Source organism: Vigna angularis, chromosome 9, assembly GCF_016808095.1.
Source record: "Vigna angularis cultivar LongXiaoDou No.4 chromosome 9, ASM1680809v1, whole genome shotgun sequence".
Lineage (NCBI taxonomy): Eukaryota > Viridiplantae > Streptophyta > Magnoliopsida > Fabales > Fabaceae > Vigna > Vigna angularis.
In genome coordinates, this window is record NC_068978.1 from 31,937,383 (window position 1) to 31,996,120 (window position 58,738).

The following is a 58,738-nucleotide window of genomic DNA, read 5'->3' on the forward strand; positions in this document are numbered from 1 at the left end:
TTTTTAAAAGTCCAATCTAAATAAACTCAACCTAAAAAAATTAGTCTCGATAAACTCTATTTTTGGAGAACTCGACTGTATGACATAGGGTAAACAGACCATAATTTATTTATTTTTAAAGAAAAATGTCAAACAGTCATCATATTTAACTGGAAAAGGGTTGTTTTTCATGTTCAAAAAATACACGTAATTTCATACGGAAAAAACACTCACGCCACGAATAAAATCAATTCATAAATATAATATAATTTAGTCGGCAGGGAGATGACGCAAACAAATTGCCTTTAAAACTGGTTAATCATAAAGTTTATTAAATTTCCTACCAAATATTTCACGTAATACTATAATTAAATACATGAAATTCACATTTAATATATATAATATATGCGTCACTGGCTGACAAGAACTAAAAGATGACACTGCACGTGATATGCATTTTTCTTTATTAATATTCATACTTTGTCGATTTATCTTTTATATATATTTGTATCTTTGACATTCCTCTAATGGTCCAAAAAGAAACGTTTATTTAAACCTTGTGCTCTTAATTTGAAACTTTTACCAATACAAAATTAATTCACAGACATTATTATTAAATTTGTTTCATTTTCACAAAACTTTGCCTATAAAAAGGGAGATTGTCCCCTTTATTTATGGTAGCTTCATGTAGAATATTTTTAATATATCTTTTTCGCTTCCAAAAATATATTATGTATATAAAATTAAATATTTGTAAAAAACATAATATTTTATTAAAAAATAAGTTTAAATAAAAAGACAGAACTGAAATGGAAATTTCCATTTTAATGGAGAAGTAATTAGAATATGAGAAGGTGTGATGAAAGAGCATGAAATATAAGGATAAAGGTAAAAACAAATGATTGTTGCTGTGGAAAGAGAGAAGGGAAGCAGAAAGAGGTTTTCGTTCCCATTTCCATGAACTTTCGATGAGGGACCCATAAACTTTGAGATAAAAGTCACAGTCCCATCTCTCAAAACCCATGCCTCTTCTTCTTCTTTTTCTCTCCTCATGCCAACCAAATCATCCATCACTAACTACGTGAACAGAGATGATGTCGAAGATAACAATTCTGCGAGCAGTGGTTGAAGGACTAACGTACTTGGTGGCCTTTTTAACGAAAGTGCTGGGGAGCGAAAAGGGTCGTCCTCATCAACAGAAGAGTGCGGAGGAGGAAGCGAACGAGAGGTTTGGTCTGAGTTGGAGGGTGGCGGTGGAAGCAAACAATGTGTGTCCATGGCGGAAGGTGCCACTTCAGTGCTACCAGCACCTTCAGAACTACATGTGTGCAGGACAGTACGAGCGTGACCTAAACCTTGTCGTAGATAACATCCTCATCTATGCCTCTCAGATTCCTCTTTCCCCTGACGGCATGGATGCCTGGATTCTTGATGTCGACGACACTTGCATCTCCAACTTTTCTTACTACGAAAAGAGGCGATTTGGGTACGTAACTCACTGTCTTTTGCTTCTTCCATATTTACACACTAACTATATATATATATTTATTATTTTTTAAGTTTGAGAACTAATATTTGTAAATGGAGGAATTGAAATTATATTTAACTTTATAATGAATGAGCATTAATGATGGAGAAAAATGATGAACAAAACTTGTAGTTGTGACCCTTTTGACTCGACCATCTTCAAGGAATGGATTATGGAGGGAAAATGTCCGGCAAATCCTGCTGTAAGATCATTGTTTAAATCGTTGAAAGAGAGAGGCTTCAAACTGTTCCTGCTAACCGGAAGAGACCAAGCAACTCTCTCTACAATCACCTCTAACAACTTGCACAGCCAAGGCTTCGTTGGCTATCAACGTCTCATTCTCAGGTATTTCTTATATAAAACCTTCTTTCATCAATCAAACTTTGCAGTGATATCTACACATTTCTTAATATTTGAGAAATTATATACCTCGACGTTAAAAGGGTGAGTTAGAAGTTGTAATCAATTAAAATAAAACTAATTTAAAATATATAAAGAAGTATAAACTTAAGTCGGTATTAAATAGTTTTATGAAATTAAGTTTGATTTAAAATCTATTTTTTAACGAATTTATAAGGTTTTTCCAAAAGAGGCAGACATAGGACTCCTGTTGCTTGCAAGAAGAGCATCTATATGAAACAATTTCACACGATTCTTCTAACTGATTTATGGAAAACAAACAAAATACTGAAATGGCACGTTAACTATAATTTATTCCATGCATTTGTTTATATGGATAGGCATGATGACATGATGCATGTGAGACAAATTGTGTAATCTAATAACTGATGAATGTCTCAGTCCTGTGAATATTTTTTTATCGAAAACTCGTGACAGAAAACACAGTTTTCCAATTATTTAATGGGAGAAGACAGAGAGAGGATAAAAGACATGGCGTAATTGATGGTGTGACGAGGATTCCAATTATTTGTTGACCTTTGCGTAACTTCCTAGAAACACTCCTCTCTTCCTTTCCCATAAACATCATCTTCGGTCAAACTTTCTTCCTCCAATAATACTCCACCACATGCATGCTGTTCCCAATTCCATTGATTAGTATCATTTTAACTGCTTTTGTTTAGTCTTTTGTAATCCAACATTAACTCTTTCATTAAGAAAAATGTCTATTCATAGACATACTGAACAACTAGGTCGGCGAAGTCTGCGGCTAAAATTAATAACACAACAATATTTTGGTTACTTTTCCGTTTGGTCTGACCAATGAATGACACATGTTGCATGGCATGGCATGGTGCATGGTGCATTCACATCAGGTCGGCAACTTATAAAACGGGTGGAGTTAGGTGCCTACTGTTGGTTCTACATGTGAGTTTAGATTTTCATGAGCCTATAATAATTCATAAATTTATTGTTTTAACATTTCAAATTCAAACTTTTTCCTCTCCATAGACCGATACCTACTAATCAATCTGTTTACCAGTTGTAACATCAAACACTAAGATAAAGTGAGTTTGTTTTAAAATAAGAAAAAAAACATGTAATTTTATTCATAGTTAATTTAAGGATAGCATGAGACATGTCTGGCGTGGTGGTCGACAAAGTCCATTATTGTCCTAAGCATTGGAATTTACCTGTTTTCTGTTATTTACAGCTAGTGATACATGACACTACATTCAATAACGCACTATTGTGTGGGAAAGAAAAAAGGACATGGAAAATGTGCAGAAATGGTGCATTTCTGAGTCCATATTTTCCACTGCCATAGGATTCTTTTCATATTCCAACTCTGCTATTGACTCTTTCCACATATATATCACAATCATATCAAATCATGAAACCAGCACTTAACCACAGACACCAAGCAAATGAAATGAAAAATATTAATTCCACAGGTGGTTTTTATTTAGTGAACAATGAATGTGTGCGATGACACCAAAAATATTATATCAAAGTGCATGTAATGTCATGCCATTAGGAAATAAAATAGCACATTAAAATTAATATCTGTGTTTTGAGTGCTTCTGTAATGTCCCCCCACTGATTAATTTAAAAGGTTATTTACTATAATCGTTATGATTTAAGGTAACAAAACTGTGTTTGGTATATGAGTTGAAGATCTAATCACTGATTGATAGTAAAATAAAAGTAAAGAAGGAAAAATGATGAATGGGTATGATAGTAGAATATATATATTAATGATGGTAGCTGTGGCTGAAGTCAATGGATTTGATGGTGTGATATGGACGAAGAAAAAAAGGGTAAAAGACTTGGTCAGATAACCCTTTTTTTCTCCGTATATTGTCCTGGTCAACGTCCGTGCAGGCAAAATCCATAAAGAAGGCTTCCTCTTGATTTACTTTTCGTTTTGGTGTGCTGCCGAGACATCCAAGAACAAACAAACGACAGAGATATCCACCACCACTTTTTGCTGGACTTGTCTTCGTCAATGCAAAACTCTTGCAACACCTCCTCTTAATATTTAATCATTAGTCAATGAAGACTTTTAACAAAATGACTTGCTGCAAAGGGTGATTAGTAACAGTGAAATAAGAGTTAACCATATAACTTTTTTATGAGATTTTTGAGAATAGGTTAATTGGAGAGATACGAAGAGAATCACGTAAAACATTGACACTATTTTTAACTTTAAATATTAAGATAATAAGTTTATATGTTTTCATTTTTATATGATGTTAGATTCACTCTTGTATTCTCGAATGTTTTTGAATTGACAAAGATTAATGAATGTTGTTTTGGTTTGTGTAGGAGTCCTGAATACAAAGGGCAAAGTGCAGTGAAATACAAGTCAGCCATTAGGAAGGAGATTGAAAGAGAAGGGTACAGAATATGGGGAAATGTTGGAGACCAGTGGAGTGATCTTCAAGGAGAATGCTTGGGAAAACGCACTTTCAAACTCCCCAATCCCATGTATTTCATATCTTGAAACATCCATCTGTTAAGGTTGTCTTTGCTTTATTATTGTCACAGCTCATCAAAGAAGCTTGTGTTCTTCAATATTGAGTTTTCAAAACGAACGCTCGTATTTTAGTTAGTATTTTTACCTTGTAGTTTCCACCTCCTGCATTCTACCACCTTCACAATCTCAACACCATGCACCTTAGTCAATGGCTATTTTCGACTTGTACTCAAGAAACCAGTGCTTGCCCAGTTAATGGTGTTATCTTGTCTTATTTCAGTGTTCATGCCTATTATCAAAGCAACTGAAGTTAATTGGTAAAAGTAAAGAGAAGGAACAGGGTTTCTTATTACAGCAATCCTAGTAGAACAAGTGCATAAATATTAAATTATTATTGACTAATATATATAATATCATTTAACATTTTTCACTCTGCGAAACATCATGAAAATGTTCAATAGTGCAATGATTTCATGTTAAATGGAAAGTGAAATGACAATTAATTTCAATACATTTCATATGCTACTTAAAGACTTAATTTATGAACAATTTGAACAGGACTAACAATGTAATGTATATAAGAGTTATTTCTTGAAGAAACCAACGTAACCAAACTATAGTGGTTAGAGACATGACACAATAATCAACTTCTCACTTTTTTCAAGTGATAATAAAGTCTATTAAAAAAAATAAAAAAAACTTGTGGTGAACTTACTATCAATATTAACATCAACATCAATACCAAAATAAACACACAAATTCAAGGATGATGAATAAAGAAAGTGATATCATGTGCAGAAAAAAATACGATGGTTTTTTAATTTAAATTTTCAAGAGGCACAACAAAAATAAAATAGAAAAGAATGCAAAATAAGATAAGGACGGAGATGGCATATTTTTCAAGTGCTTTGATGAGAGAATCTTGAATTTTTAGGATTTCTCTCTCCTGTTTATCCATGACTTCTTCCGTTGTTGTCTCTTTTAACCTCTCTTCGGTCATCGGTGTGTTTGACATGTCCGTATATACTTCAACAATAACATCTTTATCAACTGGAGTTCCTTAACAGCTATTTGTATGAAGAAATTTATTTAAAGAGATTTTTCTTTAATAATTTGGTAACACTTGAGCGTAGAAGTAGATAATTTCATTAAGTTTTTATTGATTATATTTTTAACAAGCTTCATACATATGATTTGTATGCACCAAATTGAGGAAGAGTGTTAGATATATTAGATTATTATCTTTAGTTAGTTTATTATTGTTCCTTATTTGTATTTTAGGCTTAGTCCATATTTCTTCCATTATAAATAAAATAATCTATATGTATATTTAACACAAAAGAAATTAATCTCATACATAATTTTCACTATATTAAACACTAACAATTAAACAAAATATAAGAACAACTAAAAAAGTAAGAGAAACAAAGTGTATGATATTAGTAAAAGAAATAAAATTTATACCATCATGACTTCTAGTATGGCTTGCCATTATATGCTATGTCGTTGTTAGAGAAATGATGTGCAAATACATCATTAACCATTTCACACATATTATCACTAATTGGAACTCTTTTACCATCTTCTTTGGCCATTACTTGAGGAGCTTCATCATTTACTCTTTTATCCCTATGTAAAAGCCACACAGTATACCCTTTTGGAAAAGGTTTAACAATTAAGTGCTCATATACTTCTTTACGATTTTTGTCATTTTTTAAAATTTCATTTCTGACATGGACATATTATCTTTTCCGTAACACTACTATTAGTGAATGCGAAGTCCAATAAGGTATTCAATCCTTCCATATATTGACTTGTATTTCGAGACATGTCTATCCATGATTTATCCATTAAAACGACCTATGTTCATGCCAAGAGGATTGGAAGATTAGAATAAGTGACCATATTCAGCGAAGTACACTACATAAGGAGAATACTAAACTGATTATAAAACTAAGTCTTATACTAAGTTAGTTATAAATTTGAAGACTGAAATAGTCCCACATACTCATGGAATTGAAGAATTCAAAACTAAGTATCCCCTACTTAGCTATCAAATTGTTGTCGGGAGTAGTTTAATATTAAGTAGTATACCTACTTAATGTTAAAAGTAAACCGTGAATGAATAAAATACTAAGTACCACACTTACTTAATTATCAAATTCAACTGCTTTTAACAGTGAATGAATAAAACACTAAGTATGAAATCACAATTAGACTTTCCTTTTAGACACAAATATTATAACATAACTAAAAAACTCATAAGATCCAATGTACACCAACACAACCAACCTATAGATCATTCATATCATTAAACCATTAAGCAAACAAAATAGTGACACATGTATCAAATAGCCTAGTTCTAGGCATCCAAACTACATTTCATTAACTTGAACCCTGTTTTCATTCCAATAGACATGCATATAATTTTATTTGGAAAATAACAGGACAATTTAATATCTAACCACCATGACATTGCAACTCAAATAAATCCCTCCCATTTCACTTCATTCTTAATCACATACTAAACAGTTAACAACCCAAGTCAAGAACATGGCAGTCCAATCAAAATGTCAAATTCTTCATCAAATTATACTATAGCACCCTAGCATATTATAACATTAACTAGCCAACATAAAAAATCAGAGCAACATCAGAACCAATCATTTTATCACATTTGTTCAAGCAAAAGAATCAAGGACACACACAAGTTAGCTCCCCAATGCCTGGTTTTAGTTCTTCTCACGGTCAAAACCCTTGTCATAGAAAGCCTTCAAGATCCTAACGTTGTTCACTCGACCTTCATGATCTATTTACCACTTTGGATCCTCAATCATCAAGGAGAAAATAATGGTTATGTGGATGGAACCACTTTATGAGATTAGAGGGCATATTAGAGATGAATCAAGGATGGTGGGAGCAGGGGATGAAAAACGGATTTGAGGTTTAAGCCATGATGGAATTACGAATTGCGGGAGAAGACATCATAATGATGAACTGAAAATTGAATCCAATTTAAGGATTACGACAGTGCCTAACAATGGCAAAGATAATGAAAAGAGAAGAGAAGATTCATTATCGGCGACACAATGACGGGGCCAAGGACCAATACTCTGTAACGGAGGAGAAAGAAAACGTGAAGTTAAGGATTACGAATGACAAACACAATTAACAGAGAACAAGCCAGAGACTCGGACAAAATTATCATTCTAAAAGTCATGTTTGTGTACCATTAACTTTCACTATATCAAAAAAATCCAAAATCTTACAATGAATTATTGTTATCACATTTATTTTGCAAACAATTTAACAAACTTCAAATACTTTAAATTTCCAATTTTTTTGTAGGGATATTACTATTTTTCAAGCTTGTACTTTTCTAGTTAGGCAGAAAGTTGTATTTGCATGATGTTCAAATTAACAAAATGCAGAGAAGATAATTAATGTTATAATAAACAAACATAATTAATTTACCTCGTATTTTGTGATATTTATACGGTAAACTTTTACTTGAATAGTTTAGTCCATCTACTTAATCATATTTTAATTATAAACAGGTTTTTTATATGCTGAGTCTACCTTATCAACAATCAGTCAAATTGTGAGCTGGTTATATCACTATGATTCATGGTTAGATCTTGAAAATTGATTACTCCTAATATATCCGATCATGTCGTTTCCTTGTATATAGTTCAGACATGAGATTTGAGAACATGTAATTATATGTCGATGTCTCTCCTTGGACTAAGTACACTAATAAATTATAGCATACAAGATATGTAATATGCTTTTATATATATTTATATTTTATCTCAACCATGTTGAATAAAAATTGGCGAATTAGGGTCGTGTAGGTTACGCAAGAGATCTTTTTTTTTTTCTTTTTAACTCATTAATGGTGAATTAATTAGTCGTTTTTGTGGAAGTTGACCATAACTTTGTGAGGTCAAAATTAAGGATAAAAAAATGGTTTAATCATTTTCGACATCCCTATTTATGTACGAATGTCTCAGATGGGTCATCGTTTTCTAAAGTGTATCAAAATGGTCCTTAATTTTCAAAATTGATATCAATTGAGTCCTTTCCGTTAAGTTGACTAGACGACGTTAAAAAAATTGATGAGTGGATGCTGAGATGACGAACGAACGCTCGTTCACAAGCGAACGAACGCTCGTCCACCAGCGAACGAACGCTCGTCGACCCCCGAACGAACGGTCGTCCAGTGTGGAACGAACGGTCGTCCAGCAGTAAGAGGTCGACGAGCGTTCGTTCGCTGGTGGACGAGCGTTCGTTCGCTGGTGGACGAGCGTTCGTTCGTCATCTCAGCATCCACTCATCAATTTTTTTAACGCCGTCCAGCCAACTTAACGGAAAGGACTCAATTGATATCAATTTTGAAAATTAAGGACCATTTTGATACACTTTAGAAAACGAGGACCAATCTGAGACATTCGTACATAAATAGGGATGTCGAAAAGGATTAAACCTAAAAAAATTATATGGCACGTGGATGACAAAGTAAAATCGATGAAAGATCAAATATTTGAAAAACGTGTGGTTGGTTTATGACCTATATGACATGTAAAACAGGTAAACCTAGCTACTTGTCTTTATTTTCATTTTCTTTCTTTTCATGGAAAGTGCACACATATATAGAAAGATTGCAAATTTAAACAATAATCATTTAACTTTATAATCTATTATTTGTTTAAAATATATATTTACTTATAAACATTGTGTACTTGAATTTCAATCATATAATTTAACAATTAATTATATTATTTATATTAAAAAATATTTTATTTATACATTAGTTTTAAATTAATAAAAGTATTGTACAAATATTATATAAGGGGCTGAAAAGCGGGATGAAATCTATTACCACTCAGCTTATCACCTTTACTTCATTGTCAAAATGTTCATTATCTTCAATTCTAGGTTCATATAACTTGTATTTGATAACATATCATAAATTTATTAATGAATTATATTTGTAGATTTTTTTTTTGAAAAAGGACAAAAGAGAATTATCTCATATTAAAATAATGAAAGGATATATTTAATTTTTAAAAAATGTTTAGATTAACCATGTTCTGTTTATTTTAATTGTTACATTTATTAATGATATTTCATTTACTAGTCAAAAATAAAATATTTAACTCATTAATGACATTGTCCTACCTTAAAATAATTAAATAAGATGTATTAATTATATTAAATATATAATGGGAAGAATGAAAATCATAAATCTTTGTTAAGATAATATCTTCAAAAAAGAAAACATTGTTTTGAAGTTTAATAAAAGCTTCTAACAAAATAACATTTATCAAATAAATCGTCTAGGATAAATGCAACCATATCCTAAATGTTGAAAGTTATTCAAATACATTATGTCTAAACACTAATTTACGTACAATGCCTAAATGTTAACGTCTAATGTTTTTAATTCATGTACGTATTAGTACTTTATTATCTATTGTTTTGTGCTCTCTTTTTCTATGCAAATCAATCTAGTACAAAGTTTTATTCAGAAGTCTGCATTGGAAAAGAAGAAGATAAGAATATATTATGCGAATGTTTCTTTGTGCCTTCTATTTGTCTCTTCCATTCAAGGAGCACAATTGCCTCTACAAGACACAACATAGCATATGACTTCATTCTAAAAGGCTAAATCCCTACACAAAAGTCAATGCCCTGAGTAATGAATCTTTTTCGAAAAAGTCTATATAAAGAGGACTGCATGAAGATAAGACAAAAATAAGAATTATAATGGCTTATGCTATTGTTTTCTTCTCTCAACCTTACATCGTCTAGATTTTGTCTTTGAAAAAGAAAAGTTTTTTTACAAGTTTGTAGATCTTCATTGTATTGATTTTATATCCTTTCGAAGAGAGTAAAGCATATGTGCTTGTATTTTCAAAAACACTTTCTTGTTTTGTAGATTCATAAATGAATCAAAACACTTTTTAGTTTAAGTTATTGACTTAAACGTTATAGTCAATTGGACTAGTGTTATACTATGAGTGGTAAAACTCATCTAATCACTTAGGTTAGATTATAAAACCAAGAAGGGGCAAACTCGTTGTAATCTTTGAAAAATTAGTAGAATATCTTAAATATACTTAAGGGACTGCACTTAACATAATTTAGAGTGAATCAATGTAAAATTAAATTTTCCTTCTTACTTTCTTTTTAAGAGTTTTCCAAAAACTTCTTAACAATATTTAACTGTTTACCATTATTTGAAGACGGTCTAACCCATGCAAAAAGCATCATACACTTGTTTGCAAAAAAAAGTTTTAAAACTGTATTCAAACTTTTCCTTTATAGAGTTTTACGGTTTCAATTTATACGTACATTTCCACTAACAAAATGAATGGTCTTTTACTTAGGTTATTTTGAATTTTTTTTATATTTATTGTAGGTAGGACATTAAAATAAAACACATAAATTTACGTGTAAAAAACCGTAAATTTATATAAGACTATACGTAAAAGCATAAATTTAAATAATTTTTTTTTATATTTTAATTGTTACATTTACTAATGATACTTTATTTGGTTGAAAATACAGTATTTAATTGTCATTAAGGACATTGTCGTACGCTAGAATAGTTTATTAAGATGCATTAATTATATGATAAACACTGTTTATTACAAATTTAATCTGTAGAAAAACTAAATGGATTCTCTACTAAGTTTTGGCATTGTTCCTATATGTGGTTTCAAAATTAGATAAACACTGATTTTATGATTTAAAATATATTAATAAATTTTAATATATTAATGTCAATGTATTTTAATATTTAACAAAAGACAACACCTTGAAAGTCAGTACAGAATTTGAATCAGAATGAAATCCATAAAATTACATTCTAGTTACTCTTTTGATAATAGTTTAATTTATTATTTTACCAAAATGAATAAAATCATTTTATTTTTCTATTTTAAAATAATTTTAAATGAATTATATAATATATATCTTTTAGTTTTCCTATATCAATATATACATCTACTCATCATTATTTATAGAGTAATAATACTTTAACACAAACAATGAATGTGATTAATTAACTTAAACTTTGAAATTAACTCTTTTGTCTTGTTATAATCTGAGTTCCTATAAATATCCTTTAACTCTCGACTTACAAATGAAACAAGTATATGAGATTTTGTAACATCATGTCTTTGCTTTATGTTCTCTCTATCTTTCTTCTCTTAGAAGTACCCAAATCATGTATTGCTTTCGAATATTTTATGTTTCCTCAATCATGGCCAAAATAAGCAAATAGAGGAACATGCAAACCGAACATGTCGCAGCAATATACCAAAGAAATTCATTATTCATGGACTATGGCCAGAACCTACTGTAAATCCAGAACATCCCAGTACACTTACCAGGGAAGTAAGTATATCTATCTCCTTGTGTGAGGACTCTTTAAAAAAAAAAAAAAAACGTGCGTCCACGTGGCGGCAGGAGAGCGCGCCACCTCAGCAGTCTGCATGGCCGACAACAGTGCCCGACAGCCACTGACGGACGCCAGCTGCCGCACGTCCAGGTGAATCAGCAGCGTCAGTGGAGCGCCGACTGCCAGCCTGTGAACGAGCGTCCGGCGTAGTGGAGTACACGTGGCGATCGTAGAGAGGACGTCCGGTAGTGGGGAACAGTGTGTCGGCTAGCTGAACGTGCGTCGGCGATGGTGGAAGACGCGTGGCAACAGTGCAGTGGTCGACCGTCCAGAGTGGGTTGGTGTAGTGCGTTCGACCGAGCTGGAAAGTGGCTCCTGAGTGGACGAGCGTTCGGCGGAAGTGGAAATCTAATCAGAATTCTGAACTTATTTCCCCACCTCCCTTGCACGTCCCTCTCCTTTCCAATTTCTGAAACTCAAATTCTCTCCTCCTTCTCTCTTCATTCTCTGCACTCTCTCTCTAAGACACACCACCGTTTCCTCTCCTCCAATTCTGGGTTCCGGCAGCAAGGAAGTACGCACGACATCCAAGATTCCAGAGGAAACGTTCGTCTGGAGAAACTGAACTGGTAAGTTCGTTCTCCCTCCCGGTCGTTCGTCTTACTGGTATACGAAACCAGTTTTGTGTACGTACGTTACCTTTCTTAGAATTGGTTAGATCTGATTTGGTTGGGGCACGTTAATTGTAGTTTGGTTAACGAGCGTTTTCGAGCGTGGGAAAGGGAAGCGTAGTGGAGAAGAGTGTGGTGCGTCAGTGGACGTTCGATCATTACCAGGTAAGGGAAGCTTAATTGATTTAATTCGTGTGGTATGTTTGTATGAGCGTTCGTTAAATTACTGCATGAAATTGATGCATGATGTATGATATGTATGAAATTGTATGAACGAACGTTATTTGCTGGATGAGTATGATGCGTGAGGTTACTGTGTTTGAAAATGTATGAACGATCGTTAATTTGTGGGTGAAGTGAGATATATGAATTTGCATGAACGTTCGTTATTTTGATTGCATGAGGTTGATATGCTTGAATTATGTGAACGTTCGTCTTTATGGAATAAGAATGATATATGAAATTTGAGATTTTGGAATGATATGAACGAATGAGATGAGATGATTTTCTGAGAAATGAATCTTCCATGAACAGTTGTACGTTCGTTCTAGACGGTCATCAACCGTTCGGTTTTCCTTGTTATACGGTTGATATATTGAATCTTTCATTGATTGAAAATCTGGTTGAGGACGAACGTCCTCGTCCTAAATTTGCCATGCTTGAGCGTTCGGCCAAGCACTGTTTGTGTCTGAATAGTCTTTTATAAATTTCTATCCTTTTACTTCCCATAATATTATACGTGCGTTATTGAGACGGTCTCTGACCGTTCGGTTTTCTTGGCCAACATGGTGGAAATAGGATTCTGTCATTCGGGTAGAATCCTGGTTGAGGACGAGCGTCCTCACACCAAAATACTTTGCTTGAGCGTTCGGCTAGGCACTATTGAACGTTCGGTCTCACGCCTGACGTTCGTCCAGAATAGCGTTCGGTCTTATATCGAGCGTTCGTTATAAATGAGGCTCGGTTTTATACTGAGCGCTCGTTCTAAATGATGTTCGGCCATATGCCTAACGTTCGCTCTAATTGGTGCTCGGTCTAACACCGAGCGTTCGTCCTAATGGTGCTCGGTTTAAACTGAGCGTTCGTCCTAAATGACGCTCGGTATTATTTTGAGCGTTCGATCTCTTTTTCCACAAAATAACGTTCGTCCAATACCATACTAAGCCATTTCCTGAACGTAACTGTTTCTCTGCCGTTCGTACTTTAATTCGAACGAGCGTTCTTCTCGTTTAGCTCTTTGCGTTCGTTCTTTGATCCGAACGAGCGTCTTTTGGTCTCGCAAAACAGCATTCGTTTTCGGTCTCCTTGTGATGAAACGTTCGGTATTTAATGATATTGATTAATAGTAAATGATGAAGAGCATCTGAGATGAAATGAAAGTTATGAATATTGAACGAGCGTTCCAGGCAGGAACGACTCTTGGAAATTGTTGAAATTGTAAAGTATGACTGTGGGAAGTTAATGCTGGCCGTTCGATCCTGATGTTCCGTGAGTGCTCGTCCTCATGTAGAGGGCGCACGTCATGTGTGGGAACGACAGGAGGTCGTCGTCTTTAGAGGTACTTTGGACGAACGTACTAACTTCGGGTGGCAGCTGATGAGGATGCCAGTTACCACACCACCTGGGTGCGTGAACGCCTGTAACTACGCAGAATTCATACAGTCTGGATGGTCGGTGTCGTGTTGAGTCTTATCTTGTACGTACGTTAAATTGTGTTAATGTGTGATGAATGCGTGGGTTGATATGTATGCACATAATGATCTGTTTACTTGGAATTGTATGTTGATGCATGAGTTAAATTACTTAAGCTTACCCTTTCGTTTCCTTGTGTTGTCCTTTGTCCTTGTACGTCCGTCTTGTCATTGCAATGATCATCCGTGTGGATGTGAGCAGAGGGAGACGAGCGTTTGGAAGAGTTGCTGGAAGAAGCAAATCTGGTAGATGTGGAAGTGAAGACCGAGCAGTGAGACCGCTCGGCCAGTAGTGGAGTTGTTTAATTGAGTGGTCGTTCGACCATCTCTTGTTTTGTTTAAGTTAATTTCGACCGTTCGGTATTTGTCTTGTGTAAACCGTTCGGTCAGGTTTCGTGTACGTTCGGCTTTCTCTTTTGTAACTTTGAAGACGTGCGGCTTTGCACATCCGTTATGTAATATTGAAATAGTACTCAAGGACGTTCGTCTTTGAGCGTTCGTTCGTTCTAAATTTTATTTTCTTCATTTTGTTTTTAGTTGAAAAACTGTATTGAATTATTATTAAATGTGACTTTCTGATTTTATGGTTTAATACTGTATTTTTGGGATGTCACACCTTATGTTATGACTATACATGAATTTCGATTCTTTTGATACCTCATACTCAATAATTAATGTGTGCCTGATAATTTTTTTTTTAAATTTATTTAGGATATAAAATCCGTGAAAAAAGAACTGACATTGGCTTGGCCAAGTTTAATTGGCGATAGTTTTTTCTTTTGGGAAACCCAATGGAGCGAGAATGGAGTAATTTCAGAGCACCAGTTCCCAAAACTGGAATACTTCAAACTGGCGTTGCAAATCTATGAGAGAAACGACATGTTCGATATCCTTAAAAAGGGAAACGTTGTCCCAAAACCGAAAGAGCGTTATGCTACAACTTCCGTTCTTGAAGCAGTAAAGAAACACACTGAGCATGATGCTCAGCTTGAATGTTATACAGATTCAAAAAAGAATGCCAGTGCTCTTTATGAAATAAGGATTTGTTTAACCTCCGATGGAAGCTCATACAGAGATTGTCCGAATCCTCATGGTAATTGTGGTGATGATTTATTGTACCCAAAATGATGTATCAATTTATGCACCCATCCTATTTAATAAATAATATATGTATGCATGTTCGTTTTCAATTTTTCTTCATCAATTTTAAATACATATATAAAAATAAAGTATATTTATGATATAATAATAATTTCTAATGATAATAAAATTAAACTAATATCTTTTTTTAAAATATCTTTTATATGATAGATATTTTTCAATTATCAAAGTCGTTTTCTAGAAAAAAAAAATATAGCGAAAATAACATGTGGCTCAATTTTTGTGGCATGTTTCCTCTTGTCAGCTAGGCCAAAATCAGTTTGGCTCAACCAAACTTTTTATCTTATTCATGTTCTTCTTCCTTCTCGTGCAATTTTTTACGTGACTTTTTGTGATTTTGATAATTTTCTATTATTGCCTTTATCTTTAAGGTGTATTGAAACTTTAACTAATTTATGTTTACATCTCCATGAACTTAATTTAGTTGTGGCTACACTAAAACACTTCAAAAATATCCAAAAGTCATTTATGTAACTAAAAAGTTATTTTTAACATGTTTTTGTATCTCATCTTCAATAAACCTAATTATAACAAATCCTAATTAAAACAATCTTTTAAAGCACAAAATCAATTAAAACAATCTTTTAAAGCACAAAATCAATTAAAACAATCTTTTAAAGTACACTTATAATACTTGGTTTGAATAATGTGTTCATGAATAATATTTAACAAATGTAATATTTTTCAAATACAATGTATTAAATTGTAGTATTATTAAGTAATTTAAATATTTTTGTTATTCTTTAAAAATGTTAATAGAACAATTTATTATGCCAAAAGAGTCTTTTTATATCGGTTAAAAAATGCTTTTAATACTAGTTTTTGAACCAATATAAACATATTGATATAGAAAGTATTTGACTTTTTATACCGGTTCTAGAATTGGCATAAAAGTTTCGATTTTTATACTAGTTCTAAAATCGGTAGATAAATTTTGCTAGGAGAAGGATAAAATTGAATATGACACACTTTTTCTATTGATTAAAATCCAAACCGAAAAATTATAACTTTTAAATTGGTTATGACTCTAACAGATATTAAAAGTCTGAACCGATACAATAACAACAATTACAAAAAGTATTCCATTTTTTATACAGGTTCCAAAACCATCATAAAAGTTTCAATTTTTATACCAATTCTAAAAATGTGTGTAAGACTAACTTTCTATATCGGTTAAAGTCCCAATCGGTATAAAATTAAGATATTTTATACCGATTATGACTCTAATAGGTATAAGAAATTTGAATTTTATACTAGTTAAGGCTATAACCAGTATAAAAAGTCATACTTTTTATACCTGTTAGAGCTATAACCGATATAAAAGTCAAAATTTTATACTTATATTGTAATGACTAGTATAAAAAGTGGTGTTTTTTTTCAATATCATATTTGTATGTGCTACCATCCAAATATAGACTTACATAAAATTCAATCCTAGAATACAGTCATGTAACGAGAAAAATAATGAATATTGTTTCTATTATTTATACATCAAAAAGTTCTTAAACTCAATATATAACAAATACATTTAATATTTACCTAACATCATCTATACTTAAAAGAAATGTAGCTCACTTCCCCCGAACATCCTTTGTAATATGTTGCTTCATTGGAGACGTGTTACCGAATATCTACACAAGGAACTCAGTTTGAATTAAATTATAATAATAATAGCTTAAGATGTTCACCTTACCAAATTTCATGAGTCAACGACATTTACGGATATGATTTTCTACATGTGCCTCAAGACATAATATCTACGCTTAATGCTTCCTGGTTGTCTCAAGCACTACAAGTTAAATTAAAAAAGTATCAAAAAATTTATAATTGTATTTCAATAGTCTAAAAGATTAACTACTTATTGTTGGTGCAATGAATTGCAACTTTTTTCTAGAGGTGATATGTGTTCCATGCAACCTCGAAAAAGCTTCAACCACTCTCTAAAGTTAAATGTACATTGAAATAAGTGTCTAGTATGAAACTTAGTAAAATCAAATATCTATACACAACAAATAAATAATTAAAAAATTTACGATATTAGTGTACTTTTAATTCTCAAAGTGTGAGATTTCTTGTGTAATGAATACAAAAGAACCACAAAAGACTCTTGGGATTAAGTTTTGTGAATAAAATCAAATCTTTCATAGCTTTTATCGTGTTGAATCTTAAACTTGTTCTAATTGTGCACTAGTAAAAATTTGGCTTTTTACAGCGCACATTATGCCACGGTTCACTAGAAACCGCAGCATAATGGTGCGCGGTGGCAGTTTTGTAAATAAATCGAAGGAATATACGCCAGTCAACCATCCCCTTTGACGCCACGTCTGAAAAAAAAATTAAATAACAACCTATATGCCGCGGTTCTCAAAGTAACCGCAACCTATTCTCCTACATGAAATAAATTTAAAATGAATTTGAAATATTTAGAGGAATATACCGCGGTTGCCCTCCGAACCGCGGTATATAGCTTAAAAATAATTTTAAAAATGCCATCTTCTACCGCGGTTGCCGCCGAACCGCGACATATAGTTTAAAAATAATTTTAAAAATGTCATCTTCTACCGCGGTTGCCGCCGAACCGCGGCATATAGTTTAAAAATAATTTTAAAAATGTCATCTTCTACCGCGGTTGCCGCCGAACCGCGGCATATAGTTTAAAAATAATTTCAAAAATGTCATCTTCTACCGCGGTTGCCTCCGAACCGCGGCATATACTTTAAAAATAATTTTAAAAATGTCATCTTCTACCGCGGTTGCCGGCGAACCGCAGCATATAGTTTAAAAATAATTTTAAAAATGCCATCTTATACCGCGGTTAAGTAGTGAACCGCGGTAGATTCCCCAGTCAGAGTTAAAAAATAAAACTTTGGAACAATATCGTCTTGTTCGCGCAGACGCTCTGGACTTCGAGTTTTCTTCTCCCGTCGACCACCCATCTCAGTTCCTTGTTTCTTCACCGTTTAAACTCAAAATTGTTCGGTCATTTCCCATTTTTGACGATAAAAAACAGTTTTAGCCGATCAAAATCGTTTGAAACGCCTGTCATTCCTCTCCGCTGCCATTCCCCTTTGTTGCACCAAGCTTTTTCGCCGCCCCTGTTCCAGGTATTTATGCCATTTTACATTCTTAACATGATTTCTTCATTAGTGGTAACTTTAACAAATTTTGATTTTTTCCCAAATGTTGAATTCATATACACTAATTAATATGAATTGTCTTTTGCAGAGATTCAAGACACTACTATATGCAGGTCTGTTTTTGTGGTAGTGAATATCACAAAAACAGACCTGCAACTTTAAAAAACTGTAGGGGAATATGCCGCGGTTGTAACCCCAACCGCGGCATATAGTGGACAAATTTTTTTTTTTTAAAAAGGATTTAGGCAGCGGTTCTTTGGACAACCGCGGTATATTCTGCAACCTATATACCGCGGTCATAACCGCGGCATAAAGTCTCTGACTTACTACTGCGGCTGAATATGCCGCGGTTCGTAAACCGCGACGTATAGTGAAAAATAACCGCGGTAAAAGCCCCTCGCTGCACTAGTGGTGTCTTTAAATTATACTATGTGAAGGGTAAGCTATGTTAGAATACTCTTGAGTAGTGATTTTATTATCTTATAATTGTGTAGTTGGGATAACTTGTGACATATATTCATTGTGAGATAGTTTGGTGTAGTTGCATTGAGTTAGTCTTTTTTTCACCAAACGAGCATTGTACTTCTCAATGGTTTCATAAGCCTTGTATTTTATTGTATAAACCGATTTGTATATATTTTTTTTCCAAGTAGCAGAGTGACTAACTTCCAAGTACTATTCTTTTCTAATAACTTTATTTTAAAATTCATGGCTTGTTGTCATTTTTGTTAATTAATGTCTCATATACATAGGAATGTATAATTATAATGTTTAGACTTGTGAAAAAGGTTTTATAACCTGCTAAATGATAATAAGGTTTAATCACGACTCTAGTTCATTTTCTAAGGGCAGTTGAAAAGATCTAAATTCTCTATACAATGAACTCTAGTTAATTTTATAGTTTTATTATGATTAAAAAGTACTATCATCATCAATGCATGATGTACTTTTATTTGTATATAAGTATTCAAAATTGATGCAACAACATTACACGAAGAAAAATTGAAACGAAAATGAGTTTCATTTATTAAATATTATGGAAGCATAAATTGATACATCATTTTGGGAACAATAAATTGCCATCACCACAAGAACCATGAGGATTCGGACAATTTCTGTACGAGGTTGCATTGGACGTTAAGCAAATCCTTATTTCATAAAGAGCACTAACATTTTTTTTGGAATCCGTATAACATACAACCTGAGGATCATGCTCAGTGTGTTTCTTTACTGCTTCAAGAACCGAAGTTACACTATAAACTTCTTTCGCTTTTGGGACAATTTTTTCCTTTGTAAGGATTTCCAATAGGTCGTTTTGCTTATAAATATGCAACGCCGTTTTGAAGTATTCTAGTTTTGGGAACTGCGCCTCAGAAATCACTCCATGCGCCTGCCACTCGGATCTCCAAAATATAAAATTTTTCCCAATTAAATTTGGCCAATCCAACCCAAGTTCTTTTTCCACGGGCTTTAAATCCTAAATAAATACAATTTTTTTTATCAAAAACAGGGCATACATTAGTATATAATACATTAGTATATATTCATAATTTTTTCTTTCGTATCATCAATTAATAAAAAAATAGTAAAATTCAATTAAAAAACATAAAAAATGTTTAGTATGAGGTATCAAAAGAAGATATACTCACTTCCTCGACAAGTAGACTGCCATTTGGTGCTTGTTGACTTGGTTGTGGCCATAGTCCATGAATAATGAATTTCTTTGGTATTTTGCCGGGACAGTGAAAGGTTTTATGTTCATCTATTTGCTTATTGCAATAGCCTTTTGGCCATGTTTGAGGAAAGCTAAAATAGTCGTAAGCAATACATGATTTGGGTACTTCTAAGAGAAGAAAGAGAGAGAGGACAAAAACCAAAGACATGATATTACCAAATCTCATATACTACTTTGATTTACAAGTCGAGAAGTTAAACTATATTTATAGGAACTCAGATTATAACAAGACAAAAGAGTTAGTCTCAACGTTTAAGTTCATTAATCACATTCATTTTAAAACTATTTTCATCCAACCCTAGTTAATTCTACTTTTAAAAATAATCAAAATAATAATTATAAGAGTATTTTCTAAATACTTTATCTGCCTATTAATTCTCCATTTTCTCTTAAAAAATATTTCTTATTTTCTTAATTTCTAGGATAGCATACTTCTTTTAATTATATTTTTTATTTATAATGGTAGGTAGATGTACATATTGAAATAGGAAAACTAAATGATATATACTGTATAAGTCACTTAAAATTATTTTAAGATAGAAAAGTAAAGATTTAATATTAATTTTGGTCTCTAGTTTCGTTAGGTGTGTTCAAAGTGGTCTTCCTAACTTTCAGAAGTTCATAGTGGTTCTATATTTTGTAAAAATAATTTAAGTTGGTCCTTTTTGTTTACGGCATTAAAAACGCTAACGGTCTAATGTCCACCCTAGCCAAAAGTAAATGAGTTGTTCAGTTATTGATTGTGTGGCAAGCTCAGTCCAATTGACTTGTAGATGTTAAAAGTTAAAGTTATTCACTTGAAAAAGTTAAATTTAAGGTTAAAGAAAATTACAATTAGGTTAGAAGCAATCCACCATCAAAATTTCAGAAACAGAACCCAAAGAACCCTAAAACGCAATATGATAGATTCCAAAAACTCCAAAAGTGCAAGATCATAATACAATTGCAAATAATCCCAAAACGTGAAATCAGAAAACAAAATCCCAATTCAAAAACCCTAACCCCAAATCGCATTAACAATCTACAGAGGAGAAACAAAACCAAGAAATTTCCAAATCAGAACCCTCAACCCTAAACGAAAACCCTAAAATCCCCCAAATCACAAGATCATGAAGAACCTAAACCATTGTGCCACCAATCTGCAGAGAAAACAAAATAGAAACTCAATCCAAGGAAGGAAACCCAACGTCGCGAGATCAGAATCCCAAAAATAAAACTTTAATTCAGAGCCCTAATACGAACAAAACAAGAACAAGAAGAAGGAAAGAAGAAATGTTCCCTGCGATGCCAACCCAAAAACAAAGGATAGGAATGAGGAGGGTGTCTCCTTGTGCGACGAGGAACCCACGATGTTGGGTTTGTTCGAGAAAAAGGAAGTCCCGAAAATGAAAGAAATAGTTTCTAAAACTCTGATTAAGGTAAATGGTAAATTGACCTGAGCTTGCCACGCAATCAATAACTGGAGATTACATAGAGAAAAACATTGTTAGCATTTTTAACGCGTAAGCAAAAAGGACCAACTTGAACCATTTTTACAAAATATGGGACCACTATGAACTTTTGAAAAATAGAAGGACCACTTTGAACACACCTAATGAAACTAGGGACCAAAATTAGTATTAAGCCAAAAGTAAAACAATTTTATTCATTTTTGTACAAGAATAAGTTAAACGCACTAGTTCAGTGAAGGCATACGACAACGGCTATTTTCAAGTTATGGCAACGGTTTGAAAATCGAGACATATTAAGACCAAGTTAAAAAGGAGGGGCAGTTTGGCTTCGATTACAAATTGAAGCAAAAAAAAAACCAGTTTTCCTCAATTAAAGAAAACTAAAGCACTAAACTAAAAAAAATGGGTTTTTGGTGACGGTTCTACATACCATCATTGTTTTTGAAGGAACCATTGTCATAGATGTTAAAATTAAATAATTATTTAAACTATGATATGGTTTATGGCCTTAGTTGTTTTTTAAACAGCTACCAAAAGCCTTTTATGTTTCGGTTATTCTGACAATCGCTGTCATAAGTCCAACTGGACAATTGAAGATTCAATACTTATAAATTATTAGTATCGTCTACTCTTATATTCATTTTTTAAAAGTATACATGTCTTCAAAAAACTTGGAGACAGTAAATAATTTTGTATTGAATCTCAAATGGGAAACTAAGGCTAATTCAATACAATAATATATTTAAGCATACAATTAATCACATATCCAACATACAAAAAATGAACAACCTACTACAAAATTATATAAAATTACATGCTCATATTAAAAAGTAAACTTTAAACATAATAATAGGAACTTGGGAGCATTTAAAGGCAGACAACAGTGGAGAACGGTGCAACAACCTGCGTTTTGGAATGGTACAAAATCCCACCGCAAAAAAACAATACATGAACACAAATGCAAATAACATAGTAATCTTAGAAACCAACGCAAACTCAAAAATGGAAAAAAAAAGGTCACGAACGAGGAACCGAAGCTCACTATACCTACTACAAAGAATCGCGATCACGAACGAAGGAACCAAAGCTCACCACGAATCGTGATGACAATGTTCATACTAGTAACAACGACACTCGAGGCAATGACCACAACGTTCAAAGCAGTGACAAAGCACAAGTATAGCGACGTTGGTTCGCACAGAAGCAACAAAGAAGAAAATTGTAAATGGGTTTGTGAGTTTTTGTGAATTTTTAATCCCAAGAAGAGATATTGCCTCGATTATTTTAATAGATGAAGCAATAATAGGTCTATGGCTTCGGTTTTACTAAAAACTGATTCCTAAAACCTGCCAAAAAAATTAAAAAATATAACTTCCACTGACAATTTTGAAATTTGGTTCAAACTTTTAATATCGGTTCTTCATGAATTTGAACCATAAAGTCTTTATGGCACTGATTCTCATAAAACTTGAGGTCGTATGTGCTTTTCAGACAATAAATTAAATAACAATAAATGAAAGACTTATGAAGGTAGTTCTGGAAAGAACCAAAGTGAAATACTAGTTCATAAAGGTGTCAATATGAGATATCAATTTTCAAGGGAGAATGTTAGGATCATATGGCAATGGTTACAAAGAACCAGAACTAGAGATGTGAAAACAGGCCACCTGGCCCGACCCGACCCGGCCCACCACGGATTGATCACTTAATGAGCCAACCCAACCCGACTCATTTATTAGCGAGCCAGAATAATTCGAACCCGGTCCGACCCACCACGGGTTGGTGGATAAACGGGTTGGTTCACTAGCTTATTTAATTACAATTTTTTTAAATAAAAAAAATTACAAACTTTCTATAATTCAAATCTAAACAAATTTCACTCCCAACATGGGTGTTTAATTAATTTTGAAAATAAGGAACTTAAATAATTTTTTCAAGCAAAAACAAAATAATATTTTTTTTTATAAAATTAAAATTAAATTTTAATAAAATAAAATTAGGTAGGTGGGTTGGTGGGCCAACCCGGCCCACCACGGGTTCAACCCGCATTAGCCGGGTTTAAATGAGTCGGGTTTAAATCTGACCCTCATAAAAAAAATACCATTTTTTCAAACCCAACCCGGCTCAAACCCGTGGTGGGCCGGGTTAGCCCGCAGGTTGTGACCCATTTTGACAGCTCTAACCGGAACCATAGGCCTTATTCAGAGTGTTATTAATTTAAAATATCAATTTCAGTCTACAGTTGTCTGTTTCACAAAATCCTATGACAGCGGTTCTTTAAACAACCGAACCGATGCAATAGGCCCTAACATTTATGGATTTGGTTTTTTTTTAATCAAGATTTATATGTTTGCAAAAATTACAAAAATATCATTGCACCGACTTATACTTCGATTTTGTCAAAATCAAAATATCATAAACGCCTTAAAAGCCTTATTTTGTATTAATGACTATTATAAAAAAGGAACGAGAATATAAAAATTTATAAATTTCATTCTAATTCAAATTCTTTACTGATTTTTAAAGTGTCATAGTATGTTAAACATTAAAATTACATTGTATTAATATATTAAAAGTTTATTAATATATTTTAAAACATAAAAATTAGTGTTTATCTGAAATTTGTAATGACAGGAACAATACGAATACTTAGTAAAGAATTCAAAATTTGTATTAAATTTTTCATACAATTTAATATAATTAGCCCATCTTATTCAACTATTCTAGTATATGATAATGTCATTAATGTCAAATCTAAAATAAATATAAAAAAATTCAAAATAACATAAGTAGAAGAACATCCGCTTTGTTTGTGGAAAAAAATGTAAAGATTTGTGATTTTTATTCTTCAGAGCACGTATTAAATTTGTAATAAATAGTGGTTGTTTTACTTAATAATGGTAAATGAATCTATTTAATATAATTAATGCACCTTATTTAATTATTCTAATGTAGGACAATGTCATTAATGAGTTAAATATTTTATTCTCGATTAGTTAATAGGTTATATACAGGAAAAAGGAAAGGTAGAAATGTGAGTGTGTGTTGTGAGAGAAAAATAATATTTGTGTGGAAAGTTTATGAGAGTTTGAGATACATTAGAAGGGTAATTTTTATCAAGGAAAGGAAGCAGTGAAAACCAAAGTAAGGAGAGTTATTTTTTTTTTTATATGATGTTAGTATGTTCTTTTCGTTGGTGATGATAATTTTTGGAAGTAAGGATATGTTCTTTCAATGATGGGAAACTCTATATTGATGGTTTGTGGTATGATTACACAAAGCAATTTTGAGGTATGTGATTTTGTTTTCACTTGATCAATTTTTTTAATTTTTGTGTTGTCAAGTGGCCATAAGCAAACGTTGTGATGCTTATGGTCCATAAGTTTTGTTGCATTTTGTGTAGGCATAAATACACATAACGTTTTCTATGCAGAATGATGTTAGCAACTTTATAGTTTGATAGTATATAAATGTTTAATATATGATGAATTTTTATACAAAATTTGTGCATAAGTGTTGATTAATTGCAAAATAGAAGGTTATCGTGTTGTTTGAGTTTATTATGGATTGTTTCCAGTTGGTCCAAGTTGTATGGACATTAATCTGGGTTGCTTATGGTTATAGTCGAGTTATTGATCTCTGTTTTAATCTAGATGTATTGTTTAATTGTTAAGTATGTTATTTGCTTCAAATTTGTGCTACTTGCTTTGAGACTGTGTTGTTTATGTTGTGATTCATGTCATTTTAGGCTTTTACTCTTTGTTGTTTAGTTTAAGTCTGTACGATAAGTGGTTTGCGTGTTGCTTTAAGCTTAGAACATGTTGTTCAAGTCTGATATGGGTTGTTCTAGTCTATTGTCGTGTTGTGTTTGTGAGTTATTGTGTTGTGTTTTGGAATGGTCTCGTGCTATTTTTGGTTTGTTGTCATGTTATGTTAGTTTGGTCGGGTTGGGTTACTTTGGCTAAACTAGGTTACTTTTGGTCGGACTAGGTTTGTTTTGTCGAGATAGGTTACTTTGTGCCGAGTTGTATTGGTTTTGTTGGGTTGGGTTTGTTTTTATCCCAAGTTGAGTCATCCTTTGGCCAAGTTAAGTTAGTCTGTCGTGTTGTGTTGTTTTGTGTTAGGTTGAGGTTGTCTTGACCAAGTTGTGTTAGTGTTTTTTATTGAGCTGTTTTGTTTATGATCGAACTATGTTGTTTGGACCAATTTCTTTTTTGCCTCGCTTTAGAAGTTTTAGAACTCGTTTTATATGTTTGAGAGGTCGGCCATGAGGTTTTTCACCTTGGCCAAGCTGTTTGTAATGGTTGTCAAGTTGTGTGTGTTATTGGTCGTGTTGTTTTGTTTCGTTGTCAAGTTGTGTACGTTGGTTGCTAAGTTATGCTTAAACATGGTTGAGTTGTTTGTTGTTGGTTTAGTTGTTTGATGTGATGTGCCTCGTCGATTTAGTTATCACCAGGAGACACAATTGATTGTTATCTCTTCTTTATATAACCGTAAAACTAAGTTTTATTCCTTTTCGCTTTAGTCTTTGGTAAGCTAGGGAAAATGGTCATTTTTGCTTGAGGCTTTTATAAGCCAAAGAAAGGGGAGGTTCCAATTTTGTTCCTTTTCACCTGAGGCTTTGGTAAGCTGGGAAATATGGAGATTTTGCCCGTAAAGCTTTGAATCTTTGGTAAACAAGCAAAGATTTTACTCGTAAAGCTTTTGGGAACCAGAGGAAATGAATCTTGACCGTGATGCTTTGGTAAGCAGGCAGGATGACTCTGACCGTACTACTTTGGTAAAGAGGTGGGGTGACAGTAGGTTACGGAGAATGAGTTATTGATTCGATATTACTCAGTGGTAGTATGTTTTCGTGTTTCATGAATGTAATCTTGTCCACAAATTCATGTTCAAGATCCCACTAAATTTATATATATATATATATATATATATATATATATATATATATATATATATATATATATATATAAATAAGGATTAAAAATTTGAGAAAATTTCTATGTATTTAATTTTGTGAAGTGTAAGTAATTTTTATTTTAATGTATTACTCACAGGTAATTATCTAGTTAATGATTTTAGAATTTTAATTTTATTTTAAGTTTCTTTATTATGTTTCAAAAATAGAAGTGAAATTGTGTAATATTTGACGAAGAAGATAAAGTTGACCGAGTGAAGAAAGTAACGAGTCAATGAAAATCGAAAAGAAAACATTCCTGCCATTCAATTCTTACCAAATTCATTGCCAAAAATTACAAATATTTATTATCAAAAACAAAGTTAATAATTCGTATTAAAAATAGCAGGAAAATATATTTCAATAAAAAGATATTCACTTTTAGATATTTAAAATTTTCCTCAAGACACGTGTCGGAATATGTAATCAAAAGTAGTTAACTATATTCTAATAATTATAATAATATATAATTATTATTATTAGTATAGTGAGAAAAGATATATTTGTAGGCACTAGGGTTTTGAATTGAGTCTTGTCGTTTTCTTTTGGTTTTGTTGTCATTCTCCGTTCTTCACCCAGCAATAACCAATTACACATTATTTATATATTTCAATTTTGATTTCGCATATCATTTTTTTTTGTTTTTGAAGATGATTTGATATGATCATAGGATGTCAAGTTTGGGGAAGTTCATGTCAACGATTTGCCCATTCCCATGGTTTTTAATTTTTATCCAATAAATGTGAATATCTGCATCATTCTTTCTGCATTTTTTTATTTCACCTCAATTATTTGGTATGGACAAGTAATTTGTGCAAAATTCGATTTGGGGCCTCTAGGTAGTTGGCAAGCATTTTCCAACACAACATGGCTCCTAATCCGAGGCTCAAGTTGGTTGTTCCATTCTTCATGTTACTGTTAATGCTTCTTTCCTTTGGTTGTTCCAATGCTGAATTGGAACAGGAGCTCGGAGCTGCTCCTCATAAGAAGGTAATTGTTGGGACTGGTGGGGAGAATTCCCTCAAGTTAGAGGAAATCAATGGCAGAAAAGGTGGAGGCAGTAGTAGAGTTTCCGTTTCCACGGTTGCATTGTTCACCTTAGCAATGGCAGCTGCCACTGGTTTAGGGGCTCTGCCCTTCTTCTTTGTGGAGCTTGATCCACAATGGGCAGGGTTGTGTAATGGAATGGCAGCTGGTGTTATGTTGGCTGCAAGCTTTGATCTCATACAGGAAGGTCAATATTATGGTACTGGAAATTGGGTTGTCATTGGGATTCTAGCTGGTGGCACCTTTATTTGGTTGTGTAAGAAGGTAGTTACCGCACCACTATCTTTCTTAACTGCTGCTTCTATAAACATTTATTTCTCTTAATCCTTGTTATGATGAATTTGTATAGCATTTTGATTATCTATTTTACTCACATGTTTATGCTTGATAGATAAGAAATTCCTTAAGGGTGCATGACGTGTTAGTAGTAAATGTGGCACTGTTTTCTTGGGGTAGGAATAACCCAGACTTGAAATTTTCTTGTTTCTTGGAATTTCTATTCTGAAAAACGGTTTGCATCCAATTTTAAGTGATCCTTGCACTTTAAAGGATTTCATAAGATGGATATTTTGTTGTTATATAGTTTTCATGGTCTCGTTTGTGTCTCACATAACCTATTGTATTTCAGTTTCTTGAGCTATATGGGGAAGTAAGCATGTTGGATATAAAGGGTGCCGATGCAACTAAAGTTGTTCTTGTAATTGGAATAATGACTCTCCATTCTTTTGGGGAAGGATCTGGGGTTGGGGTCTCCTTTGCTGGCTCAAAGGGTTTCTCTCAAGGTTTATTGGTAACTTTGGCTATTGCTGTGCATAACATTCCAGAGGGATTGGCTGTAAGCATGGTGCTGGCATCAAGGGGTGTCTCTCCACAGAAAGCTATGTTGTGGAGCGTTATTACATCTTTACCTCAGGTACATATTAATCTGAAAGTTAAGTCATTATTACATTATGAAGGGGAAATAAAATGGCTGTAATGGATACATATTAATCTGAAAGTTAAGCCATTACATTGTATAAAATGGCTGTGTTGTGATAACATTTAATAACAGTTTGCCTAGTACAGCTTACTTCTTTTGTAGCTAAAATAGTATCATTAGGATAGTCTCAGATTAATTAGGTTTATCCACAGTTCCATGTCGGTAACATAGCATGAGTGGATATTATACTGCTAAAACTTGCCTAGAATATACTGTATAGAACTTTGGCGGTATGTTTTATTTGTTAAATTCAGCTGAAGAAACTTTATTCTGTTGGAAATAATTCTTTCCAATTCTGCTATGGATTTTGAAAACTTGTATCTGACGTCTTTCGTCTTTGCCTTATACCATCTCATGCATGTGTTAATGCAGCCAATTGTAGCCGTTCCTTCATTTATTTGTGCTGATGCATTTAGTAAGTTCCTGCCATTTTGTACTGGGTTCGCTGCTGGATGCATGATCTGGATGGTTGTTGCAGAAGTGCTTCCTGATGCATTCAAGGTATGTATGTCTATTAAGGGTTTGTTTCGATTGAGAAAATGTTTTTTATTTGGTTGAAGAAAACATTTTTTCAAAGTAAACATGATATTAATTTTTCTCAAAATTGGACCCTCTATTCCTATCACCTTGCATGATACTTTAATGAATTCAAGTTGATTTTCCATAACTACAATTTTTTTTTCTTTGTATTTTACAAATGGTAAAGTACTCAATAACATCTTTAATTTGAACCTTCAAATTTAAAAATAGTAATATATAGCAGTACTATTGGGTTGCGATACCAAGCCTCTATTTGGAAATGATTTGCCTATTTGTGTGATCATAAGGCACAATCATTGTATATACTTTATGAAAACTTCTTCTGTGTATGCTTTTTACAAGTCAAAGGTGCTCTAATGTATTTTTCCGTACTAAAGGATTTGCTCTCTTCCATTCAATAAGTTTGACTTGGAATTTGGAAACAATATAGTCTGTTGGAAGAGGGATGATAATGTCTGCATTATTTATCGTCTGATTACTTCCATGGATTTGTGGGACTTCAGCTCTTTTGGCAACACCTATTTGCAGTATGTTGTATTCAGATATATAATATCTTTCTCATACTTTGGTATACAGGAAGCCTCTGCTTCACAAGTTGCATCGGCTGCAACAATTTCGGTAGCATTTATGGAAGCTCTAAGCACCCTTTTTCAGAATTTCAACCGTGACAACAAGTGAGTGTATGTTATTTTTAATCAGCTACGCAGTATTCGGTTACGAAAATGCTAGTTGCTGCTTGCTGGATGGCCAAAATTCTGATTAGTATTATCTAATCCAAATAACTAGCCTATAATCTAGTTGAATTTTCTAAAATTTGGCGGTTTTTTCAAGTGTGTAGGCATTACTCACTCGGTTTTATACTTGAATGATACTATTAAATCTCATTGCTAAAGTTGGTTGATTTTGTTGCGCAATTTGGAAGATCAGAAATGTTGCTTCAGCTTTTTGAGTATTGGCTTGAAAACTTTTAGTATTCCCATCAACCCTACAATGCAACTCACTTTTGTTATCTTAATTTTTCTTGTTACAGCTCTGAGGATGGTTCTGGCTTCTTTGTTTCATTACTTTTTGGCCTTGGCCCATTACTTGGTGGGATTATTCTGGTTGTACTTGCTCTTGCTCTTCGTCTTCGGCATACTATCCTGATGGGTATAGCATGTGGTATTGCCTTTGTTCTTGGTGCCTGGCGACCAGTGCAGCTAATTTTGTCTTCAAAATTAGGATTTGTTCCTGTTGTGTTACTCCTCGCAACGGGCGCTGCTTTTGTTCATTTTTCGAGCTCTAGTGTATTGAAGGTGGCAGCTCGCAAGAAAACCTCAGTCAATGACTTGCCTTCATTAACAGGCTTCCCTATGAGTGTTCAAACCCTTCAATCATTTGTATCATGTGGTGCAGTTGCGCTACATGCTTTGGCTGAAGGACTTGCGCTTGGAGTAGCTGCACCAAAAGCTTATGGATTTGGTCGTCACATGGTCGTTCCAGTCTCTCTACATGGTCTCCCCCGAGGTGCAGCTGTCGCTAGCTGCATCTATGGTGCTACTGATAGTTGGCATGGTTCTCTTGCATCAGCTGCCATAATTGGATTTGTGGGTCCAATATCAGCAATTGGATCTATTCTTGCTGGGATTGACTACAGTGGCCTTGATCACATAATGGTCCTGGCTTGTGGTGGAATAATTCTAAGTTTTGGAAATGTAGTTAAGAGAGCACTTAGCTTGGACAAGAAAAAAAGCACATGTGGCCTCGTTATGGGAATTGGGTTTGCTACCTTATGCCTAACGTTCACTAAATTAGTTTGCTTGCACACACCTTACTGCAATTCTGCACCAGAGGCTGTCAGATAAGAAGATTGTGCTGCATTTCATGCATCCTCAATTGTTATAGGCTTACATCAGGTAGTACATATGTTTCTATAGTTTGTTCTCCCAACAAATGTTGCATAATATTGAAGAGTTCGGAGAAATTGTAAATAAAGCGAGACTAGATATTTTTTGGAGTGTAGGAAGAAATGTCCAAAAGAGAACTTGAGACAGATATACAGTGACACTTTCATATAAAACCTGTAATATAGAACGTATCATGCACCGTATAAATTGCATGGCCATGTAGAACTAATCAGATTCTTTTTCCTCATTTGGGCTGTTATAAATAGAGCCCACGTTTTAATCTCTATCGTAAACTAGCATGTTGCAACTTGCTTAGACTTTCATTTGCATGTTTCTCGTGTTAAGGAAGTTCTATAAAACTTTCTTACTGTCAAATATTCCCCTATTAAAGTAACTAAAACAATTATTGAAATTAGTTAATCAGTTAATAAATGAATTACATTTTGTTGACTTGTACTTATCAAATCTCGCTCTATAATCTGATTGGGTCGCCACGGATCCTATCCGATGATAGAAAAGGTTTAGTTGCTGATTGGTTGCTGTAGTCCCCTTGGCTTGCTTTAAATGTAACGTACGTCCACATCAGTACAAGTCCCACCAGCACGTGATGTGAGATTAAAAATATACAGCGATCTCATGCAAAAGAAAATGATTCCATTATAATAATGATCATGTAAAGTAACAGTATCTTACCACACTTCTTAAATTTTCGATTTTTTTCTTAAAATCATCCCTCCTATTTCACAATTTTCTACCTCTCTCGTGATCGTAAACTACAATTGCAAGACCAAATATCAATGGATGCACCTCGTAAAAAATCTTAAGGCCAAATTTTGTGCTGGCTGCAACAATGTTAAGATCAGTAGAGAAAGCAGATAATATCTTTTTGACATTGTATCACATTAGTTAAAATATGTAAAAATTATAAAATCATTGAATAAGAAGCAAAAGCTACTTAGAAATCTAAGTTTCTTCAATAAAGACTTTTTCCCCTGATAGAGAATGTTTTTAAAGTATTTATGGCGGTGAACAGTAGTATTTGATTTGAAGGTCAGAAATGAAAGCACCTGATATAATGATAAACAGAGCATGTTATTGTTCTGAGGCAAAGATGGCAAGTCTTGATGATTCAATCCTAAAGCCGAAGCAAGTAGCAGGTAATTATAAGCACTCCAAAGTTAAAAATAAAAAGAAAAAGAAGAAAGTGATGATAATGAGTTGTGGTGAAGATCCTATTTGGGTTGAGGAACAGAAAGAGCCTGAGAACCAGTGAACCTTGCCAACATGACAAAGGTCATCCCTCCGACAACATTGTTGGCCAGTCTGAGAGCCAAAACAGAGGATTTGAACACCAAAGGAGAAACGCACTTCTCCAACAGAAACTCCAAGCCATTAAGACACTGGTACCTTAAATTGCTGCTCACACCCATGTGCGCCGCCCAGGTAAGCGCATTGAGAAGGGTAGGGGGGGCCTTGTTCGGGGACTCGAACGTGGGGTCCACCCTCTTCCTCACCGCGATCAGCCCGTTCGAAATGGCGGTCCCGGCAAGGCCAGCAGCCAGGCCCACCAGCGCAAACAATCCTCCCTTGTACACTAGAGTCCCACACCGCTCCACTACTCCGTAGGGACCAGGTTCGAACATGTGGCTGCTGGGACACGTGGCGAACAACCAAGGAAGGGTGGAAGACGAGGACAAGGTTGGCGCCAAGAGGTACATCAGAATGAAATTCAGAATGGACCCCACAACCAGAGTGGAGAAGACGAAGTCCAGTTCGTTGAGTCCGAAGTTGGGGCGAGTGGCCATGTCGCCGGCGACCGCCGCACTCACACCCACCAACTCCTCCATCAAAACCTTGAAAGGGAATTGTGGGTCCGCCGCCACCCTCGATCTCCATCCGTTTAAAAACAGCCCCAAAACCCCCAATCCCACGCTTTCGCCGTCGGAGTCTCCGCCTCCTCCCCCGCCGCTGCCCCCTCTGGCTCCGCCGCCGTTGTCGCCGCCGGAGAACGAAAGGTGGAGCCTTTCGCTGCGGGGGTGGCGCGGAGACGGGAAGGAATGGGTGTACCGGTAATTGTAATGGTAATGGTGGCGGTGATGAGAAGAGAGAGGAGAGAAACGGAATTGGGCCATGGCTTGCGCTGCCACTGCCATTTTGATTTAAGTTGCTCCTCTCTGTGTGAAAGAAGTGAGATTGAGAGTGAAAATGTAAAGAAGGATTAGAGTGAAGAAGATAACAGTTAGGTGGCAAAACAAGTGGTGGAGCGATATGCGAAAAAAATTAGGAGTTTGGGAAGAATCTCAAACGTGGGAAAGAAAAAAAAAAAAGACCTAATTTTTTGAAAGAGAAAGGAGTGTTTTTTATTGTGTTGTGAGCTGCCACGTGGACTGCCCTCTTTTTCGTATCCAGCCAAGAGAAGAGAAGAGAGTACAATTAGCAGCATATCTAATGACAGTTTGAAGGGTTCTTTTTTACTGAAAAACTTGTTCCTTATTCCTCAGCTCATGAGACTCATATTTACCGTTTCATCACAGTCTGAACAAGCCTCACGTTTTGCTCCCAGAAACAAAAAACAATAATTCCATCTATTTCCATTGGTGATGGCACAAAACTAAAGCAATTGCTCAACAAATATAATATAATATAATATATATAATACTGTATTCTATATAAACAAATACCAGAGTTTTTCCTTCAGCGATACATGGTATGATATCTGAGACATGACAGTAACATTTATCGTTCATTTGTGACGCAGAGAATAGAATACAAATGCTTGAGACAAACAACTATAAAGAATTCAGCCTATGCAAACTAATTTGAATACCATTGAGACCTGATGTGACATGCCCACAAAACTTGATCCACTTAGAGACCTAAAACTTCACCCCATCATCACATGTATATTCCATGCTTCTCACAAGTTACGGACGCAAGAATAAATCCAATAATAAATGTATGAAGTGTACACCAAAAAAGACTCATTTGAACACGCCTAATCTCAATACCCAATTATATTATCTTCTTTTTTTTATCATCTTTTTCTTCTAAAGACCTTTCTAGCTTTGACTCCTGTTGTTTAAGAAGAAAAATATAGGATAAAGGGGATGATGTAAAACCACCAGCAATAATTGTTAGCCTATTCTTTCATCGCTGCTTTGTTTGAGATGCACTGGAAAACCATAACACCCATCTACCTTTCTTTCATCGACCAGTTTTGGCTCGTTTCATTCCACTGGAGTTGAATGGAGATACACTTCCACTTGGTCCAGGACTCTCTTCTCTGAAATTTGAATTCAGCATCGCCAATTCACGCAACTGCTGCCTCTTAATATAGTCCTCAGACTCATCCTGCACATCAGAAGTTGGCAACCAAGACAAGTAAGCATAAAATTTTCCACAACCAATGTTAATCAATGTTAGATGTTAAGGATTTATTTTCTGTTAGTTGGGCTTAGCCCATTCTGTATTAAGGGCATTGGCCCTTATGTTTCACTATAAATAAAACTACCCTTAGTGTATTCAAAACACAAGGGGATATTTTCTCCTAATCCTCTCCATCTCTGATCACATGGTATCTAGAGCATAGGATTAGGTCCAGCCAACTCTAGTTTCCGGCACAACTCATCGCCGCCGCCGCCGCCGCCACTGTGGCCGCCGCTGTCGCCGCCGCCGCCGCCGCCGGAGTTCCAGAATTGACCGACGACCACATCATCGGCATCGTCTCGCCCGGGCGACCACCGTGGTACAAATATCGCAGCCAACGGACCAGTCACGCGCCTCCACGCGCCGCCGCCAGAATCGCCGGAGCCGCCGCTTCCCACCGCGCGTGACGGCGCGTCGCCGGAGAGTTCCGTCGCCGATCTGGACCGCCGTGATCGCCTCCTCGTCCTCTTTCTGGATCTGTGATCGTTGCGTCAATCGGAGCACTTTGGATTTTTAGGGTTTCTCCTTCTCCATGGCATCTTCCTCTTCTACGAACACTTATGTTGGTGGCTCTTCTTCTGATCCTTCAATATACACCAATTATGTGAATGTACACTTGTCTATTGACAAGTTAGATGGCACAAATCATGCAACATGGGCGTCTGACATCAAACTTTGGTTGAAGAGTCAAGGGTACTTAGATCACCTTACTCAAGATGTGACTACTGCTACAACGGATGACACTTCCCGCTGGATGAAAATTGATGCTCAGCTATGCATTGTCATAAAATCCACCATTCACTCCTCGTTGAAACAAATGTTTCGATCATATGAAACATGTTCAGAAGTTTGGGCACAGGCGAAGTTGTTGTACACAAATGACACTCAACGCCTGTATGGTGTTTGTCAGGACCTATTAACTGTTATTGGTCCACGCAATCATGGTCCCATGGCCGAATATTTGGGTAAAATTCATGCCCTTCTTCATGATTTTAATGATATATTACCTCCTGCTCCCACTCCTGCTGAAGAACTGGAACAACGATCAAAGTTCTTCATGTTGTTGGCTTTATACGGACTCTCTGATGATATCTCTCATGTCCGTGATCAGATTTTGGGTTCTCCTGTCATACCCAACTTTACTTCTACTTGTTCAGCTCTTCTGCGTATACCGAGCAAACCAGTCACTGAGACATCTCCTCATATTGATGACTCCTCAGTTATGGCTATCCAACGTAATGATCGAAGTCGGCCTCGCAGGCAAAATAAAGGACGTGTTACAAAATGTGACCACTGTGGCAAGTTAGGCCACAAAATTGATCAATGTTATGCACTTCATGGACGACCTCCTCGACCTGTAGCAATGGCCAATTCTGAACCATCTGGAGACCCTCCTACTTCATCTAATACCGTAGAAAAACCTGCAATCTTTAACGAATTTCTCAGATGGTATGAGGATCGTCAGCACTCTAGTTCCACTACATCTGCATCTGTTGCACGTACAGGTACACCTTTTGTTGGTCTGACTCACTTTCTTCTTTGTCATGTCCGGATAACTTACCCTCGGTAACAATGGCTGATGGGTCTAGAGTCTCATCTCATGGTGTTGGTACTGTTGATATTTTTCCGTCCATATCCATTGATCATGTACTTTATGTTCCCGGGTCTCCTTTCAACTTATTGTCCATAAGTCGTCTAACTCGTACCCTTAATTGTGTTATCTCATTTACTAAAGATTCTGTTTGGTTGCAGGACCGGAGTTCGAAACACATGATTGGCACAGGATGTGAGTCTCATGGCCTATACCATCTCCGCCCTTCTCCACATGTTGGCGTAATCATGGAGTCACCATCCCTTCTTCATGCTCAGTTAGGTCATCCTAGTCTTGCCAAACTACAACAACTTGTCCCGAGATTGTCACAATTATCAAGTTTGTCGTGCGAGTCTTGTCAGTTAGGAAAGCATACTCGTAGTTCCTTTCCTCGTAGTGTCTCACAACGGGCATCGTCCCCTTTTTCATTGGTTCATTCTGACATTTGGGGACCTAGTCGTGTTAAGTCCAATTTAGGTTTTCAGTATTTTGTTACTTTTATTGATGACTACTCAAGATGTACTTGGTTGTTTTTAATGAAGAATCGTTCTGAGTTGTTTCCTATTTTCCAATTATTTTTCAATGAAATAAAAACACAGTTTGGGGTTTCTATTCGAACTCTACGTAGTGATAATGGTCGTGAATACCTTTCTCAATCGTTTACACATTTTATGGCTTCTCATGGTATTCTTCACCAAACCTCATGTGCTTATACCCCTCAACAAAATGGGGTGGCTGAGCGCAAGAATAGACACCTTATTGAGACAACTCGTACTCTTCTAATTCATGGTCAAGTACCCTCACGTTTTTGGGGTGACGCCGTTCTCACGGCATGTTATCTTATAAACCGCATGCCATCTTCCGTCTTAGATAACAAAATCCCTCATTCTATCTTGTTTCCTCAAGATCCTCTACATCCTTTACCTCTTAGAGTTTTTGGGTCTACTTGTTTTGTTCATGATTTTAGTCCTGGTCTTGATAAGTTATCTCCTAGGTCTCACAAATGTGTCTTCTTAGGATTTCCACGGTCACAAAAGGGCTATAAGTGTTTTTCCCCTTCCCTCAATCGTCATTTTATCTCTGCTGATGTTACTTTTGATGAATCTTCTTTCTACTTTTCACATCTATCTTCGAGTTTTGAACCTCCACCTGTTACTGTTGATATTCCTATTTTCTGTGATTCTCCTAGTGATGCTCCACCCATTTTGTCTCCTCCTTCTTTGGACTCTCATTCACCACAGGATCGTCCTTCACCACCACCCCTTCAGGTGTATAGTCGTCGCAATCGTCTCCCTCATGACTCACTTCCAGTGTCGGTTCCTGTGTCTCCTCCGGCTCCAGCAAATGAGTCTGACCTGCCCATTGCCCTTCGTAAAGGTATACGCTCTACCCGTAACACTTCTCCCCATTATACTGTTCTTAGTTACCACAGATTGTCACCATCTTTTTATACATGTCTCTCATCCATTTCTTCTGTGTCCATTCCCCACTCTGTGGGTGACGCCTTAACTCATCCTGGCTGGCGTCAAGCTATGCTGGATGAATTAAGTGCTTTACAGAAAAGTGGAACTTGGGAGCTTGTCCAATTACCATCTGGAAAGTCTGTTGTTGGTTGCAGGTGGGTGTATGCTATCAAGGTTGGTCCTGATGGCACTATTGATCGTCTCAAAGCTCGATTGGTTGCCAAAGGCTACACACAGATTTTTGGTTTGGATTATGGTGATACCTTTTCTCCAGTGGCAAAAATGACCTCTGTTCGCCTATTCATTGCCATGGCCGCTCTTCGCCAATGGCCTCTTCACCAACTTGATGTCAAAAATGCTTTCCTTAATGGTGATTTGCATGAAGAAATTTATATGGAGCAACCGCCTGGCTTTGTTGCTCAGGGGGAGTCATCTGGATTGGTATGTCGTCTTCGCAAATCCTTATATGGCCTAAAACAATCTCCTCGGGCCTGGTTTGGTAAATTTAGCTGTGTTGTTCAACAATTTGGTATGTCTCGCAGTGAAGCGGATCATTCAGTGTTCTATCGCCACTCAAATGCTGGATGTATCTACTTAATAGTGTATGTCGATGATATTGTTCTCACAGGAAGTGACTATCTTGGCATCTCTAAGATGAAACAACACCTTTGCCATCATTTTCAAACCAAAGATCTTGGCAAACTCCGGTATTTTTTGGGTATTGAAGTAGCACAATCCAACACCGGTATTGTCATATCTCAGAGGAAGTATGCGTTAGACATCTTGGAGGAAACAGGGTTAATGAACTCTAAATCTGTTGAGACACCTATGGATCCTAACATCAAACTCCTACCAAATCAGGGGGAGCCTTTCTCAGATCCTGAACGGTACAGAAGACTAGTTGGCAAATTAAACTATCTTACTGTTACACGTCCTGACATTTCCTTCGCAGTTAGCGTTGTGAGTCAATTCCTAAACTCCCCATGTGAAGACCATTGGGATGCGGTTGTTCGCATACTGAAGTATATTAAAGGATCACCTGGAAAAGGTTTGCTATATGGTCCTAACAACGATACAAAAATCGTTTGTTATTCAGATGCTGACTGGGCTGGTTCCCCGTCTGATAGGAGATCTACTTCTGGATATTGTGTCTCTGTTGGTGGCAACCTAATATCATGGAAAAGTAAGAAGCAAAGTGTTGTGGCAAGGTCCAGCGCAGAAGCAGAATATAGAGCTATGGCATCAGCTACTTGCGAGCTTGTGTGGCTTAAACAATTACTCAGTGAATTGAAATTTGGAGATGTCACTCAAATGACACTTATATGTGATAATCAAGCTGCTCTCCATATCAGCTCTAACCCTGTCTTTCATGAGAGAACCAAGCACATTGAAGTTGATTGTCACTTTATTCGAGAAAAGATCATATCCGGAGACATCAAGACTGAGTTTGTTAACTCAAGCAACCAGTTGGCAGACATATTCACTAAGTCCTTACGAGGACCTAGAATTGATTATCTTTGTAACAAGCTTGGAACATATGATTTATATACTCCAGCTTGAGGGGGAGTGTTAGATGTTAAGGATTTATTTTCTGTTAGTTGGGCTTAGCCCATTCTGTATTAAGGGCATTGGCCCTTATGTTTCACTATAAATAAAACTACCCTTAGTGTATTCAAAACACAAGGGGATATTTTCTCCTAATCCTCTCCATTTCTCACAATCAACAAATGTTACCGTGTGCAGGTTTCCATGTTTCTGATTTCCAACAATAAAATGGTTGTGTCAAGGAAGGTATTGAATGGTTTAAATCACACCATGTTTTAAGATAAATTCCACTAACTTGCATCCTGTTTGGTACATCACATCCACCCTCATTCTTTTTACATCAATTTTGGAAGTTACAAGGAGTAGCCTGTGTTGAAGGTGAGATATCTTAACCAAACATGGACTTAATCTACCAGCATGAAGTGATTCCAACAGAATATTTTGTGAAAAAGGCAAATGTAAACCACCCAACCGAATTCTAACAAGTCAATTTTGACACCTCTAAAGGTTTCAAACTTTACATAAAAGAATGAAATGTGGAAAGAAACCTGGGATGGCAAACAAAGAGGCTGAACAGAAGATGGCAACTTTATTTTAATATATAATATATATGTTAATAATTCAATTTAAAAAATGGAAAAAATATTATTCAAATGTTAATATAATTAGTTGTCAAATGGCTGTTTCCTTATTATGAATTGTCAAGTAGACAGTGTGAAAGAACTTACAACAGGTTTGAGCAATTCTTCTATAATTTCCTGAGCCTGTCGGAGCCTTATGTCAACAATATTAGCAGGTAAATCAGCCTCAATCAAGATATGGAGTGGCTCATTGAGATGCTCATAGCCTGGTCTTCCTCTTAATTTTTCTTCCTTTAAGATTGAAAAGATAATAATCTCAGTCATTACACAAGAATAATATATAGATCAATAAAAAAGAAGCATCATATTAATTTCACATTTTGCAATACTTGACATAGAAAATCACATCAACACCTTCATTACCTTGTCGGGATCTTTTATTGAACCCTTTCCTCTAATATACACCCTGCAACCAGTAGAAGCTTCCACCCTTTTCAGAGAATTGCCTCTTGGTCCCAGAAGCCTTCCAACAAAATTGAACTAATGCAAGAAAAAAGAGAGAAAGATAAACTACAACAGTCTGATATTTAATTAGTCTTTAATAAATCGGAATGGATATACATAAGAGCTTACATTGGGGTACGTATCAACTGGAATTTCCAAGCGCAAAATCCTCTTAACAGTATATGAACTAGGACTTGCAGGTGCAACTTGCCAGTCCATTGTCATTCCAGGAGTTCCCCTCAACCTCTGTTTAGCACAGTAAAAGGAATAATAATGTCATTTATGCATAAAAGCTCAAATACTGCCGGAAAAGAACATGGTGAAGAACAAGAACTATGACTTGTAAGTACTGTAAAGCATAGTTAATAGTCTCAGATAAAAAGGTGTAGCAGCTAGCTTTGAAACACTTTAGTGGAAATACGTGTAGTATAAATTGTTTAATTTGTATCATAATAGTTAAAACAATGCTCTCATCCTGCTGTTCCACTAAAGTGTTTCAAAGCTAGCTGCTACACCTTTCTAATTGAGACTAATAACTATGCTTTAACAGTGGTGATTTAGACCAACATTGATTAAAAATATGGATTATGGGCAATTCTCACCATACAATATGGTTTTATTGGGCTTAAAGGGTTGGATTAAGCCCTAAGCCCACTCTCAAAGGCATTTAAACTTCATGCATGACCTTTCATTCAACATTGATTGATTTACAAGGTCATTACACTAAATTTAACTACCCAAACTTAATCAGAAAGTTGGTCAACAAATTAAATTTGCATGTAATTATAATATTGTTCCAAAATTACCCTTAAATAATTGATGTATGGAGAAAGAATAATAGTATTTTAATTTTGAAAACTAAATTCTTGTTACTCCAATCTTCAAGAGAGAAAGAGACACTTCATAGCACTTATTATTTATGAACTAAAATAATTAAGAGTATTTTAGTAAAAAAGGAGTCATATAAGAAAGGATAAAGAAATACCAAAACAATGTCTTATAATTAGGGACAAAAAGAAATAATATAGAATCTATGATACCACATCATTTACAGTCTGTTGGGAGGAATATTCTCCCTAAGCAATTTTAGAAGGAGAAAAATAAGAACGAAAAATGAGATCAGTTTCTTCTCGAGTTAAAATTAGCTTATGTGAGAATTAAAAATTAGATTTTACCAAAGCTAACAAGAAATAAATTTTAGAGATTAATTTGTAAATGAGTTAAGTTTAAATCATGAACACACCAATTTTATTGATCCTTCTTATTTTTCTTTCTTGCATAAGCTTTTGAAGAAATTTCTCTGAAGAGACTCTTGAAGTAATCAATATGTGTCACATGTTCACTTTTTTTCACATTCATCCTTAAAAAACATTTCAGGTATTGTCAATTTATTATTATGAGGAACCACAAGAAAATCACTTCTCTCTCTTTTTCACTTTCGCTTTTACAAAAGCAGGCTTTACTTTATTTGACAAAATCTACTGCTAAAGGAATAAGCACAATATGTCATGAGTAGAATTAATCTTACCTCATAATCCAGGCCATTGAGCTAACAGTATATGACAAAATCTTAGCATTATCAAATATAGAAATTAAACAAGCATATGTGAGCATATAGAAGTCCTTTACAAGTCATGTACTGTCTAAAGTGCAAAAGAAAAATTCATATCAACATGAACAGATGATAGTCAAACTATGACAAGTATAAAGTGAGGATTATGAAGATATGATTAGTTAGGAGCCTTTTTTTTCTCTCGTCTCAACACTCAACCATGAGTTTAACAAGGATCAAAGTTTGGATGAAAAGATGAACAATTCCAAAACAGTCACCTCTTGCTGAAGACCATTCCATCCACCTAACCCCGTTCCAGTGACACTTGACATGAGGTTTGAAGAAGCCATTGGACTAGGACTTCTGTGCCGCAGTCTATCAAAGTCACCAAAACCTTGATTGGACAGCATTCCAGAAACTCTCAATATTTCTGCACATAGAGATCCGTTGTAATGAGAAAGAAACCTAGATGCACTATTTACCGTCATATCTACTGAATGAAAAGAGCCATGATAAATCAATGAATAAGACAATATTTGTATTTATAAAGAAATAGGATGAAAGAACAGATATTTGTGAAATGAACAAGATAAGTCCAATTTTTGAGAGAAAGTGTATGAGATAGATATGTTATACAAGGTCAAAGTTTTTCTTAAAAAGATCTACTGCAGTCAAATTTTCACATGTTTTAAAGGTAATAAGGTCATAGAGCTGTGGGTAAATATTTAAACACCAATTTCATCTGCTTAAGGCTGTGAGAGGAAATTTTTATGTGGATGGGAAGGAAAGAGTTACTTCCCCCAGTAAGGAAGTAATGAACACTACTAGTACACTACCCCCAATTTGGAAGTTAAGACTGAAGTGGAGGGCCCTAGAGCCTCAGCTTGAACGGCACTATCAAGTCCCTCCTCAGGGAACTGCTTGATCACAGGATTGAACCCCACTAAGGGCTACTGTGATCAGCCAACCCTCCCTGATCTTAGATCTCTTTAGTAGCCAAAGAAGAAAGAAAAAACTAAGTAGAAGAAATGAAAAATGCAGTTAAAAACTTGAAATAAACTGTTCCCCTGCTTGCCCCAATTTGAGACTGACAAGGGTGAATGTAGTGGGGAACACCTCTACCTCCACTTCCCTCCTTATCTTCCAAATAAGGGTTTCATATTTGGTCAATTTCCCCATCCTTACCTCCAATCCAATCAAAGCATATGAAGATACATTTCCAACTTATCGAATCAGATACCACGCCAAATACTTCCAACACACAAAAATTCAGTTTCTTATGCAGAACATTCTAATCAAGGTCCCACTGGAAGGATCTTCTCCTAAACCCAAGAGTACACACGATTCAGATCCCTAACCTCATAATCGGAAAGAAAGCTTATTGGCATCCCAATTTGCACCAAACACTTTACATTGAACAGAAGCTCTAGAAAGTGAAAACCTTGAAGACACATTGGGTGAAAGGCGCAATCTTTAGGGGCGATTCGGGGTTTTAAATTTGTAATCAAGAGAGGGAGAGATAGAAGTGAAGTTGGAAGTGAAGTGAGAAGAAAAAGGTGATCTACAGATCTCGAGAAGAAAGAAACCTTGATTCAAGAGACGAGTGCAAATGGGAAGAGCTTGCATGAAAGGACCAAGCTTCTGATGCTCTGCGAGCAACTCCGTAAGGTACTGACTGAAAAAGAAAAAGCAAAAACAGAAGCAATTGAATTGAATTGATTCAGATGAGGCGTAGTAGAAGCAACCCAGTTGAAGTGTTGAAGTTGAATAAGAATACCTGTCAACTTCTGGGTTGGTTCTAATCTGAGGAGAAGCAGCTCTGACCGGAGAGAAGTTGGAGTTGTAGAGACCAGACATGGCTAAAAACCTAAACCTTGGATTGTGGCAGAGACAGCCGCCGTAGGTTTAGTTTAGTGTCGTGAAACAACGCTTGCTGTTGCTGGATGGACAACTATCTCGATTTCACACCCAACAAATCATTTTTTTTTATTTTCTATTTTTTTATATTAGTTACTGCTTTCTTGTTTGTTTGTTTCTTGTAACAAGCTGCCTTCTGCCAAAAAAAAAGGAATAAATAGTAAGAAAATAAAAAAGCAGATGGAATGGTAAAATAAATAAGAAGAGAAGAAAAAAAGAAAAGATTATGACAGTTGGAGAGTTAAGGTAAGTGAAGAATAAGATTTGACCGAGGGAGTGGAAGAAGGAAGAGAGAAAGAAAAAGACAGGATTTTTAATTTTACTCTGTATTTGTATGGTGTGAGTGTAGTGAAGCAGGTTGAGACACGTGTTGGGCATGCATGGAGGGAGGCAGAGAATGAAGGAAAGGGGTTGCTTTGGTTTTGTTTTGTTTTGCGGTAACTAAATATCTAAGGAAAGAGTTGTGTTGTGTTCAGAGTTAAGAAGAGTTGAGAAACAAAAAATAAAGAATGAAAGAGAGAGAAATTATGATGTTTGCCAGCACCCTCATGGCTGGACCCTCTTTTTTCTACTGATTTAAAATCCACTTTTTCTGTTTCAGTTTTAAATATTATTCAGTTTCCATATTTTCAGCCTATTTTCATTTTCATTTTTTTAATTTTTATGGGTCAATATTTAGTTATTTATATATTTTTTTATCAAATGAATAAGACGTCGACATGTACTATAAATTTGGAAAACATTGTTATGTACAAAAAAGATAATAGGAAAACGTTTATTATAACTTCTTTTTAATTCATGTTTATAGATTTAAATCAGTAAAATGCTAATGGGACAATATTTTACTGATTTAAAAATGAACTAAGAAGAATAAACTATAATAATACAGTAAAAAGTATATTAGAATAATATGATGTAGTACTATATATAATAATATAGTAATAAGTATTATAATTAAGTAAAAATATCATAATTTTTCAAATAAAGTAATAATAATAATATTGTAACAAAGAATAATGTAAATAATAATTATCTCATATGAAAAAATAGTATTAGTTTATTTCAATAGGTTCATTATCATTTGTTTTTACTTACATTCGTATGTATATTTTTTATGATAAAAAAATAAAATTATTATTATTATTATAAAAATAAATATAAATAATTTTTACAATTTTATAATATAAATAATTATTTCAATTTAAAAAAATTATTAAATTTAAAAAAAAGTTATAACATTTCATTTAATAGATAAAATTACTAAATAAAATATTATAAAGTTTGATAATACAAAAAAATTGATAAAACAACATATATAACATTAATACAATTATTCATCTTAATAACTATTGCACATCAACCGAAGACTGTGTGAGTTTTTCAAATAAATGCAATATGGTTGAGTGTTGGTCAGTTAATATAAAAAGATTTTTCAGTAACTATGGGAGAAGATATGTTGAGAGTATATAACTCAAAGAAAAGACTGGTGTTGAAATCACCATTGTCAAGAAACAGAACTTTCCAAACAAGATTGCATCCAGTGGAGAATCAGTGTCTCTCTACAACAGTTGTAGACAAGATCAATTGGCTATGACACAAGAGGTTTGATCACTTGAACTTTTACCGTTTGAAAATGTTAGTTGTTAATAGAATGGTAATTGGATTACCTAAAATAATTGTTCCTGCTAAGAAATCTGAAGAGTGTTTGCTAGGCAAACAACCCAAAAATGCTTTCAAATCACATATGCACATGAGAACAAAGGAAGCGTTACATGTGGTGTATTATGATGTGTATGGACCTTTTGAGGAGCTATCTTTAGGGAACAATAGATATTTTATGACCTTTGTAGATGAGTATAGTCACATGATATAACTATATTTGATAAAAGTTAAAAGTGATGTGTTTTCTGTTTACAGAAAGTTCAAGTTGTTGGATGAAAAGCAAAGTGGGAAGGCACTTAAAATACTCATAACAAACGGAGGAGGAGAATATATATCAAGAGAGTTCAAGGATTATTGCACTAAGAATGGAATTCAGCATGAAATAACAGCACCATATACTACACAACATAATGGCCTTGCTGAAAGAAGAAATAGGACCATACTTGACATGGCAAGGAGTATACTAAAACAGAAAGATTTACCACATTCATTCTGGGGACAAGTAGTGTCCATAACAATGTATGTGTTGAATAAGTGTCCAACCAAGAAGCTGAAAGACAAAGTTTCAGAAGAGGTATGGTATGAAAGGAAGCCAATGGTGAATCATTTGAAGATTTTTGGTTTAGTTTGCTATAAACATGAACCAAGTGTAAAGAGGAATAAACTGCAAGACAAAAGTGAGACAATGCTATTTGTAGGATATCATTCCACTATAGCCTATAGATTATATAATCCTATAATGAAGGAAATTTGTATAAGCAGGGATGTTGTGATGAATAAGGCTGAAACATGGGACTCATCATATAAAGTAAATGATCCAAAACATAATGTTTCAATTATTTTTGAAGATGAGGAATAGAACTAGGTGATGAATCTGATGGGAATAGACAAGTTGATGATAAGGTGCAGCCTACACGACCACAACAAAGATCAATAAGACAAAGAACTATGCCAAGACCACTAGTGGATTTTGAGATTTTTTTCAAATAATGTAGTAACAGATGAAGGAGATTTGGTACATTTTTCATTACTAGCAGAGGCTGAACCCATTAATCATAAAGAGGCATTAAAGCATGATTTATGGAAAATGTTATGGTATAAGAAATAAAAGCTATTGAGAAGAGTCAAACTTGGGTACTGACTGAGTTACCTTTGAATAAAACACTCATTGACGTTAAATAGGTGTTCAAGCTGAAACTCAATCTTGATGGACTATATCAGAGCAAAAGGCTTGGCTGGTTGTCAAAAGTTTCTTATAGAAATAAGGACTGGACTATACATAAGTGTTTGCTCATGTGGCAAGGATTGAGACCATAAGATTGGTTGTTGAATTGGCTAATGGAAGAAGGTGGCCTCTATTCCAATTAGATGTAAAATCTACTACCTTTTTGAATGGGCTGCTTGAAGAAGAGGTCTATGTCACCCAACCTCCTGGGTTTGAGATTAAAGGGTGTGAAAACAAGGTGTATAGGTTGAGGAATGCTTTATATGGCCTAAAGCATGTCAGAGCGGCTGCATCGGAATGGTTAGCGTGGAATAACAAACCAAGAGGGTTTTTAATACAAACGTGTGCCTTTTAATTTCTACTCAAATAAACTTACTTAGCAATTAATAAAGACAAATAAAGCAAGAGTAAGGTTGAGAGAAAATTGCACAGATGATTTTATCCTGGTTCGGATCTTACCAATCCTACGTCCAGTCGCTTATCTCAAAACAAGATAAACAATTCACTAATCACAAAACAATTACAAACTACAATCACAAAGATACAATTTGTAAGAGTTTAGAAAACACCTCTCTTGATACCACAAGAGATGAAACTACACCTCCTTTGAGTCTTCACAAAGGATGAACACCTCCTCCGAATACTTCACGAAGGATGAACACCTCCTCCGAATACTTCACGAAGGATGATTCTCTTCCGAACACCTCCTTAGACACACCAAGGATGAACTGACTATTTCCTCTGTCACCGTAGCAGCACTTCACCAGCTCCACAGACAAGAGTTTCACAAGCCGAACAAGAGCACACAATTCTCAAGAGTTTCTGAGTATTTGAGCACAAGGGAAGAGTTTCTCCAGTTGTTGTTGAGAGGAAATGAGAGTCTATTTATAGACTCATCCAAAGACTCTTCCATTTTTCGTTTTCAGCCTTTCACACTGTGTTAATCGATTAGCTACAATGGTTAATCGATTAACAACCCAACGGATAGTTCAACGGCTCTAAAAACGGCTAGTTTTTCAAACGGTCACTGTGTTAATCGATTAGTCTGCTCTGTTAATCGATTAACGTTAATCGATTAACAGCCCCTGCTAATCGATTAGCGTTAATCGATTAGTCTGCTCTGCTAATCGATTAGTCTGCATTGCTGTGCTTCTCCATGGCGCACTGGAACAATCGATTAACACCCTCTGTTAATCGATTAACACTGCACAGATTTTGCTGTTTGACTTATTTTTACATCTCTTTTGAATGCAAACATAAAACCACTCATAATCTAAGTCCTAGATGCTAAACTATAATTATTACAAAAGCTTTCCATAGCAATACAAGTCTTCATAACATTTTGAATCTTGATTTCTCTTGACTTGATTTGGACATCATCAAAACTTCATCTTCATCATTTTGCTAACAATCTCCCCCTTTTTGATGATGATCAAAACCTTCTTGATTTAAAGCTTTTGATAATAATCTGTATTTAAAATACAACTTAAGGAAGAAACAATTGTTAGTAAACTTAGAAATAAGTTTAAGACTTTAAATATTTCTCCCCCTTTTTGATCATTATTAAAAAGAGATGTATAATTGCTCCCCCTAAATTTATTAGAAAATATACTCCCCCTTAATACAAGCATGTATGCATATTAAGGAAAAACAATATATATTTTATTGAATTTTTAAAGAGGTAAGCATGCAAGGAAATATAAAGAGCACATACTAATAAAAACATAGAAACATAAAGCACCCCTTTAGATATGCCTTCAATTTCGAATGAGAATCCTTTAGGTTGTTTCCACATTTTGTTTCGATCTTCATCTTGAGGATTGTCATCATTCTTCACTTCATTTGTTGCTTCTACAAATCTTCATCATTGCCTGCATGTAATTCAAATGACTCAAGAGGTTTTGCTTCAAGGTCTACAATTTCATCAAAGACAACATGCACACATTCTTCTATTTCAAATGTTTTCCGTTTGAAAACTATATATGCTTAAAAAAAAATTCCATATTCTTTGAAATAAAAATTTCTTAATTCTTCTTTTTCAAATATTTAAAACAAAAACAATTTTTAAAAATTTTCTTAAATATTGTTTTAAGGAAATTCTAAATTTTAAACAATAGGTACCCAACTATTTTGTATGGGTCCTTTGGGTTAATTTAAAAATTTGAAATCATTTTACAACCCAAATAAATCTACCACTAGGAACACCATAATGCTTAATTTTACATTTGTTAGATGTATGACCCTTTTTCATACAATAAAAGCATGATACAACATTTGTGTTCCTATAAGTTGTTCCTTTTTCTACCCAAGTTCTACGGGTTCTATAATTATGCTTATTTTTAATTCTAGGAACATACTTATTTTTAACAACCTTATTTTCATTATTTTTACTACATTCTCCTGAGGTTGTTTGTTCTAGTAGTTTCTTAAAATTTTCACAAGAAACACATTCATCACTACTAGTAAATTTACCCTTTTCAAGAAATAAAACTCTATTTTTCAAAGTTTTATTTTCATCAATAATAGTTTCAAAATTTGTTTTTAAATTTTGATTTTCTTCAAGAGTATTTTCAAAATTCAATTTTAACTCTTTGAAATCCTTTTTCAATTTCTGATGGGCTTTATCTAATTTTTCAGATTTTACTATTAAAGCAGCATAAATTTCATGCAATTCATTTTCACTAATTTGACTAGAATTATCAGAATCGCTAGATGTACTTACTTGGCTTCCAGCGTCGTCATTTACCACTAAACAGATGTTTGCTTCTTCATCTGAGTAGCTTGAATCTGAAATGGTCTCATTGTCGTCTTCCCATGCGATGTACGCTCTCTTTTTCTTGAAGAATTTCTTTTCTTCACCTTTCTTTTGATTTGGGCAGTCTGCTTTTAGATGCCCCTTTTCTCCGCAACCATAGCATCGGTAATTTGAGGAAGATACTGGATTATCTTTCTTTTCGTATCTAAATTTTCCTTTGCCTTTAGACTTCATGAACCTGTTGAGCCTTTTTATCATGAGTCTCAATTCTTCTTCTGCGTCTGAGTCTGAGTCTTCCGATTTACCTTTGCTTCTTTCAACCTCAGATTTCAAGGCTAGACTCTTTTTCTTAGTTTTTGCTTTTGCTTCTTCTTCATCTAGTCTTCCGAGGTCAAGTTCATGTTCCCTCAACTTTCCAAAAAGTGCCGCCATAGTCATGGTGTTCAGATTTTGTGACTTAGAAATTGCAGTCACTTTTGGTTGCCAAGACCTGTCTAAAGATTTCAGAATTTTTATATTAAGCTCATCAGTATCGAAAGATTTACCTAGTCCAATGAGATGATTGACAATGTTGGTGAAGCGTTTTTGAACATCTACTATTGTTTCCCCTTGCTTCATCCTGAACATTTCGTATTCCTGGATTAAGGTATTCTTTCTAGCTCTCTTAACATCATCTGTACCTTCATGGGTTACTTTAAGTACTTCCCACATTTCTTGTGCAGTTTTACAAATAGAAATCCTGTAAAACTCATCAACAGTTAAAGAAGATGAAATAATATTACGAGCTTTTACATCATTACCAAATTTTTTCTTATCTTGAGCAGTCCATTGGTCACGGGGCTTTGGTTCCTGCATATTGTTAATTGGAACAAAAGGACCAGATGCAACAACATCCCAAATATCTATATCAATAGATTCCATAAAAATTTGCATTCTTACCTTCCAGAATGCGTAATTTTCACCTGTGAATAGTGGTGGTCTATTGATAGAAGCACCCTCTGCAAAGGTTTGATGTGATCCTGCCATTTGAATGACTATCAAAGCAAGCTCTGATACCAATTGTCAGAGCGGCTGCAGCGGAATGGTTAGCGTGGAATAACAAACCAAGAGGGTTTTTAATACTAACTTGTGCCTTTTAATTTCTACTCAGTTAAACTTACTTAGCAATTAATATTGACAAACAAAGAGAGTAAGGTTGAGAGAAATTTGCACAGATGATTTTATCCTGGTTCGGATCTTACCAATCCTACGTCCAGTCGCTTATCTCAAAACAAGATAAACAATTCACTAATCACAAAACAATTACAAACTACAATCACAAAGATACAATTTGTAAGAGTTTAGAAAACACCTCTCTTGATACCACAAGAGATGAAACTACACCTCCTTTGAGTCTTCACAAAGGATGAACACCTCCTCCGAATACTTCACGAAGGATGAACACCTCCTCCGAATACTTCACGAAGGATGAACACCTCCTCCGAATACTTCACGAAGGATGATTCTCTTCCGAACACCTCCTTAGACACACCAAGGATGAACTGACTATTTCCTCTGCTAATCGATTAGTCTGCATTGCTGTGCTTCTCCATGGCGCACTGGAACAATCGATTAACACCCTCTGTTAATCGATTAACACTGCACAGATTTTGCTGTTTGGCTTATTTTTACATCTCTTTTGAATGCAAACATAAAACCACTCATAATCTAAGTCCTAGATGCTAAACTATAATTATTACAAAAGCTTTCCATAGCAATACAAGTCTTCATAACATTTTGAATCTTGATTTCTCTTGACTTGATTTGGACATCATCAAAACTTCATCTTCATCATTTTGCTAACAAAGCAGACACCAAGAGCCTGGAATAAGGTGATGGATTTATTTATGTTAAAGCATAAATTTCTAAAATGTCCAGTGGAACATGGTTTTTATGTAAGGTTCCAAGATTATGCAAATTTATTCCTAATGTGCATTTATGTGGATGACTTAATGATCACAGGAAGTAATATTTCAAAAATTGAGAAATTTAAAGGATATTTGATGGCTGAATTTGAAATGATTGATCTGGGTAAATTGAAGTATTTTCTTGGGCTTGACTTCGTTGAATCCAACAGTGGAATTATTCTCCACCAAAGAAAATATGCAGCAGAGATTGTGAAGAAATTTAATATGGAGACTTGTAATGAAACAACAACCCCAGAAGAGGAAAAGGTTACTGCTTTAGAGAATGATGAAGATGAAGTTGACAACACTCTATATAAACAAATGGTGGGTTCACTCAAGTATCTATGTAACAGTAGGCCTGATATTTGCTTTGCAGTTAGGATTCTTAGCAGATTCATGCATCAGTCAAGCCAAAGAAGTTACATTTATTAGCTTCAAAGAGGGTGCTAAGATATATAAAGGAAGCACTAGAGCTTGGATTTTTGTTTCCTAAAAAATTGTGAGATGCAAGATGTCTTAGTAGGTTGGTCCTTTTTTTGATTGGTATGGGGATAACAGTGACAGAAGAAACACTACTGGGTTTTTGTTCAAGTTTATGGGTGCCCTGATCTCCTGGTGCAGTAAAAAGCAACAAGTGGTGGCTTTGTCCACCTGTGAGGCAGAATATAAAACTTGATCTTCTGCTACATGCCAAGTTGCTTGGCTTGACTCTATTTTGACAACAATAAAGGTGGAATTTAGGAGACCTATCCAACTGTTTGTTGATAACAAATCAACAATCAATTTGACTAATAATCCTGTGTCACATGGAATGAGCAAACACATAGAGATTAGATTTCATCTTTTGAGAAAACAAGTTAACAATGAAAGGTTAAAACTGATTTACTACCCCACTCAGTTATAGTTAACAAATATTTTTACTAAACCTTTGAAGAAGGAAAATTTGATAACCTAAGATTTGAGTTAGACATGGTTAACTTTAATACTTGAATTAAGGAAAAATGTTGTATTAATTCAAGTATGTTTTTTTTAAAGGTTTTGGTTTAGACTCTTATAGATTTTATAAATAAGAGTCATTCTATTCTTTTCAAAATAGAAAGTAAATAATATTTCTTACCAATTTCCTCTCCCCAGTTTCCTCTCATTTGTCTTCCGTTTTCTCTCATTCAATAAGAGTCATTCTATTCTTTTCAAAATAGAGAGTAAATAATATTTCTTACCAATTTCCTCTCCCCAGTTTCCTCTCATTTGTCTTCCGTTTTCTCTCATTCAATAAGAGTCATTATATCCTTTTCAAAATAGAAAGTAAATAATATTTCTTACCAATTTCCTCTCCCCAGTTTCCTCTCATTTGTCTTCTGTTTTCTCTCATTCAATAAGAGTCATTCTATTCTTTTCAAAATAGAGAGTAAATAATATTTCTTACCAATTTCCTCTCCCCAGTTTTCTCTGATTTGTCTTCCGTTTTCTCTCATTCAAACCAACAAGGAGGCAAATATTTTTAAAAAATGGTGTACTAGAAGAGAAGTGTTGAGGCAGGCCCATTAAAAGAGAGTGTTTAGGCAGGCCCATTATAAACTAATAGTGTTGGGCTGACTTGGAAGCCTTTTTGTGTGAATAAATGTGAAGTAAAAATGCAATATTTATTGTATTACCTCACATATGTATTAAGTTTGTCTTTCTTCATCCCTTTCAGAAATGTCTGCAACATCAATTATCCTTTTCCTTTTTTACCAAATATAAGAAACAGTGAAATTATTTATTTAAAAATAAAGTTAAAACAAGATGTTTTTAAATTAGAAGTGAAAATAAAAAACATTCTTCCACAGAAAATTATTCTTACGAATCTTCACATTTGTAAAACGTATAATTTTATAGTTTTTTCTGTGTGTATATGTAGAAGCATTCCATGGGTTAGGTTTGAAAGAAGACAGAAATTAATAATTGATATTTTGGCGTCGGTGGTGTTGAGCTGTGGACTTTATTCCTTCTTCACTCATCTTAATCTTATCTCATCCATACATGCCTTTCGTTGCTTTGATCAAAATAACAATAACAATTATTATTATTATGATATATATTGTTATTATTATTATTATACAAAAACGACTTGGGACCTTTTTTTCTAGAAAAAGAAAAGAAAAAAAACGGTGACTTTTTCAAAATATGAAATTCCTTTTCAAAACTTAAAGAAAGGAGGGTAGTGTCTGGACATGCGTTGTTCCAAGCTTGAAGTGAAGGCAAATTAATTGGATTCGTTGGCCATGCGTTGTCCCGAATTTTACGACAATACAACGTCAAACACAAAATCAACTGACACCCTGACAGCTTCCTTTGCTTTGGTCTGGTTTCAGTTTTGGACATTAAGTTTCATCACTATAATACTATGTACATTTCACATATCATCAACCAAACTATTCCAAATCATTCTTCTCCACCAGTTACGTGCACGTTGTTTCACTGTCATCATCATCATCATCATTCATTCATAGAATAAATCAATGATGGATTACAGAAAAACAAAAGATTTGGATGGTCTTCTTGCAAATGTTCCTGTAACTAATGTGTCTGTTTCAACTTCCACTACCTACATTTGCTCACAAATTCGTGTCAAATGTGCAAGATAACACAAGCTACTTAACATGACTGGCATCCAAAGATGTATCTAATCTAATTCTAAGCAATTTACTTTCTTATTGAACTACTGACTCAAGTTCTAAGCTTCCATTCCCTTTTCTGCATACTACCTAAGTTCTGTCAGCAATGCAAAGCCAACGAAAACAGAAGCTCACATTGAATTTCCAAGAGTGTTTTCTGCAGGAACATTATAGACATTTGTGTGCCAACAATTGATTCCAATCTATAGAGTTTCAAACAGGTGAAAAGAGGATTAGTAAAAAACTATCCCAAAAGTAGGAGCTACATTTTTATTCCTTGTCGATGGAACAACTGAATTCTTCACATATAATAGAATCACTTTGGGCAGCTACATACACATTCACACCACAATGAATCATAAAAAGGATAAACAGATTTACTTTACACAAAAATTCTATATTACCGTTTACCACCCGTATAAACTAGCCAAGGGGAAGAGAGGAGCCTATGCAAACAACCACCAAAAAGAGGTGTTTGGAAGAATTTCTGAATACAGCAACGGAGCTTGCAAATATGAGTGGAACCACAGCAAGTGAAGATCGTGCAAAAACAATGTGTCAGGGTGCATATTCATGCTCAAGTGCAGGCTGCGTTCGAGTAACCGTGGCAGCAGGTGCTTTTGTGTCCCCAACATTGGCCATATGAAGGGCTTCGCCTGCATCTGCAGCCCTTTCCATCTGCTGTATTCTCTTGTTTCGTTTGTACTTAAGCACCCACAAAACCAGCAAACACAGCAGCACCAAAAACACAACTCCACCCAACACCGACCCCACAATAACCCCAACCTTGTTGCTGCTATTGCTCTCCTGTGGCACAACTGGCGGTGGTGGAGAAGGAGGAGGAGACACTGGTGGTGGCAATGATGGTGCCGGAGGTGGAGGAACAGAAGTCTCGGCGACTATAGATAAATGGCCTTGTGTGGAGGTAGAGCAAGTGTTGCCTCCTGTTACATTGCTGAAATTGGATGAACCCTCCAAATCAAACCAAACACATCTTGCCACAGCACCCAAAGGAGGATCTCTGACATCCACAAACTTGACCCTGATAGGGTCAGCAGAGGCGCTAACATTGAGGGTTGGTAAATTTGTGGCTGACAAATTGGAGCCATTGTAAGCCAAGAGTCCTAGAACAGGAGCCAGGTAAGTGTAATTGGGCAAAGGGTAGTACCTTTTGGACAAATTACCCAAATTTTGGTACACCAAAACCAGCCTCTTCACATAAGGCCTCTCAATGATCCCTATGGGAATCTCAAACTCGTTGTAGCTGGGAACAACCCCTCTTCTCCTCAAACTGCCACTCCTTAATCTCAATGCGGCAACCTTAACCCCGGTGAAATTGGAAGGAAGCAGAGATGTCGCATTGTAAATTGTACCCGTTTTGGGTCTGACCAAAGCTCTGTAGGCATATTCTTGCAGAATCGCATCAAGGGACCTTGCTTCGCTAGACTGAGCCCCGGCAAGGGGAAGTGGAGAGCATAGCAGAAGAGGCAGAACCAGCAGAAGAAGATGATGATGATGAAGCCACATGGAAGAAAAACAACAACAACAAAAATAATAATAAAAGATAAAGTTTTGAGCTGTCCGGAGTTTTATTGAGAAGGAACAAGACCAACGGTATAATATAAGGAACGATGTTCTAAAGCGACTTTGAAGGTTTGGTCTTTGGGTATAATTGAACCGTTATTGGGAAAAGGCAAAGAGAGGGGAGGGGAATCTGCTTCTGGGCTTTTGCATTTCATCCTTTCCTCAAAAATCAGTTCAGTTCGAAAAAGGGGAAAAAGAAGATGGAATTCATGAAAATGAAAATGAAATTAAAGACTAACATAACAGAACAGAATATAATAGAATAGAAAGAAAGCCCTAATACACTTGTTCATGGAATCCAGAATCCATGGCAAACAATGTTCATGAGAATCCCCCATTACAGCATTTGGACTGAGATCACCCTCTGCTGCAAAAAGAGAAGATAGAAAGAGATAAACAGTGTGCGTTGAGTTGCAGAGAGAGTGGTTGAGGTGCAGAGGAGAGACTACTGGGCACCAGAACAAAAGCAGAAAGCAGCGTGACTGCGAGCCTGTGTTTGTTTTTGTGGCCCTTCCAAAAACAAAAACACCAACACCTACACCAACAACATCAACATCATCAAACACTGTATTCCAATGCAACCCCTTCCATGTCACAAATTATTCACTCCCTCTCTCTTAAACCTTTTCACATCCTCAATTTTCCCCAAAACATTAAATTATACAATTTAATACCAATTCAACTTTTCCTTAAAATTCACAGTTTTACCAAAAACAAAAACATGACACGATTTTATTCTCAATGGAAAAAAACTACTCTCTAATACAAATTTCTAATTTAATGCTCATTGCTCTTGTTTTTTATATATACATTAACTATGAATAAATTATATTTTTAGACAAAGTCTTTGTCTTATCATGTAAACTCGACTGAGGGGTTCCATTATTGGTTAAGCTTACGTAGAGATGACAGAATCATAAGTTAGCTCCGTCGAGTTCTGTTCAATGAAAAAGAATTTTTTTAAAGGTCCATTTTTTATTATATTGGTAAAAGGAAAACTCAAAGTCCTCTTCCAATTTGCCTTTGACATAATCTCAAATAAATAAAAGCCTTGAAATTGTCTATTCTAAAATTTAATGCCCTTGTGCTCCAGTTGGCTAGATATTTTGAAAAAAACAAGTGATTTATTTATTTATTTTGGAAATTATTTAGTAATTAATTTAAGCAAATTCAAATAGCAGTAAAGAAGAAAAAAACTAGTTAAAGCACACACGAGTCATCAGCAAAAGAATATAAACAGATAAAGGTGCAGACATGGTGTTTTTACCGTGATGGCCCTACTCTTTTTGCATATATCCGAAAATATCCTGTTCCAAAACAAGTGTGTGATGGTAGGTGCTGAAGGATAGAGGCTTCGTTGGTTGGAGTGCAGCGCAAAAATACTTGTGAATCAATTCAATGAGAAATGAAAAATGCATACATCATCACTATAAATACAACCAACTCTATCATCTTTCATCAATTTTCTTTCATGCAACATACTCTTTCATACTATAATGTAACAAAACTCATGAATTACTTCAATCATAACTCAATTTTGCAGATAATTTGATACGATATGCATGATTACTTGGATGAGTTCTCATTAAAAAAATACATTTTAAATTTAATTTAATTCTATAAAACTAACTTATAAAATAAGATTTATAATTATTTATAAAATATATGTAGAAAGAAACAACAAAGTTTTTAAACAAAAGCTTATTGCAAAGTATTAGTTAATTTAAACTGTCTTTAGGAAAAGTTGCATGAGTTTGACTTAATAATTTGCTTAATAAATTTCGGCTGCTTCATTTTTTAAACCGTGTTGGTTTAGTTTAGGGTAAGCAAGTTTTGGGTTTCGACTTTCACGGAAAAAAGAAAAGCACTTTCTACCAAAGTAGGGGACCGAATAGGATGGACTTTGGGCAAAATTAGTTGATGAATGACCTGATAATTAATAATTTTTTTCTTGAATTAAATTACTCATATTTTACAATTTTCATTTTACGTAATTTTCATAGAAGATTATGTAATGAAACATCATTTTATTTCAATTTAAATACACAAAATATTAAAAAGTATAACTTCACAAATGTTAAAAGTGGTGTACTAATTTATTGTCACTCTAAAATTGAAATAAATAATGATACGTAAAAATAACTTGAGGTTAATAAGAAATTGTATTGACATATAAGAGGTAACATTGCAAGAATTATATAAGCTATGGTCCAAACTATGTAAGTAATTTAATTATAATTTATAATTTATAAGTTAAATTTTTTTAAAATAGGTTATTTTAAAATACTTACCTTAATCAAACTAGCGTATTAGTTAGTTTAATGATGTTATCAAAACACATTCTAAACCTTCCAAAATGTTTTTTCTATAAAGATAAAATCAGTTTTTACAGTTGAATAGTTGTTTACTTCTGGTTGAACTTGTTAGGAACACATTCTCACACCTAATATTTATGTTGCCACTTATTTATATAGTATTATATTTTAATGCATTTTTACTGTTAGGAGGATGAACTCACATCATCATTAATATTTAATTAATTGTTATCTCAAATATGATCACAGAATTATGTTTTAGTTTTCTTACCAAAACATTTCCCATCAATTGGGATTTTCTTACATAGTATTTTCGGTAATATCCATACGTTAAGAGAAAACTCATGAAATGGAATGATGATAAATTGTCTTGAAAGTGAAAGTATTCCTTTAGTGTAATAAAAGAGAATATTTTTTTTTGCTAACAAAAGTGGGCATTTAACAATCTATGGATCACATAAATCAATGCATGAATTTAAATATATAATTGGTTAAAAATCTCATATGAACTAGAGATAAATTATATTTATAATATATAAGTGAGTTTAAATTTTACTTTATAAGTCATTAGTGCAATAAGGGGAAACGACAAGGCAATAGAGGGTGTTCCTGTAACGTCCCGACACGCTTAACCATGAAATTCTTATGAGTCAGGCTACCGAAAAGCAAATGCATTTGGTGATATGAGTAGTCAAATCAATTACTTTAAGTTATCCTTCAACTGTATAGTCTCATACCTACACAGTCTCTGGATCCCTCTCATTCCAGTGTATGTTCGATTCGTCCATGTACCCCTTCCACTCGAAGCCTGCCAGGAGCCGCTCCTTGTTTGTGCCCCCTGCACCATGCCTCTTGCACCGGCGACACTCCCCGCCCTCGTCTCAGTGCCCGGGTGTTACAGTTCCTTTCTTTATATTTTTTTTTTGCCAAACTTTTGACCTTGGTTGCTGATGAATCGAGGTAGTAA

The 58,738-nt window shown here is 34.7% G+C and overlaps 6 protein-coding genes across 7 annotated transcripts; 2 read left to right on the forward strand and 4 right to left on the reverse strand.

The window, feature by feature from the left end:
• Nucleotides 1-889: 889 nt before the first annotated feature.
• Nucleotides 890-4,659, forward strand: LOC108346335 (acid phosphatase 1). Its single transcript, XM_017585397.2, has 3 exons — nt 890-1,465; nt 1,640-1,852; nt 4,235-4,659. Exons 1-3 carry the CDS (start codon nt 1,071-1,073, stop codon nt 4,410-4,412), a joined length of 786 nt encoding a protein of 261 aa, XP_017440886.1. The 5' UTR covers nt 890-1,070; the 3' UTR covers nt 4,413-4,659.
• A 14,796-nt stretch (nt 4,660-19,455) lies between these two features.
• LOC108347284 (ribonuclease 1) lies at nt 19,456-20,358 on the reverse strand. The gene is made up of 2 exons (XM_017586453.1): nt 20,103-20,358; nt 19,456-19,930 (listed from the first exon to the last, which is right to left on the reverse strand). Exons 1-2 carry the CDS (start codon nt 20,352-20,354, stop codon nt 19,511-19,513), a joined length of 672 nt encoding a protein of 223 aa, XP_017441942.1. The 5' UTR covers nt 20,355-20,358; the 3' UTR covers nt 19,456-19,510.
• A 6,770-nt stretch (nt 20,359-27,128) lies between these two features.
• LOC108347391 (putative zinc transporter At3g08650) lies at nt 27,129-31,280 on the forward strand. 2 transcript variants are annotated; one of them, XM_017586594.2, is made up of 6 exons: nt 27,129-27,338; nt 27,436-27,907; nt 28,272-28,556; nt 28,995-29,123; nt 29,739-29,836; nt 30,193-31,280. In XM_017586594.2, exons 2-6 carry the CDS (start codon nt 27,464-27,466, stop codon nt 31,004-31,006), a joined length of 1,770 nt encoding a protein of 589 aa, XP_017442083.1. In that variant the 5' UTR covers nt 27,129-27,338; nt 27,436-27,463; the 3' UTR covers nt 31,007-31,280. The 2 variants fall into 2 exon arrangements, with proteins under 2 accessions (XP_017442083.1, XP_052724743.1); XM_052868783.1 differs by having other exon boundaries at nt 27,129-27,907.
• Nucleotides 31,281-32,000: 720 nt separating this feature from the next.
• LOC108347392 (protein RETICULATA-RELATED 3, chloroplastic) lies at nt 32,001-33,532 on the reverse strand. The gene has a single exon (XM_017586596.2). It carries the CDS (start codon nt 33,199-33,201, stop codon nt 32,281-32,283), a length of 921 nt encoding a protein of 306 aa, XP_017442085.1. The 5' UTR covers nt 33,202-33,532; the 3' UTR covers nt 32,001-32,280.
• A 150-nt stretch (nt 33,533-33,682) lies between these two features.
• On the reverse strand, nt 33,683-43,775 carry LOC108347393 (KH domain-containing protein At2g38610). Its single transcript, XM_017586597.2, has 7 exons — nt 43,488-43,775; nt 43,297-43,385; nt 41,989-42,140; nt 40,288-40,404; nt 40,078-40,194; nt 39,802-39,945; nt 33,683-34,399 (listed from the first exon to the last, which is right to left on the reverse strand). Exons 1-7 carry the CDS (start codon nt 43,565-43,567, stop codon nt 34,253-34,255), a joined length of 846 nt encoding a protein of 281 aa, XP_017442086.1. The 5' UTR covers nt 43,568-43,775; the 3' UTR covers nt 33,683-34,252.
• A 10,334-nt stretch (nt 43,776-54,109) lies between these two features.
• Nucleotides 54,110-56,094, reverse strand: LOC108346944 (uncharacterized). Its single transcript, XM_017586019.2, has one exon. The coding sequence runs from the start codon at nt 55,397-55,399 to the stop codon at nt 54,431-54,433; it is 969 nt and encodes a 322-aa protein (XP_017441508.1). The 5' UTR covers nt 55,400-56,094; the 3' UTR covers nt 54,110-54,430.
• Nucleotides 56,095-58,738: the final 2,644 nt, after the last annotated feature.

Bases quoted from the DNA above. Each gene is read 5' to 3' on its own strand.
- LOC108347391 (XM_052868783.1), top strand. From the start codon at position 27,464: ATGGCTCCTAATCCGAGGCTCAAGTTGGTTGTTCCATTCTTCATGTTA. The intron at 27,908-28,271 runs GTAGTTACCGCA...ATTGTATTTCAG, and splicing joins TTATTTGGTTGTGTAAGAAG to TTTCTTGAGCTATATGGGGA. The intron at 29,837-30,192 runs GTGAGTGTATGT...TTCTTGTTACAG, and splicing joins AATTTCAACCGTGACAACAA to CTCTGAGGATGGTTCTGGCT.
- LOC108347393 (XM_017586597.2), bottom strand. From the start codon at position 43,567: ATGTCTGGTCTCTACAACTCCAACTTCTCTCCGGTCAGAGCTGCTTCT. The intron at 43,386-43,487 runs GTATTCTTATTC...TTTCTTTTTCAG, and splicing joins ACCAACCCAGAAGTTGACAG to TCAGTACCTTACGGAGTTGC. The intron at 42,141-43,296 runs GTTTCTTTCTTC...CTCTATGTGCAG, and splicing joins CACTCGTCTCTTGAATCAAG to AAATATTGAGAGTTTCTGGA.
- LOC108347392 (XM_017586596.2), bottom strand. From the start codon at position 33,201: ATGGCAGTGGCAGCGCAAGCCATGGCCCAATTCCGTTTCTCTCCTCTC.
- LOC108347284 (XM_017586453.1), bottom strand. From the start codon at position 20,354: ATGAGATTTGGTAATATCATGTCTTTGGTTTTTGTCCTCTCTCTCTTT. The intron at 19,931-20,102 runs GTGAGTATATCT...GTATTTATTTAG, and splicing joins GCAGTCTACTTGTCGAGGAA to GATTTAAAGCCCGTGGAAAA.
- LOC108346335 (XM_017585397.2), top strand. From the start codon at position 1,071: ATGATGTCGAAGATAACAATTCTGCGAGCAGTGGTTGAAGGACTAACG. The intron at 1,466-1,639 runs GTACGTAACTCA...CAAAACTTGTAG, and splicing joins TACGAAAAGAGGCGATTTGG to TTGTGACCCTTTTGACTCGA. The intron at 1,853-4,234 runs GTATTTCTTATA...TGGTTTGTGTAG, and splicing joins TATCAACGTCTCATTCTCAG to GAGTCCTGAATACAAAGGGC.
- LOC108346944 (XM_017586019.2), bottom strand. From the start codon at position 55,399: ATGTGGCTTCATCATCATCATCTTCTTCTGCTGGTTCTGCCTCTTCTG.